Source organism: Euphorbia lathyris, chromosome 6 (assembly GCF_963576675.1).
Source record: "Euphorbia lathyris chromosome 6, ddEupLath1.1, whole genome shotgun sequence".
NCBI classification, from domain to species: domain Eukaryota; kingdom Viridiplantae; phylum Streptophyta; class Magnoliopsida; order Malpighiales; family Euphorbiaceae; genus Euphorbia; species Euphorbia lathyris.
In genome coordinates this window covers 86,487,096-86,559,184 of record NC_088915.1, presented here as the reverse complement: position 1 = coordinate 86,559,184, position 72,089 = coordinate 86,487,096, and the positions used below count along the sequence as shown (strand labels likewise).

General features: G+C 38.8%; 3 protein-coding genes across 3 annotated transcripts; all 3 read right to left on the bottom strand.

The window, feature by feature from the left end:
- Positions 1 to 18,082: 18,082 nt before the first annotated feature.
- On the bottom strand, positions 18,083 to 22,372 carry LOC136233798 (probable pectate lyase 16). The gene is made up of 4 exons (XM_066023486.1): positions 21,653 to 22,372; positions 21,140 to 21,243; positions 20,231 to 20,369; positions 18,083 to 18,313 (listed from the first exon to the last, which is right to left on the bottom strand). The coding sequence occupies exons 1-4, from the start codon at positions 22,370 to 22,372 to the stop codon at positions 18,083 to 18,085; spliced, it is 1,194 nt and encodes a 397-aa protein (XP_065879558.1).
- Positions 22,373 to 26,959: 4,587 nt separating this feature from the next.
- LOC136233797 (probable pectate lyase 16) lies at positions 26,960 to 31,945 on the bottom strand. Its single transcript, XM_066023484.1, has 5 exons — positions 31,483 to 31,945; positions 29,950 to 30,203; positions 28,790 to 28,893; positions 28,554 to 28,692; positions 26,960 to 27,181 (listed from the first exon to the last, which is right to left on the bottom strand). The coding sequence occupies exons 1-5, from the start codon at positions 31,943 to 31,945 to the stop codon at positions 26,960 to 26,962; spliced, it is 1,182 nt and encodes a 393-aa protein (XP_065879556.1).
- A 7,438-nt stretch (positions 31,946 to 39,383) lies between these two features.
- Positions 39,384 to 40,420, bottom strand: LOC136233530 (stigma-specific STIG1-like protein 1). The gene has a single exon (XM_066023213.1). It carries the CDS (start codon positions 40,388 to 40,390, stop codon positions 39,977 to 39,979), a length of 414 nt encoding a protein of 137 aa, XP_065879285.1. The 5' UTR covers positions 40,391 to 40,420; the 3' UTR covers positions 39,384 to 39,976.
- Between the last annotated feature and the right edge of the window lie 31,669 nt (positions 40,421 to 72,089).

Genomic DNA, 72,089 nt, shown 5'->3' with positions numbered 1-72,089 from the left:
TGGAAGAGGAAACTGCAGCAACACCCGTGGCTGTTGAACCTTGTAACACGTACAATCTTCCAACTTTTCTGGCTTTCATTACAACTAGAGCACCTTTCAAAACCTTCAAGACTCCATCTCCACCAGAAAATCTGCAATTATTGTCATCTAAAGCAGATAAAGAGATAAGGTTTTTCTTCATGTCAGGAACATACCGCACATCTGTCAAGGTTCTGACAACACCATCATGCATTTTGATTTTGACGGTACCAATACCAACAACTTTACAAGGAGAATCGTTGCCCATTAACACAACTCCTCTGTTTACTGATTCATAAGAGGAGAACCAATCTCTGTGAAGGCAAATGTGAAATGAACAAGCAGAGTCAAGGATCCACCCTTGTCCAGATCTAGCACCATCGTCGGACACGGCATAGACTTCGCAATCTACTTCATCTTCAGCAACACTGGCTTCGGCATGATTGTCTTCTTTATGAACCTTCTCTTTATTTTTCTTCTGTAGCTTGAAACATTCAGCTTTGATGTGCCCTTTCTTTTTACAATAATTGCATGTCACATTACTGTATCTGGATTTTGATTTTGATCTCGATCGATTGTTGTTGTTGCTGCTGGGATCCTTTGTAGAAGATCTCCCTCTAACAACCAGACTTTCTGCAGGGCCATTTCTATCACCAGAAAGCTCTTTGTCTATTAGATCTTTTGAAAATAGACACCCTTTAACCTCATCTACAGTTAGAGTGCTTTTACTGTAGATCATGGTCTCCCGGAAATTTTTGAAAGACGGCGGTAAAGATCGTAACAACATAAGAGCTTTATCTTCTTCTTCATATTTAATATCTAAATTTTCCAGATCCAGCAAAATTGAACTGAAATTATCAAGGTGTGACTTTAGGGATGTACCTTCCGCCATATTGAGCATGTGAAGACGATGTTTCACAACAAGCTTGCTGGTGAGGTTTTTGGACATGTAGAGAGACTCAAGTTTCTCCCATAAGCCTTTAGGAGTCTTCTCATGGATGACTTCACGCAGAACCTCGTTTGACAAGCATAACTGAATGGCAGCTAGAGCTTTCTCCTCCATTTCTTGTTTCTTCTCCTTTATTACCGTGAGAGGTAACTCGTCTACTAACACCTTGCTCAATCCGTTTTGTGTCAAAATAGCTTTCATCTTGACTTGCCATAAGGCAAAGCTGATAGTACGATCATACTTCTCGATATCAAATTTTGTTGTCGCCATAGTAGATCCCAAAATAAATATTAATTGGCTCTGATACCAATTTGTTAGGGAAAACCCCGCAGCGGAACGAAATATTTAATTTGGGTAAATAAATTGACAACAAAATAAAAGAAGAACAATAAAGTAAATGACACAAAGATTTACGTGGTTCGGCGGTGTGCCTAGTCCACGGGCGAAGGAGACCGAAAATTATTCCACTAGAGAGACAAAAGTGGTACAAAAGAATGGAGAAAATAACACTCAAAACCCTTAACCCCAATACACCCAAAACCTCACAATTCTCTCTTAGAGAATATCACTCAAAATTAGCAATCTAATATCAATTGTTAGGATGCCTAAAACCTATGCCAATGCATGGTATTTATAGGCAAATTTTGGAGTGTGAATACAAAGAAAAATAATGTGTGAACAAAGGGAAAGAAAAGGGATAAATGTGAACTTTGACAAATTTAATTGGTGTTCAAAGTTCAACATGGTTTGAATTGAAATTCAAAATATTCATACTAATTTCAAAGCATTCATACAGGATAAATTAAAAAAAAAAACACACTTATGGTTACATTTTCTTTCAATTGCATTCTTGTATTTTTTTTTTCTCAAATGGAGTTTGAGGGTTTTTTCTGCGATTAGAACATGACTGAGTTTTTCGGTTTGTTAAAAATAAGGATCTTAAAATTAAAATGAGCATTGACGAATTCAAAATTGAAAAATTCATAGAATTAATGATATTCTAAGCAACTATAATTCTTCAACTTTTTAGCTTTAAGGTTATTAAGACGTTGTTTGGGGAGGAGAGAGAAAATGAAGGTTTAGAGAGAGAGAGTACCGATGATTTTGGAAAATAAAACCTTTGGTTTCATAGTAAACGTGGTGCTAAACAATTTTAACTCTTGAAATTTTCTATTTTAAGATTGTTAATGGTCATTTTTATAATATCAAACTAAAAAGTCATTGTTTTTAGCAAAGGAAAAATTTCAGTCATTGGTTGGACAATAAAACTACATACATCCAATTGATAAAAAAAAACTGTAACCACCATGGTTTTCAAAACCGGACCGATCAAACAATCGGAAAAGACAAAGGGTCAAGGGTTTGAGGTTTAACCGGGATCCAATCGGGATTCAACCGGTATTCAAAAATCATGTGCAAATTATATTTTTATTCATATTTAATCTTATAACATAGTATAATATCAACTATATTCATAAAAGTTATACTAATATAATAACATTTATTTTTTTTGGTAGAAATATAATAACATTTATTTAATATCAAAATATGATATCAAATTAATAAATTTAACATGATAAATAAATATAAAAATAAAAAAAAATATACTTTTAAAATTAATAGTGATTATTTTTTTATTAATAACTAATATGTAAATATGCTAAATTCAACTTAAATTTAAATTTATTAGATTTTTAAAATTTATTTGTATATAATTAAAATTTAAATGCTAATTAAACGGTATTAATATTGAGAAAATATAATAATTTTTTAATGATATTTATCTAAATAGAAAAAAATAATACTAAATTATATTTTAATTATTTAAATTATAACATTATTATTTTTCTTAAATAGTTAATAATAGACATAAGTGAAATGATAGTTTAGTGGTGAGTATTAAAGTCTATAGACCAAACGTCCAAGGTTCAAATCCTACCTTTGTCAAAATTTATATATATATTTTTAAAGTTAAACATGTCTAAAAGCAAATTGGACCAAACCGCTTAACCGACATCGGATCAACTGGTTCATGGTTGAATCGGCCGATTTAAGCAGGTCTGAACGGTTTTCATGGATTTAACAACCGTACCACCTCTGGTTCGGAATTATAACCGGTTCTAGTCGAACCGGGTTAGACCGGCCGGACCGGTCCGAGTTTGATAACCTTAACCACACATTTATTTTAAATTTACCCTTACGCTAAATAAATTACTTATCTAAAAAAATCAATTCACTATCTGAATTTATGAAGTATTTTCCCTACATTCATAAAGTTTGTTTAAAATGACTTATTGACCATCTAATTTATTTAAAATAAATTACACCAATGGCCACTAAATTTTACTTATTTTCACGGTATGACTACTAAATTTTAAAACGTAATATAAAAACCACTCAATATACATTTTCTAACATTATAGTCACTAAATTCAACTAACATCTCAAAATAAAAAATTCCAAGAATTGATAATATTTTAAACAACTTTAATTCTTCAAAAATTTTGTTTTGGGGTCATTTAGGTGTTGTTTGGTTAAGAGAGAAAATGAGTTTTTAGAGAGAGATAGCTACGAAATGATGATTTCAGAAAATAAAAAATGTGGTTTCATAAAAATATCGTTCTAAACCACTTTAATTCTTGAATATTTTCATTTTGAGATCGTTAACGGTGATTTTAAGGTGTTAGTTAAAGTTTAGTAGCCATAATATATTAGAAAATGTAAAATTGAATAACTTTTAGGATAAATTACATTCATGGCCACTGAACTTTATCCATTTTAATATTGTGGTTACTGAACTTCAATTCTTAACGGTATGGTCACTGAACTTCAAACCTTTTTGTTGGTCCCGTGTAACGTGACAATATTAGTTCCAAGGGGGGGGGGTTAGGAACTATTTAAAAATTTTGTCAATTAAGGCTGACTTCTTTTTTTTAAAACAACTTTAACTTAGTCTTTAAGCATAGCGGTGCTGAATAGTTTCAGACACAAGCTTAGTCAACTAGTGACTAAGTCTGTTTCTATCCATGAGTCAGGAGATAGCACTTAAGTCTATTCCTGAACTCAGCTTCTTAGTTCACTCAACTCAGCGTGTGTTCGTTTTAGTGTTTTACTAGGCAGTATTTAAGCAAGCAAGATATAAAGGAGTTAAAGGTTAGAAAGATATTACTCAGCAGATGTATCCTGGTTCGGCCTCTCCGCCTACGTCCAATCCCCGGAATTCCTTCCGAGCTTTTCAGAATCCTCTACTGAGCTCTTTAAAGGTAGAGCATAAACCTTTTACAATAGCAACTCAGTATACAAGAGTACCTTCCTCTATTCCTCTACTCAATCCTATTTCTACCGCTGAGTACTATGACCGAGTACTCAGCTTCTCCTTTCTATACTTCTAGAAATGATAAGTGTTTGTTTGTCCTAAACAACAATTGCTAAGACACTTTAGATGAATAAGATCACTCTAGACTTTTACACAAGATTGGAATTGGTGTAAGATTTGCTTTGCTTTTCTCACAGAACTTCGAATATCAATTTGGTCAGCATTTCGACTTGATTGAAGATCTGCATCGAATGAAGCGTTTGAGTGGCCTATTTATAGTGACACTTGATGCACCGGTAATTTCGAATTTTGAAATAACCGTTGGAGGGAAACGGCTTCCTGTCGCTTTCACTCAGTACGTGCTCAGCGTCCTCGGCCAATCAAATTCTTGTATCTTCTGTCTTCGGCAATGCTCAGCAGCTTTTCGCCAGGCTGGACAGAATGTTTCCACATTTATGGCAAATTCTTCCAGACAGCTTCCTGCGTCTTCTGAACTTTACCCAAAGTAGAAATACTTTGTCTTTAAGTTTGTTCAGGTCAGCCGCTGACCTGACTTTCTTGTCGCACAACTCAGCAGCTTCGTGTTGAAGCTTTTGGACGAAGGATTCTCGATCCTTCTTCTTGCTGGGCTTGCGTTTCATTCAGCTTGAGCTGCGTTTTGATCTGCTTGGGCCGTGTGGCTTTCATCCGTTGACTTGTGCTTGACTTTCTCGTGTGGGCCTTTGGGACTTATAACTTAATATCTTTTTAAATTGAATAACTCAACATTGAACAAACACATTAGTATAAATAAATCAAAACATTTAAATTTAATGTGTTAGAATATTTTTATCATGGAGATTTAATCTTTGTTAAATATCCTTGTCCAATCAAAATCACGTGGAAAGATGTTTCAACAAACTCCCCTATTTTGATGTTGGCAAAAATATTCAATAAGGAACTCAGTGTTGAGCTCCCCCATGATAGTTGACCTTTTCTTAACTTCTTAAGATTCTCTCCCGTAAGGGTTGAACCACTGACTTAGTTTTACTTTAAACATTTTAAGGTTTAATCAAGTAAGTCTAAGGTCAGCTTTAGTGCAAGGTCAGTACTTGGAACATTTTGACTTTACTCAGTTTTGGTACTTAGTTAAGCGGAAGATTAAGTACAATTATCAGAGTGGAAGTGAGGTGAGTAAATCAGTTGGGGCTGAGTAGTTTTACTCAGTGGCCTAGTACTTGTTTAATATTTATGTTCACAAGTTTCAGATTACATTGTTCAATGAGTTTTAAGTAAAAAGACATGTGAGAGACGTCATGCATTAGATTAACACAGCAGATAAGCATAAAGCGATAAATAAATAACACAGTTGTTTGAAAGAAGATACGATTTAATATATAAACTCAGCACAACAAGAATCATAGTAGAAAACATCAAGATTTACACAAGTTAAGAAAAAAAATCTATTTTCTAATATTGACTTGAACTTGGTTCGATTTGGGTTTGGTTTGCTGACTAGGCTTTGTTGTGTCTTGACGCCGAGTCTGTGTGCTGGGAGGGACAACAGAAGTTGATCCGGAGTGTTTCTTCTTTTGAGTTCCTTCTGCCGGTTGTTTATCTTTCTCCCCCGTTTTGCCAGCATCATAGGGCTGAGGGGCAGAAGCATAGAACCGCCCATTTTGAACAGCACGAGTCAGTATAATTGAGTAGTGTTGCATGTGACTCGTACTTTCTTTAAGACCTTTAAAGAATTGTTGACCACTTGTCATGCTGGATGCAGGAATTTGCATATGAGCACTGATGACACTGAGTATGAACTCAAGTGACTTCCACATCCAGGTTATATAATAGGTCATCATAGAGGCATCATAGATATGGCACTAAGCGTTTTGATGCCGAACGTGCTCAAGGGTTGATCTGGCACAGTGCAGGATGTCATTGGTCTTGACCTGGTCAGTTTCTATTTCCTCTCTGGTCAAGCTGAGTAGGCACACAGCCTCAGCGACTTGTTCAATCGTGCATTGAGAAGAGGAGGAAACAAGGTCTCGAGCTTCAGTAAGCTCAGTGGTCAGCTGCTTGAAGTGATGAGTGACTTCAGCAGAAGTGGCGCTTGATGAGTTCACGGCAGAGAGTGCATTAATTTTGCCCTCAATTGAGTCCATATGGTGAACCATCATAAGCTGAAGATCCTCCAGTTTGACCAGGAATGCTTGCTTGGGCTGCTGAGAGATCATGGAGGTCATAATGTTCATCAGCTCCTTAAGACCTTTGAGTTCGGTCAGAAGTTGCGTGATGGATGAGAATTGAGTTGGCTTAGCAGGAGCGGATCCAGAAGCAGCGGCTTGAGACTGATTGATCTCTTGGATAAGCGCATGAGCTGAGTAGATGATTTGACGACCTGACTCAGAGGCATCCAAGAAGTTGTAGGGGTCATTTTCAGCATTGTTCTGTGAAGTCTCAGGAGCCGTGTTCTGGTTAGCAGCAGGTGTTTGTAGATTTGGTTGCTGTCCAGAAGTTGAGGTGCCAGCTTGATTGAGTATTGAAGGTTGAGCGATGTGAGTGGCATCCTCAGTGTTGATTCTAGTAGCAGGAGCTGACTGGTTGACTAACTGCTCAGTAGGAGGATTGGTTTGCGTAGCAGTAATATTTACCTGCTCAGTGTCATTCTGGAGCTGAGTATTGACTTACGGAGGAGTCAGCTCTAGATTGTCCTGAGCAGGAGTTTCTTTAATCACTTGCTCAGTGGAGTCTTGAGCAGCAGTGTTGGCAGAGATGGGGCCCTTAGTGGCTTTGGCTTCGGTATGTTCCTATTGGCCAGAAACAGAGGCTTGTTTTTCTTTAGCGGGTGCAGTTGGAACAATTGGTTGTGAGAAGAAGTTGAACTCCAAACTGGTTAGGTCAGTGATTGGGTCACGTAGCGGAGAGTCATCCAGAACATCAAACACTAGGGGTTTGCGTGATGTCCTCTTGAACCGCTTTTCCCTGCCTTCCTTTGATAGTATTGGAGAAGGAGTTTGGTCAGCAGTGATGGTGTTTGTTGACTTAGGAGATGCATCTAGATGGATGTCCTCATCAGGCTCGTGCTCTTTCTCAGGAGACTCAGCTCCGTGTTCATCAGTCTGCACTTCGGCAGCTGAGTTGTTTGGTTCATTCACATTTGTCTTCTCAGCAGAGACAGACTTCTCTTGCTGACCACTGGGAGTTTCCTCAATATTGACCCCCTGAGCTCGCAGGAAGAAGGAGTCCTTTGAGATGGAAAATCCAAGGGAGGCACATCCAAAGGTTTAACTCCAGAGAATTTCTTCCTCTTTAAGGGTTGCTCAGTTTCGTCAGGTTCTTCCTCAACCTCTTTTACAGGAGCTGGTCGTTTCTGGGAAGCCTTAGTGGGTTCAGCTTTCTTCTTCGCTGACTCAGCAGGAGAAGGTTTTGTCAGTACCACTTTGATTCTTTTGGTATTCTGAATGGTCAGTTTAGCTCTTTGCTCGGCGGATGAGTCTGCTTTTCTCTTTTTCCCTTTACTGGGTAGCTCAGCTTACTCTTCCTCTTCTATCACTATTTCCTTTCCTCTCTTTGATTTGGATTTGAAAGGAAGGCTGTGTGCTAATCCAGTAAGGATTTCAACAGTGATTTCCGTGCCCACTGTACTTTCTTCACCTTTGAAGCTGATCTTATGATCCTTGAGGATCTTGGTGATGAGGGAGCCCATTCTAAGTATTCCAGTGCTTCGTTGAAATGCCCCGATGAGGAAAACGGGCATGTTCAGGGGCTTGTAATTCAGCATGTGCCAGATGAAGCACTACTCGAAATTGGATGCTGAGGAGGTGGAGTTGACCTTGGGAAAGAGATAGTTGGTCAATATGTAATGGGCTTGTCTCTGAGGCTGACTAAGACATATGGTTGAGACTTCTCCCACGTGATCTTTTGGTTTGCAAAACTCAACCATATATTTGACTCGTTTATAGTCATTTGTTTCCCTCAGTTCTGTGCCTTCCTCTTTCAGGTCCAGTAATATGGCTAGATAGGAGGGGTTGATGACTATTTTAGTTTTGTTGACATGGGTTACCATATAGTCAGCATCGTCATTAGCGACAACTAAGTTCATGTAGAACTCAGTTACCAGCCTCGGATAGCTCAGTCCATTTAGTGAGAAGAGAGTAGTCCACCCATTCTTAGATATCCAGTCGCAGTAAGGTTTCTCAGCTTCAACGAAGCTCTTGGAGAACCATCGTGAGGCAAAGACGTCAAGGTTTTCAACGTCAGAAAAGACAGCAGTGAACTTTCTTTTTTTAGGCTTCTTGTCATTGTGGTTCTTCTTCTTCTTTGAAGGAGTTGAGTGTTCAGTGTTAGGGTCCACACTAAGGATGCTGACTTCATCCATGGGTTGGTCATGCTGACCATGACTATGTTGAGCTTCTTCTCTTGAGGTTTCATCGTACTCCTGCTCAGGTGGAGAAGCAGGATTGATATCTGATCGGTTGTCCTCGTATTGATCATCGGAAAGATTCTGGGAATCAGACATGGTGTTCTTGAAGATTTCTTAAGAAATGCAGAGAGATTGGGGATTTGAGAGAGAAGGTTCGAGTGCGAAAATCAAGCGTAAAAAGTGAATAGTGAGAAATCTTTCACTATTTATAGCCGGTAAGTGTTGATTTGATAGGCCAGGGAAACGGTGGGAATTTGAACCATCGATAGTCAGTTATTTACTGACATTAATTGCGAGAAACGACGCATGGTTTTACTAATGATAACGCTTACGTCATCCTAGAGGCTACTTAAATACGCGTGCAAACCCTAATTATGCAAGTTGCTCTACTCAGCAACGAAAGTACTCAGCAGTTCAAGTGCTGAGTATATAAGTTAGATTTATAAATTTGCATAGTAAAAGCACTCAGCATGCATAGCAACTCAGCATGTAATAATCACTCAGCATGAATAGTACTTGGAATTTTATTGAAGAGGATTGAACATACCAATAGCTTCTCTTAGTGTGCAAAACTGCTCACGAGCCAACGGCTTTGTGAAGATATCAGCAAGCTGCTCATCCGCTGGGACATAGGTCAGCTTTATCTCACCTTTGAGTACATGATCTTGATGAAGTGATGTCTAATGCTGACATGCTTCATCCTACTGTGCTAGATTGGGTTCTTTGATAGGCCAATGACACTTTTGTTGTCACATTTGACTTCAATCACTTTAGTTTGAACACCATAATCCTCCAGCTGCTGTTTGATCCAAAGGACTTGGGCAACACAGCTTCCAGCAACTATGTACTCAGCTTTAGTGGTTGATAAGGCTACTGACGACCGCTTCTTACTGAACCAAGACACAAGACAGCTTCCAAGGAAATGACATCCTCCTGAAGTGCTTTTCTGCTCAAGCTTGTCTCGTCCGTAGTCAATGTCAGTGTATCCGAGAAGTGTGAAATCATGAGTGTTGGGATACCATAAACCTGCATTCAATGAGCCTTGCAAATATCTAAGGATTCTTTTTACAGCTATGTAATGAGATTCCTTAGGGCTAGATTGATATCTAGCACAGTAGCATACAGAGAACTGAATATCTGGCCTGCTGGCTGTTAGATAAAGTAGAGAGCCAATCATACCTCGATATAATTTGCTATCTACTGACTTACCATTTTCGTCAGCACAGAGGACAGTGTCAGTGCCCATTGGAGTTGATATTGACTTACAATTGTCCATTTCATATTTCTTTAATATCTTCTTTGCATATTTAGTCTGACTGATGAAGATGCCATTTTTATCTTATTTGATTTGAAGTCCAAGGAAGAAGTTGAGTTCCCCCATCATTGACATTTCAAATTCAGTCTGCATCTGCTTACTAAATTCTTTGCACATAGACTCATTAGTAGCACCAAAAATAATGTCATCAACATATATTTGTGCCAGCAGGGTGTCCTTACCCTTTCTCTTAATGAATAAGGTTGTATCGGCTTTTCCTCTGACATAATTTCTAGTCAGTAGGAAACTGGTCAGCCTCTCATACCAAGCATGTGGTGCTTGTTTGAGACCATACAGAGCCTTTTTGAGTTTATAAACATGGTTTGGGAACTTAGGATCCTCAAACCCTGGAGGCTGATTAACATAGACCTCCTCGTTTATAACTCCATTAAGAAATGCACTCTTGACATCCATTTGAAACAATTTAAAATTCATAAAACTGGCATATGCACATAATATTCTAATTGCTTCAAGCCTTGCCACTGGGGCGAAGGTCTCACCGTAGTCAATACCTTCCTATTGACTATAGCCCTGAGCTACAAGTCTTGCTTTATTTCTGACTACATTCCCTTGTTCATCTAGCTTGTTGCGGAAGACCCATCTTGTTCCTGTGGTCTTCTGGCTTCTTGGATTTGGCACTAAGTCCCATACTTCATTCCTTTTGAACTGATCAAGCTCCTCTTGTATTGCTGAGGTATCTCCTGAGTTGATTTCTTGTCATCAGGGTATTCTCAACAGCATCGAGAATGGCGCTTTCAGAGTGTCCTCTTGGGATTCTGATTTCTTTTGGTAGTGTAATGTCTTGAGCTAGTTGTGTTTCAACAATCTCTGCAGGTATAGATTGGTCAGTGAAAACAATTTGAGTTTCGCTTTTACCTTTAGTCAGCCCTTGAGGTAGTGACTCAGCGGTTGTACTTTGGTCAGCGGATGCTGAGTTTGGATCATCCTCCGTTGGGTGATTGATATTTCCTGCAGGGTTAGTTTCATCGAACTGAATGTGTACAGATTCTTCTAGGACCTGAGTTCGTTTATTGAAAACCCTATATGCTTTACTGTTTGTTGAGTAGCCTAAAAAGATAGCTTCATCAACTTTTGAATCAAACTTAGCAAGGTTGTCTTTAGTATTTAGAATAAAGCATTTGCAACCGAAGGCACGAAAATATCCTATGTTAGGTTTTCGTCCTTTCCAAAGTTCATAAGGGGTTTTCTTCAATATAGGTCTAACTAGAGCCCTATTGAGTATGTAGCACGCTGTGTTAACAACTTCTCCCCAGAAGTACTTTGGAAGCCTATTCTCACTCAGCATTGTCCTGACTATTTCAACCAAGGTTCTGTTCTTCCTCTCAACTACCCCATTCTGTTGAGGAGTTCTAGGAGCAGAAAAATTATGGTCAATGCCGCTGGCTTCACAGAACTCAACAAACTGTTGGTTTTTGAATTCTCCACCATTATCACTTCGGATGTGAGCTAATTTTAGGTCTTTATCATTTTCAAGTTTTCTAACTAATGTTGAAAACATCTCAAAACTTTCATCCTTACTACTCAGTAGGATGACCCAAGTGTACCTTGAAAAGTCATCTACAATGACCAAGGAAAATCTCCTACCACCCAATCTCAGTGGCTGGACTGGTCCGAAGAGATCCAAGTGTAGCAACTCTAGTGGACGCTTGGTTGAGACCATATTTTTACTTTGAAAAGATTTCTTGGTTTGTTTTCCTTGCTGACAAGCAGTGCATAATTGATCCTTTTCGAACTTAAGTTCGGGCAGTCCCTCAACTAATTGCTTTCTTGCTAATTTGGTTAGGAGGTCCATGCTTACATGACCAAGTCTCCTGTGCCATAGCCAGGAATTTTCTTCCTTTGAAACTAAGCATATATTTTTTGAAAACTTCTTTTCAAGATTTAGCATGAAGACATTGTCAACACGAGGGGCAGTTAAAATCAACTCATTTGTTTTCCCCTTGAGTATTTTACATCCAGTGGCATCGAATATAACCTTTCTACCGCTGTCACATAGCTGAGCTACGCTCAGTAGGTTATATTCTAGTCCCTTGACTAGGGAGACTGACTCAATAGTAGGATTACCACCAACGGTTCCTGAACCTACTATCTTACCCTTTTTGTTGTCTCCAAAACTTACGCTTCCTCCTCGTTTAAGCTCAAGTGTGATGAACTGAGTTTCATCACTCGTCATATGCCTCGAGCATGCACTGTCAATGTACCACAACTTTGACTTCTCAGCACACCTCAGGCCTACCTGCAATATAACTAGTTATCTTTAGGTACCCAAGTCTTTTTGGGTCCTCGTTTGTTAGGCACAGCAGGTGATACATCATATTTAATCTTATGACGGCACACATTGGTAGTGTGGCCAGTCTTCCTACAGAAGTCACAATGGACCTTCCTCTGGGGACTCCTTATTGGCGGGTCAGCACCATTGTGCTGAGCATGCCAACACACCTTGGTAGTGTGGCCTTTCTTCTCACAAAAGTCACATTGGACGTTTCGTTGGGGAGTCCATTTCCGCTGACTAGTACCTGAGTACTCAGCGTACTGATGGAAACTTTTCTTATTCGGAACCTTTAGCTGGTTCTGAATAGATGTGATGTCCGTCCTCAGTTTCTTAGAATCTGATTGGACCTCAGTGACATACTTATGCATGATTTGTAAATTTTCATCTTGCCTGGTATTGTCCTGGAGAAGATGATGAAGGTCACTGAGTTTGACCTCCTCAATCTCATCACATCGCCTGCTGAGTGCTCGTACTTTCTTGTTACATTTTTTAACAAGTGTGTAGAGATCACTTAGGGCATTAATCATTTCATTTCTGAGCAGGGGTAGAGTCATTACCTCAGTTGATTGTTCCTCATTATCAGATGCACATGAGGGGTCAGCTTACTCAGACAGGCAGGGATCAGCGAACTCATTAGCCATGAAGCAAATGTTCGCTGACATAGTGGCTTCAGCTCCTGATGAAGATGATTCATCGCTATCGCTCCAGGTGGCCACCATTGCCTTTCTACTGCTCTTTTTGTCCTTCTTCAGGGTAGGACAACTTGACTTGATATGGCTAGTTTGATGACATTCAAAGCATGTGATGGGCTTTGAGCTTTCCTTCTTGTATTTGCTGTCGCTTGACTCAGCTTTGTATTTTTCATTTCTCTTGAATGGCTTCCTACTGTATTTGTCATTCTTGCGAAACAACTTCTTCATCTTTCTAGTAAACATGGCCATTTCTTCATCGTCTGATGAGTCACCATCAGTTGAGTCAGCTTTCATGACAAGAGACTTTTGCTTCTTATCCTCAGCCTTCTCCTTCACCTCAAAGTTCTTCATTGAGGATCTCATGGGTCAGCAGAGATCCAATAAGCTCATCGTACTTGTAGGTGGTCAGGTCTTGGGCTTCTTCAACGACTGTCTTATTTGCTTGTTAGCTTTGGGGAAGACTCCTCAGTATTTTCTTCACTTGCTCTTCCTCAGTGAAGTTCTTGCCGAGCCTCTTGACTTCGTTGGTAATGTTGGTGAACCTTGAGTTCATGTCAGAGATTCCTTCACCGTCATTCATCTCGAATAGCTCGTACAGCCTCATGTGCTGGTTCACCTTGGATTCCTTGACCTTGTTGGTTCCTTCATAGGTGACCTCCAGTTTCTTCCAAATCTCCTGTGCTGACTCACAACCTGAGATTTTATTGTATTCTGCAGCATCTAGCGCACAGTGAAGCATGTTTATAGCCGAGGCATGGTTCTGTAGTTTGTTGAGGTCATCCTCTGACCACTTAGCCTCTTCCTTGACGAGCTTTTGCCCGTCAACGATTTCATAGGGAACAAATGGGCCTTGGACTATAGAAAGCCATGCACTCATATTTGTTGCCTGAATGAAATTTTTCATCCTATTCTTCCAGAAGGAGTAGTTAGACCCAAAGAACAAGGGAGGCCTAGAGATAGATAATCCCTCAGGGAGTATCTGAGTTGTTTGATTTCCAGGGAGGAAACGAGTGCTGTTCTCAGCCATTACAGGGATCAGCTCAAGATAGTTTTATCTTGTTCAATTAGCTGTTAGGCTCTGATACCACTTGTTGGTCCCGTGTAACGTGACAGTATTAGTTCCAAGGGGGGGGGGGTTAGGAACTATTTAAAAAATTTGTCAATTAAGGCTGACTTCTTTTTCTTAAAAGACTTTAACTTAGTCTTTAAGTACAGCGGTGCTGAGTAGTTTCAGACACAAGCTTAGTCAACAAGTGACTAAGTCTGTTTCTATCCTTGAGTCAGGAGATAGCACTTAAGTCTATTCCTGAACTCAGCTTCTCAGTTCACTCGACTCAGTGTGTGTTCGTTTTAGTGTTTTACTAGGCAGTATTTAAGCAAGCGAGATATAAAGGAGTTAAAGGTTAGAAAGATATTACTCAGCAGACGTATCTTGGTTCGGCCTCTCCGCCTACGTCCAGTCCTCGGAATTCCTTCCGAGCTTTTCAGAATCCTCTACTGAGCTCTTTAAAGGTAGAGCACAAACCTTTTACAATAGCAACTGAGTATACAAGAGTACCTTCCTCTATTCCTCTACACAATCCTATTTCTACCGCTGAGTACTATGACCGAGTACTCAGCTTCTCCTTTCTATACTTCTAGAAATGATAAGTGTTTGTTTGTCATAAACAACAATTGCTAAGACACTTTAGATGAATAAGATCACTCTAGACTTTTACACAAGATTGGAATTGGTGTAAGATTTGCTTTGCTTTTCTCACAGAACTTCGAATATCAATTTGGTCAGCGTTTCGACTTGACTGAAGATCTGTATCGAATGAAGCGTTTGAGTGGCCTATTTATAGTGACACTTGATGCACCGATAATTTCGAATTTCGAAATAACCATTGGAGGGAAACGACTTATTGTGGCTTTCACTCAGTACGTGCTCAGCGTCCTCGGCCAATCAAATTCTTATATCTTCTGTCTTCGATAGTGCTCAGTAGCTTTTCGTCAGGCTGGACAGAATGTTTCCACATTTATGGCAAAGTCTTCCAGACAGCTTCCTGCGTCCTCTGAACTTTACCCAAAGTAGAAATACATTGTCTTCAAGTTTGTTCAGGTAAGCTGCTGACCTGACTTCTTTGTCGCACAACTCAGCAGCTTCGTCTTGAAGCTTTTGGACGAAGGCTTCTCAATCCTTCTTCTTGCTGGGCTTGCGTTTCATTCAGCTTGAGCTGCGTTTTGATCTGCTTGGGCCGTGTGACTTTCATCCGTTGACTTGGGCTTGACTTTCTCGTGTGGGCCTTTGGGCCTTATAACTTAATGTCTTTTAAATTGAATAACTCAACATTGAACAAACACATTAGTATAAATAAATCAAAGCATTTAAATTTAATGTGTTAGAATATTTTTATCATGGAGATTTAATCTTTGTTAAATAATCTTGTCAAATCAAAATCACGTGGAAAAGTGTTTCAACACTTTTAACACCGGTGGCCACTCAACTTTAACTAACTCCTCAAAATGACCATTAATGACCTCAAAATGAAAATATTCAATAATTAAAGTTGTTCAGAACAATATTTGCCATGGAACCACACTTTTTATTTTTCAAAATAACATTTTTTGGAGCTTTTTCTCTAAAAATTCATCATTTCTCCTAACCAAACAATACCTAACTGACCTCAAAACGAAAATTTTCAAGAATTAAAGTTTATTAGAATATCATTAACACTTTAAATTTTTTATTTTGAGGCTGTCAACGGTCGTTTTGCGGCGTTGAGTGGCCACCAATATTAAAAAGTGTAAAGTTCAGTGGCCACAATGTTAAAATAGATAAAGTTCAGTGGCCATGGGTATAATTTACCCATAACTTAAGGGTATTACTATTTACCGCCTACAAATTACTTATCACCGTCTCCAAAATTTGGTCTAAATGGATGCCGCATCCGCCTTAGCCATGGCCGAAAAGGATGCGACATCTGTTTAGGCCAAATTTTGGCCGGTGTAAAATCGTAACATTTTTAGTGACGAAAAGTACTTAATCGTTCAATTTTTTGTGACGAAAAATGCAAAATTCTCTAATTTTTTATGACGAAAAATGCACAATCGTCATAAAAATATATATTTTTTTCATGAGTTCTTTGATAAAGAAAACGTAAATTTTAATGTTTCCGACTTGTAATCATCCATTTCCGAGGTTCGGGTTGTCATACGTCAATTATTTTTATAATTTCAATTATTGTTGTTTGAGTTTATGATTTTGGAAAGAGAATTTTCAGTTTTTGATCAAAATTATGAGAAGAGCAAAAAAGTCCAAATAGGAACGGTGATAAGTAATTTGGAGACGGTATTTAATAACCCTAAGGGCTCGTTTGGTTCGCGGAATAGAGGGGAATAGAATAGTCTATTCCTAAAGAATAGCTATTCCCACCTTTGGTTGATTTTTTGTATGGAATAGCTATTCCATGGAATCCCTATTCCTTGATTTCATGGAATAGCCATTCTTCAATTTAGGTTAGGAATAGCCTATTCCTAATATTATATTTTTGTAATTTACAAAATTATCCTCCATTAAATCCTCAATCTTCTCTATAATCACTTTCCCAAATCTTATAAATTTTGGTCAATCCATAATTTATATCATATAAAACGTGAAAAATGGAAAAATGATGAAAACGTTAAAAAATGTAAAAATACGAAAAATGTGAAACACGAAATATGTGAAAATGTTACAAACACGAGAATATGCAAAAAATAAAATATGCGAAAAACATGAAAACGTGAACAAATGCGAAAAACACGAAGACGCAAAAAAAAAGCAAACACGCGAAAAACACAAAATAGGAATAGCGCGAAAAAGTGACAAAACACGAAATATTAAAAAACGTGAAAAATAAAAACACGAAAATGCGAAAAAATACGAAAAATGCTAAAACACAAAAACGTGACAATATGTGAAAAACATGAAAATGCGAAAAAGGCAAACAAAACACGAAAACGTTGAAAACAAAAAAAAATATGAAAAAATACGAAAAACATGAAAAAACGTGAATAACACGAAAAAGTAACAAAATACAAAAAATACAAAAACGCGAAAAAAAAGGGGAAAACCAAAAAACTAAAACGTGAAAAATCGAAAAAATGCAAAATAAAAAACAATAACATGACAAAACGTGAAAAATACGAAAACGTGAACAAACGGAAAAAACAAGAAAACTTGGGAAACACGGAAAAACATAAAAAAACGTTACAAACGCATTTTTCGTGTTTTTAACACTTTTTCATGTTTTCGTGTTTTTCGATTTTTTCACGTTTTTCCTTTTTTTTCACATTTTCGTGTTTTCCACTTTTTTCATGTTTTTGTGTTTTTTACGGTTTGCACATTTTTTTTTGTGTTTTTTCATATTTTGCGTGTGTGTGTTTTTTTTGTGTTAACACGTTTATATGTTTTCGCATTTTCACCCTTTTCCACTTTTATCTCATTTTTTTCTTTTGTTTTTGTGTTTTTAATGTTTTTTTTTGCGCTTTTACATTTTGTTTTTTTACCTCTCTTTTTTCGTGTTTTTACAATTTTTCCGTTTTCATGTTCTTATTGTTTTTTCGTTTTTAATGTATTTTTCGTGTTTTTTTTTGTGTTAACACGTTTAAATTAAATATTTGAACAATTTATAGTAAAAAATTAAAATTTTAAAAGAAATAAGAAATTACATTTGAGGATAATATTGTCTTTTTAATAAAAAAATTATCTATTCCATTCTACCTTATTCCACCAACCAAACATAGGAATAGTAATTCCTAAGAATTTCTATTCCATTCTTTGTTATTCTATTCCTTTGGAATAACCATTCTATTCCATTCCATTCTATTCCGCGAACCAAACGACACCTAATGGTTATGTAGTGTCAATGAGTAAAGTTCAGTGGGCATAAGTGTAATTTACTCAATTTATTTAAAGTGATCTCAATTTGTCGAAATCCTCTCTTGTCCATACGCACTTAGAGCGTTACCGATATCCGAAAATAAAAAATCTCAACCATGATTGAAATTTAAATTTAACGATTAAATCATAAACTGACCATAAAGAAATATACAAATCCATTCAAAATTATATGTTTAATAGTAATTTAGGCATGGTTTGGAAATGAGACAATTGAGAGGACCAGCATCAGAAGTTAAAGCAGGAGCCATAGAACCAGGAGCTACTGGAAATGATTGACCAGAAGAATAAGGTGGTGCTATGCTTCCATATCCTGATTGTATAAAATATGCACCATTCATGAATACATCTTGTGATGATCTCCATTTCCAATTCTTCCATCCATTTTTTACCTCCCTTTTTGTTACCTGTCAATATTAGGGACAACGAATTTAGAATCCGTACTGTAAATGAGTCGAGCCGCTCACGTTCGAATCTATTTATAAATGAGTCGAGTTTGAGTAATATTTTGAGGCTCGATTCATAAACGAATCGAGCTTGAACTCGGTGAAACTCGGTTTGAAATCTCACGAGCAGACTCGGTTATAAGTTCATGAACAAGTTCTATTATAATGTTGATGATCAAGCTCGTGAGCAAGTTCGACTTGATTTTTTTTAATAATAGTATTTTTCTAAAGGGGGAAATATAAAAATATGTAGTTTCGTGTGAAACTTTAGTTTTGTAGATTTCAAAACTATATGACTTATGAACATAAATGATCAGCAAAGTTCATGAACATAATTAACGAGTAACTCATGATCAGATAATTTTCTTAACAAATTGAGTTCGAGTTCGAGCTCGTTCAGTTTCTACCGACCTGGGTATCAGCAGACCAAAGCTCGAGTTGACTTGGCCTGTTTGGTTCAGCTGTTAGCTCTAACAATTGTTGTTGTTAGCTGTTCGTTATTAGCTGTTTAATTATTAGTGATTGGTAAAATTATATTGAGTTGTTGTTGTTCCGATTAAAATGTCCAATATGGACATGTTTTAAATTAATCAACAAATAAATTATAAAAGGGATAAGGTGAAAAAATTCTCATAACGTCTACAACTAGGAGCAATGATGATAAAATGATGCACATGTGAAGTGTAGAGAAGTCAATTTGATAATCAAGCTCGTGAGCAAGTTCGACGCAATTTTCTATAAATGGAGAAATGTAAAAATATGTAGTTTTGTAGATTTCAAACTACTTAGCTTATGAACATAACTAATGATTAGTTCGTAAGCAAAGTTCACGAACATAATTAACCAGTAACTAATAATTAGATAATTTTCTTAACAAATTAAGCTCCAGTTCGAGCTCGTTTATTTTCTACTGACCCGTATATGAGCAGACCAAAGCTCGACTTGGCTCTATTACAATCCTATATAAAATCGTGCAACGTTGTAATGAGTTTCGTATATTGAAATTTATAAAAATACGACCATTCGATCTACTCTATTAATTTAATATTGAATTTGTATATTCAATATTCAATTTTTTTAAGTATAAATTGTAAGTTTTACTATTATAAATTGTAATTTTCAGTCATGTTTAAGATTTGATTTTTAAAACCGAGCTACGTATCAATTCATATCAGACTTAATTGGGTTTGTGCTGAGTATTTTAGATAGCGGCCCACTAGACATGGCACGAGCTCGAGCATGGCACGAGCTCGAGCCTCAACTTGACCTGATCTAACCCATGAAGATGTTAATTATTAAGACTGTAATCGAGCTGAGCTGAGCCGAACTTTGACCTACTCATACTCGACTCGATAGAAAATGGACGAGCTCAGCTCAACATTCGGCTCGAGCCCGGTTCACGAAGAAATTTATCTAATAGTGATGTGCTTGCGAACAAATCGTTTATTTGTTCGTGAGTTTTGCTCGCGACCAGTTCATTAGTTCTGTTTATAAACTTTGCTCGCGAACAACTCACTAATTATGAATGTAGAACTGAAGTCGAAAATAAAGTTTCAATCTCATTTGAAATTTCTTTAAAACAAATGTACGTAGTTTTTTAAACCTACAAAACTAAAGTTTCACATAATATATTACCGAAAAAATAAACAAACCGAGGTTGCTCACGAATCTGTTTATAAACATTATAATCGAACTTGTTCACGAACTTATAATCGACCGTGCTTACGAGCCGTGAGTTTCACCGTACTCAAACTCGGCTCATTTTTAAGTTGAACCGTGATTGAGTTTTTATGGACCCGAAAACCGACCCGACTCATTTACAATCCTACTAATTACTAACTACACTTTACAGTTATAAAATTGATAAAAAAAGCATACCTCCTTTCCAGAAGAACCATCAGGGGCAATAAAGTAATTCCCTTGACTAAAAATAGTTGGATTAGAACTTCCACCAATTGCATACATTTTCCACTCATCATATCTGTTGTTTGCCACGTGTGCATACCCAAATCTCACCCTAAAACATGATTAAATTACAATATTAATGCACTAATTATCAGATTAAAATTAAACTATGTTAAAAAAAATATTGGCAAATAGTCTAATTATACTTATATAATGCTTAATTTTGCCCTTGTGATGAAAATCTAGTTCAATTTTATTCTTTTCTAAGTAAATACTGATGAAAATCAGTATGAAATTCCGTGAAAGTCAGTGAAATTGGATAAAAGTGAGTGAAATTGGGTGAAATTAAACTAACATTTGTACGATGGAGGCAAAATGAACCGTCTTTAACAAAAAAAAAATGCCCCTTAAGAATATGGACAAAAGTCGTCTCCTTTGCATAGGGACGGCAATTGTCCCTTTTTTCGGAGATAAAAAAACGTCCCTTAAGAATAGGGACATAAGTCGTCTCCTTTGCATAGGGACAACAATCGTCCTTCAAAATAGGGATGACAATCGTCCTTCAAAACGGGGAAGACATTTGTCCATCTTATTTGGGACAACAATCGTCCCACAAAATATGGTTGACATCAACCTTTTTCGTGCCCTATAACATCGGATACGTTCGTATAGGGGACATAACAAAGAGACGAAACAAATTGTCCCCAAAAGTATACGAGACAATTGTTTTTATTTTTGGGGACAATTTTAATTGTCTCAATAGTCCTTTTGTTTTTTTTTTTGTAGTGAATGAGAGCAAAATTGAACTTCTCCAGAAACGATAAGTGTAAAATGTAATTTTTATTCTTAAATATATATTATTATGTATAATATATATTTTACCTTGGCATCCTCTCAATAAGTCCGGTACCAAAATGGTTGAAGGCTATTGTTACTTTCATAACTTTATCTGCAGTAAACCCGTCATTATGTCCCAGCAACATCACCTGTTAACGAATTATATATGTCAGATATTAGTCGTGTTAGATTTTGACATGTGAACCTGATGTCTGAAGATTCAATCATCAGGTTCGTTGCTTTCAAAACTAGTATTTTGAACATTAATATTATACGCACGACAAATTAAACAATAGCATTAGGTCCGATTTCATTTTTAAATCGGCCTAACTTAAGAAATTTTCTTAAAATAAACATTAATTAGAAGGGTAATACAGTAAAATCTTCATAAATTAATACTTAATAAATTAATAACCTCTTTAAAATAATAATTTTTTCTGGTCCCGACTTGGGCCAGTTCAATAAATTAATACTTGATAAATTAATAAAATTTCATGGTCCCAACATTATTAATTTATAGAGGTTTTACTGTATATGTAACTTTTTGAGAGACGATACCTTATCGTGTTGAGCAAAATAGTTGTTAGAGATGGTAACACTAGTTGAAGCATGAATAACATCAATAAGCCCGTCCGTGCAACGCGCAACATAACAATGGTCAATCCAAATATGCGAAGAAGCAAACACGACAATACCATCACCATCTGATCCGCCTCGCCGTCCAGCATGTGTCAGACTATCCCTCACCACACCTGAACCCCCCGGTTTGCAATCATGAACACTAATCCCATGTATAATAACATGACTAACATCTTGAATCGTTAAACACGGACCATACGCAATCTCTACTTTAACCCCTCTTCCATCAATAGTCTTGAAACTATTCACCATAAGCTCATTTTTCAACCGAATAACCATGTTTTTCGCGAAAATTATCCATAGTGGCTTCGTCTGGATCGCACCATATCTAAGCATGCCCGGTTTAGGGTTGACCGGATCATCATATGGAGTGGTAACAACATATATACTCCCGTATCTTCCTCCCACCGTGCCTTTGCCGAAACCGACTGAGCAATCGGCCAATGCACGACGATTTGTAGCCCATTTCGGGTCGGATCGCCAGCATTTATCGACAACGTTCAACGTTTTCTTGCTATAGCTAGGAAGATAACTTGATAAGGGATTATAATTAGCTCCATTAGCTTCAAAGATTAATGTGGCTAAGCATATAATTAGTATAATATATGAAATTAAATTGAAAGAAGCTATTGAGGGCATTTTAGAGGACAATAATAATTTAAAAAAAAAAATCAAATTAGGATAACACAATTTGCTTAATGATTTTGTGATTTAATTGATATTTATAGTTCTAAAAATATAGTTTTATATATAATTAAGAAGGTGGAACACACGATTTTTAAAGGAAAAATTATATAATAATGTTTTTTTTTGGGTAGAAAATTAAGTAACGTGGTTGCACGAGTTTATGTGGAAATATTATATGTCTTTATTGAGAAAACTTTGGTTAAGTCAATAAATTAAATATATACAAATTTATTGGATATTCAGTACAGTTGACTAATATGAATCATATAATAATTAATTTAGAATAATTAAGTTTGATAAATTTTTTTTTTATAATAATTAATACTTGGAACATTGGATTTTGGATAATTATATATAGAAGTATGTTTCTTCAAAAAAATAAATATATATAGAAGTATGTCAGTACAGAGACTGACTCCACAATTATTATTATAAATATATAATTTGTCGAAAAAAATTGCATTATTTATTTGGAATTCATTTAGTACACTTGATTTGTTTGGTATGGCATTATAGATCTCTTCGTAGAGGTTCGGATCGGGCTCGGTCTCGGGGACTTACAAGTTACACCTAAAAATATTTAGCTTAAGATCCGTTCAACCACGGGAGTTGGGATAGGAGTATAAGAAGGGTGTACAAGAAGCTCTTTTGAACAAGGTTCCAAATTTAAAAAGTCCAATTTTTTTATTATACAAATTTAAATAAATTGTTGTTATTAATTATTATGTGAAAAATTAAGTGAATTTTACCTTATCCTTCAAATTAACGCTTTAAGAATTTTAAGGGGTCCAAATTTTTATTGTTATTATAAAATATTTAATTGCGTTATTTTTATTATGTTAAAAATCAAGTTAAAAGTATTTTGATGTTTCATTTTTTTAGAAACATTATAGGAAAGTATTACTTTTTTTAATGTATATGGCTAATTTTTCATTTAGCACAGAACTCTAAAAATGTTTAAAACGGCTATGCATTCAACCTGTTATTAATTTAATGAGGTTTGGATTGGCAGGATTCGGGTTTTAAGATTAAATTCCAAACTCTAAAAAAACAACATATTTCTATATATATTTTTCTTTATTTAAATATATATACACACCCGTGGATCTGACTTCCTTTTAAAATTGATCATATATCTTTAATTAAAGACAACTTCCTTTTAAAATTGACCATATATCCTTTAAGTAGTCTTTTTTTCTTAATAAAAAGACAACGTATAACAGAACTCGAATTGGAAATTTCTAAATTTGAGATGTTTAACATTCAAATCAACTTTAATTTACTTTTTTTTTAATAAAATGTGAAACAAAAAGTTTTCTATAATAAAATGTGGAAGTAGCATATATATTTTTTTATTTACAAAAAAAAAAAACACATATTTTTTCTTCGGAGGATTCATTATACTCAAAACAAAGAATTACAAAAAGAATCCTCTATCAACTAGGAACAGAAAAAGAGACAAAAATATTAGCATTGGAAAGTGCTTGATATGCCACAATATTAGTGTTTCCGGTCACTAATCTAGGAACAAAATACACATGAATGTCATTTGTATCATGGATTAAATTTCCGTAGTTTTTAATAATATCCAAAACTCAAAATGTCCTACTTCTGAGAACGAAAACTATCCACCACAGACTTTGAATTTCAACTAAAATGTGCAACAATTGCTTGGAAATTATCCGAGCAAGAGCATGTCGTAATGAAAGAGCTTCAACAATCCTAACATTTGAGGTCTTTGCATTTGAGGACCTTTTTCATTTCACGTCTCATATACTCATATAAGCTTTTGTATTTGAGGACATTCTTTATTTTAAAGTGATTTTTGTAGATGTCAAACATTGCCTCAATTTGTCATATATAATAGTCAATAAAATTTGCATATGATAAAATTATTGAAATGAAGTGTTTCTCATTCTACCAATAGAATTATTTATAGAATGTGTTCTAAATATTATGATGCAGATATCTTTTCTAGGAATTCGAGCCAACACGAAGAAATGCCTCACAGAGAATGAAGGAAGAAGTGTGAAGCTATTTCCCCACATGGCGTGTCAGGGGCACACGCCGTGTGGCAAAGGGGAAAAGCTCTTGGTTGGGGAAGCTTCGTTTACACGGCGTGTCAATGTCTCAACACGCCATGTGACTCAAGTTAGAGATGCTCTTAGCGCGGGCATGGGCATGAAGATCTTCAAGGCCACACGGCGTGCACACGCCATGTGGTGGGTAACTTTCTCACTAAGGAGATTAGGGACACGATGCTAGTTTTCTACCATCCTTTTAAAAACTGTTTTGTCATTAATTATTTATTGTTTTCCATGTAGTCCTATTCTCCTATTTGCGATTTAGCTACTTGTTCCCTTCTTACCCCTATCATTTTCTTTATTATTGGTAACCCTAGTTAGGGTAATAGGGTCTTTGTATTCAAGTTAGGAGAGGTATATAAGTCTCCTTCTTTGTAATAAAGAACAACTTTTGATGAATTAAAATTATTAGCCTCGATTGGAACAAAGATATATCTACCTTCTTTGGGATTAACTGCTTCAAGCTAGGCTTGGGAAGAAATCATTTGCTGGTTTAAAATGAAAACTATCCATTTCAATATTAATCGATATCATATTATTGATTTTCATTTATTATCTTCTTCTTTTTTCGGCATAAATGTTTATTTGGCCATGTGGTACCCAAAATTTTGTCATTTGCCCCATGTGGTATCATTTGATAACATTTATCCTTTGAGGTATTCCCATGTGCGACATTTAATCCATTTTGGATGAAAAATTAACTGATTTATTAATTCTTACCACATGACATAATTTTTGACACGTGACATGTGGATTAATTGACAAATCAAATAATTTTTCATTTAAAATTGATTAAATCTCACCTATGAGAATACATTTGGGGAAAATGTTACAAAATAACACCACAAATGGCAGGTGACAAAATTTTGAATAAAAAAATGGGTCAAATAGAGGTTTAATCCTTTTATTTTTCATCATTCATATAAACTATATGAAATTGAAAATGTATGGAGATTAAATTTGATTCTGTAGCAATTTATTTTCATCACTATTGTATTTTAAACTTATTCTGTGTTATTTTTAATTACTTATCATTTATAATGTGAATTACTATACTTAGTATAGGATTTCCACACTTAGCCTATAATAAAGACAGATATACCTTTTCATCAAATTCTCAAATCCTCTCAAATTCCCAAATCCTTTCAAAAAACCAAAACACTCTAAAATCTAATCCGGACTAATTTGGTAAAGAAAAACATGGATCGGGGGAAAAGCGGCCATGGAAAAGGACTCATGGTACATAATTTCGTTTGAAAATTGTTTTATTTACTGTTGTTTATAGTTAAATCGTCTGCTTTTAAAAAAATCGATTTTTCGATGTCGGGACGTATGAGCATCACGCCTCCACCACAGAGGGGGCGTATGAACATCACGCCCCTACACAGGTAGAGGTGTATTGTTCATACACCCCACTTGTGGTGGAGGTGTGATGCTCATACGCCCCCACCATAAGAACGACGTATGAACAATACGCCTCTACCTGTGTAGGGACGTGATGTTTATATGCCCACTATTTTATACAGTGGGTTAGCCGTTTGGCAAATTTCGCTCAGCAGACGATCGCACTCGTGTCCGCTGAGCAGGCACCACCAGTTAGGACTCAGCTGGATCAGATTATGAAGGAATTTTACCTGGCGAATTGACTTATTGTACTTTTTTAATATTTAGAATTCTTTAACATTTTATGTATGTTTTAATATATTTTAGTACTTTATGTATATTTTTTAATTATAATGTTAATAATTATAATTAAAATTATTAAAAAAAAACACATTTTCACACGTAGGCGTGTGCAAAATACGCCTCACCACAAGGTGAGGCATATGACTAATATCCCTCACCACATGGTGAGGCGTGTTGCTTGTATGCCTCACAATATGGTGAGGCGTATCAGCCATTCTATAATATATATGTCGGAAAAGTACGACTAAAATTAGTCGGAATTTCGACGCAAAAACACCGAGTGAAAATTCTGTCCGTGATCTTTTGGGTCGGTAAAAAGTTATCGCAATAGCTTACTTAGAAGGCTATCGTCGACACCGATGAATCTATCGGAATTCCGTCGGCGACGTCAATCTCGGACGGAATTCTAGTCATCACCGACAGAATATTTTGTCGGTGATAGTGATTTTCTTGTAGTGCATGATTCATGGACACAATAATTTTCTTGTATTTATATTATATATAATTATATAAAACATACCGATAACATAATACAATTATGACATGATAGCTCAAATTACCATCCCTAATTACGAGTACAGTCGGATTTAGGAGGTCACAAAGTGTTCACTGACGGAAATGTCTATAACTAAATGTATAATTTCCGCCTATTCAAAATTTACAGCGAATTTTTCGCATCAGTGACGGAATCTAGAACGGAACACAGCCGTTAGTCTCAAACTGCATTTTCCAATTTCCGTGCAGTATTTTATTCTGATTCCGCCACTGATTACGAGCAAGGTTTTCCTGTAGTGCACGTAAGGGGACCAGCATCAGATGTTAAAATAGGTGCCAAAACACCAGGTGCAACAGTGAAAGATTGATCCGGAGAATAGAGTGGTGCGCAAGTTCCATAGCCAGATTGCACAAAATAAGCACCATTTTCAAAAACATCCTTTGATGATCTCCATTTCCAGTTCTTCCATCCTCCTTCAACCTCTCTCTTTGTAACCTGCTCAATCAACCACATTATGTTACTTAGTAATGGAAACAAAAATGGAAATTAGGAAAGGTTTAAAGTAGTATTTGGGCCTTGAGTCGAGCCGAGTTGAGATTTGGTCTGCTCATGCTCGGCTCGGTAGAAAATGGATGAGCTTGGCCTCGTTTCGAGCTCAGCATTTTGTTTGATGTAAAGTTCATTAAAAAAATTAGGTATAAGGTGCAAAAATACCTCTAACGTTTACAGCCATGAGCAATTTTACTCCTAACATCTAAAATGGTGCAAATTTACCGTAACGTTTGGCAGAGCAATTTTATCCCTAATATTGACAAGTTGGGTCAATTTCAAATATGATTATGAAACACATATATTTTGTTCTTTATTCTGTACCAATTGCATAACCATTGTTTCTAAAAAATTCATTTTTTTGTGATTTAATAATAGAATTGGAGATTAATATTTAGAGAGAGAAAACTCCAAAAATGATGATTTTAAAAAATTAAAAAAATAGTTCCATAGTAAATATGATACTAAACAACTTTAATTCTGGAAAATTTTCATTTTGAGCTCGTTATCGGCTAAATTTGACAAAATCAACAAAATAAAAAAATAATTTTTTTTGCAAATTATAGGGTTCGATTTGTAATAAAAAAAATAACAGATACCGATCTGCAAAAATATAAAACATTATGGATTTTATTTGAAATTAACCCTATAAATTATTACACATTTTGGTTTTATTTGGCACCCAACTATTTTATAAATTATTATATATTTGAATTTTATTTGAAATTAACCCTATAAATTATTACGGTTTTATTTGGCACCCAACTATTTTATAAATTATTATATATTTGGATTTTATTTGAAATTAACCCTATAAATTATTACACATTTTGGTTTTATTTGACAGCCAACTATTTTATAAATTCTTATATATTTGGATTTTATTTGCTATCTTTTTTGTAGTTTCTGGTTCTATTGTGAGGAATACAGGTCAAATTTACTATAAAAATATGTAGAAAATAGGATTTTATCCTTAAATGAGTCTTTGTGGAAAAAATTAAGCATTATTCTTACTGTGGGATTCTGCTAACCAGATTGAAACCGGTAGCCGGTAGACTAGCTACTGGTTTCATAATACAAAACATATATGTGATTAGAATTTGAGAGACCGCTAAATACACATTACATTTTAAGAACAAGTTTCCAAGTTTTGAAAAATTAGTCAATTATGAAAACGTACTGCAATATTTCGTAAAAGTTTCGAGAGTTTTGATTTTTGGAAATATAAAACACTTTAAAATCAAAATTAATAAAGCAACATATAGATATATTTAATAAGATAAAAATCTTTCAATTAATCAAAAGTGTGCTTAATTACCTGTTTAACATTGTAATTATTGGGGGCAAAGAAGTAATTTCCTTCACTAAGAATAGTAGGATTAGCACTTCCACCAATTGCATACATTTCCCATTCTTCATACCTATTATTTGCAACATGAGCATACCCATATCTTACCCTGTAATTAAAACACCAAATTCATTTTGCGCGGGTTTATTTATTGAAAAATATTATATTCTGAAAAATATTGGGTAACAGAAAATAATATGTTATACCTTGGCATTCGTTGAACAAGTCCGGTCCCGAAATGATTGAAGATAACAGTTACTTTCATATTTTTATCTGCGGAAAAATCATCATTGTGCCCCAACAACATCACCTGTTAGTGTTTATAATATTAGTTCACTAACAAAATTGGAGGAGAATCGCCTACGAAAGTTTAGTGCGTCATTCTGTTGAGAATTAACTACGGAATTTTAGTAACGATTCTGTGAACTACCTACGGAATTTTAGTGTGTGATTTTATATGAATGTCTCCTACGAAATTTTAGTATGTGATTCTGTTCGAATTTCTCCTACAGATTTTTACAAAAGAGATCGGCTCTACAATATGTTAGGCTACAGATTTTAGTTAGGAGGAGATTCGTAGCTGACCGTCATTTTCTTATAGTGAGGAGAGATATTTCCAATTAGAATTCGAGAAAATTTAAAAGTCGTAAAGAAATTCACAACAGTATGCACATAAGCAGACTTGGTCAAACCTAGAGTCTAGAGTTTTCTACTAGCTAAACACACCCTTATTGGTCAATAAATAAACATAAGCGGATCCGGCCGAACCTAATGTTATTTATTAGGGCTGTAATCAAGCTAGCCAACCCGAGCTTTGATATGCTCGTGTTCGGCTGGAAAGAAAATGAACGAGCTCGAGCTCAACATCTTCGAGCTCAGATCATTAAGGAAATAATCTAATCGTAAGTTGCTCATGAGCAACTTGTTTATTTGTTCACGAACTTTGCTCGCCAGCAGCTCGTTAATATGAACTTGCTCACGGACAGCTTATTAATTAAGTTCATAAGCTAAAACCTAAACGAAAGTTGCACACAAAACTATATAGTTTTACATTTTCCTCTTTATAGAAATATTATTACTAAAAAATAATCGAACCGAACTTGCTCAGAAATCTGTTCATAAACATCATAATCGAGCTTATTCATGAGCTCACAATCATATAACCGAGCATACTCATAAGCTTTCTAGCCTGAGTTTCCCTGTGCTCAAGCTCGACTCATTTACGAATCAAGTCTTAAAACCTTACTCAAGCTGGCTCGTTTATATCTCAAGTCCAATACAATCGAACTTTTATCAAATCGAACGCCGAATCGCTCATGAGCGGCTCGGTTTTTTCATTTTACATAAACCTGAATAAATTACTAACCTTATCATGGTTTGTGAAGTAGTTGTTAGAAATGGTGACAGCCGTAGAAGCATGAGTGACATCAATGAGTCCATCAGCACAAGCAGCAAGATAGCAATGGTCAATCCAAATATTAGAAGATGCATAAACCGCAATGCCATCTCCATCGCACCCTAACCGTTCCCCGACGTGGCTAGGACTACTCCGAACCATCCCGCTCTTTCCGGGTTTGCAATCATGAATGCTAATCCCGTGCACAATCACATGGCTAACACCTTCAATTCAGAATACACATGTTCGGTTAATCAATTCATAAACACGACAGTTATCTGTCTATTAAAATCGTTTAAGTTATGACACTTCGTCGATAAGTTCGCTCTACCGGATAACCGGTCTCAAATGTTTAAGTTTGAATACCGAAAACTGGTCGTAAATAGTTTAGCTACCAGATAACATTGGTTGCTAAATATCAAAATCCGGTCCCTAAATGCAGTTTGCGACTGAAAATTTGGTTCTAAATCATTTTTTTCTTGTACTGCTATATTTTGATTGGTTAATTATTAGTGAATTTTAATAGAAATTTATTTTAACATATTATATTCACTTTAAAATTAATATACAATTTTTTACATATTAAATTCTAATTTAACATTTTTATTTAAATAAATAAATATGAAATTCTTAAGAATAAGTTTAAGAGATTAATAAATTATTGTAATCACTTTAAAGGGTTAATATATCATTTTAAGCAAGTTTAACAAGTCAATATGTGATTTTAAATAAGTTTCAGGATCTAACGAAATATATTTAAATTCAGAAGGTTAATCGGTTTGTTTGGCCAAGTTGAGGGAACACATGATATATTCAACTTATTTTTAATTTAGAAATTAAATATGAATATGAATTTTATGTATGAATTATTAAAATATCACAAATGTTTATACTAGTTATGAGTTAATTGCATTAATGGTCACTGAAATTTGGAGTTAGCTTAAAAAAAGTTGTCGAACTTTTTTTTGTTTCAATAAACCCACTCAACAATTCATTTTGGTTTCAATAAAATAATTTTGATCATTTCACGCAGGAAAAATCACTATAACAGTGACATAACATAAACATTAAAAATGTCTGATTTTTATGTATGACATGATCAGACAGCAAAAAAGAAAAATTATATTTACATTTATTTAATTCAATAAAAATATATATATATCTATTTGTTTTTTTAGCTGTCACGTGGCTGTCATATAATACATCATAGAGTTTTTTCAACGTAGTTGTTGTGTCATTGTTTCAGTGAATTTTTTCTGTCTAAATATATTGCAATGTTTCTATTGAAATAAAACGCAAAGTTCAACGACATTAAAACAAATTAAAATTCAGTGATTGTTTTAAAACTGACCCCAAACTTCTGAAACCATCGTTACAATTTACCCCATAAATAGATATATAGATAATCGGTTCATTTTTCGATTTTGATAAAATCATTCAATAAATAACCTATTTTCCGGTTTCATAAATCGGTTTTCCAGTTAATTAATTCCGTAAACTTACCGTCAATAGTTAGACACGGTCCGTCGGTAATCTCCACCTTAACCCCACGCCCATCAATACTCTTATAACTATTAACAATAAGCTCATTTTCAAGCCTAATAACCATATCTTTCTCAAAAATTATCCAAAGCGGCTCATCCTGTATCACCCCATACCGCAGTGTACCCGGTTTAGGGTCAACCGGATCATCATCCGGCGTCGTAACAACATAAACGACGCCGTATTTGCCTCCGATTGCAGTTTGGCCGAATCCCACCGCACAATCAGCCAATGTTTGGCGATTTGACGCCCAATCTGAATCTGAACGCCAGCAAGAGTCAATTGTGTTGAAGACATTTTGGGGTTTGGTAGGAAGAGGAAGATCGTAGGTTGAAATTGTATTGGAATTTGAATTTGATTGCTTTGCTTGAGATTGTTGTGAGATGAAAAGGATTAGGAGTAGGAATTGGAGTGACGACGCCATGGAAATGGATTGAGTTGCAGAGATTGAAGGAGTTCATTGATATATAGGATTAGAGATGTTGAAGAAGGTGGTTTACACGATTTGGGGATTTGATTTAGGGATTTGTTTGTGTTTTTGGTGTTTTAGATTTGATTGTATAAGAGAAACGTGGTTGCACGAGCTAGCTTGATACAATTTGTTGAGTTTTGACTAGGTTGAGCAAAATTGACCCGTAATCGAACCGGAATTGTATTTTGGTTCGGTTTATTTATTTTGTTTGATTCGCTTCGGTTTTGAAATGAAATAGTTTGATTATCGGTTATTTTAAAAAAATTTGATGTAACTGAAAACGAACTGAATTATAATATAATTCTTTTATATGTATATATATAATAGGGTTAATTTTAATTATATATACATGTTATGTGGTTTCGCCGAGTTGCAGATTAATATTTGTGAAATTTTCTTTTTGTAAACGCAACTTTGTGGTTTGCAAAATTTTGTATTTGTATTCATTTTATCAGAATTTGGCCGATAACAACCTCAAAATGAAAATTTTCAAGAAATGAAAATTTTCAAAAGTTAAATGATATTTTAAGTAATTTTAATTCTGCAAATTTTTAAGAATTAAATTATATTTTAAACAGTTTTAATTCTTCAAATTTATAGATTTGGAGTCATTTAGGTGTTTTTCACGAGAGAAAAAGTTAATTTTTAGAAAGAGAAAACTTAAAAAAATGATGATTTTGAAAAATTAAAAATATGGTTCAATAGTAAATATGATACTAAACTAATTACTTCATATATTTGTATTTTATTATTTCATAGTTTTTCTTTATAAATATATTAAAATCTCATATTTTTATTTTCAGTTTTGTCAAATTCAGTTACTGATTTAAAGAAAAAACTAACTAAATTCTGACATAATTGAAATTTGTTTTTTAATATTGGAAACTTGTAAATGTTGAATTTATTTATGATAATTATGTCTAAAATATTTATTATATTACTAACACAATTACAAAAAAGATTTGTCGAAATTACAATATTGAATTCTTCCAAATACAAGTTAACGACAAAAAACTGCATAAAATATTTACTATGTTATTAAAACATGTATAAACAATCTGTCAAAATATACATAATTGTTTTATTTGTTGACAAACTTGTTTGGAAGATCCAATGTAATAGTCGAATAACTATCAAATCAGTCAATTCAAACTTTATATTGTGTAATGGTAAAATTAAAATTGATTGGTAACGTTAAGGATAAAATTAACCTATTTTATATGTTCAAACTTAAAAAAAAAAACTTAGAGGCAAATTTGGACTCTTTCCTTAAAAAAAAATTAAAAGCTATTGAAATTTCAACATATTAAAATTAATGTTTCTTTACTAACTTTGCCCTTTATATTTAGGTTCTATCCTGACTTTGTTTAACCATAACATTACATATTTTTAAGTTACCAAAATAAGTCAATGATTATTAGAAAGTATCAATTTAGATTCTATGTATAAAATAGTATTAATATGGACTTAATATTTTAAAAATGGTACCAATTTAAGACTTGATAACGGAACGTGACGCATCATTTATATTAATCCGTTAAGTTCCAATTTCTCTCTCCACGTACAATTTACAGAACTTAACAGAGTAATATGAATGACGTGTCACGTTCCGTTATCAATACCTAAATTGATACTATTTTTTAAACAATAAACCTATATTGATATTATTTTATACATAGTCTAAATTGATACTTTTCCAATTTTAACCTATTTTGATACCATAGCCTAAATATTAATAATAATATGTACCAAAAGATATACACCATTGTATATAAGTAATACAAATTCCAATTCATATATTCATCATAAATTTAGTGATGCATCAATACAAGTTACAATAAATTAACATTTTTAAAGAATAATCAACCATAATACTAAAACCTATCGTATATCACTGGCGGATCAAAGACCGAACAATCTCCTCTAAGATGAGTGATTCCAGATGATTCTCTATCTGAAAATAGAATATCGAGATACTATAATTGCATCTCTACCTTCTTTCCTGGCTTCACCACTGATATTCACGGTTTCACTTATTCAATTAAACAAATCAATTTTTTTTCTTATACTTCGTTTTTATAGGAATAAAACTTACAAGATAATATACAAATTTAACTTTATTATCATATACAAAACAGTGCAATTTTAAATATAACGTTTACCAGACTGTGCAATTTTAAACCTATACGATTTATAATTGCACGATCCGATAAAACGTTAGACTTAAATTGGACTGTTTAAGCGTGAAAGCGAAATTTTGTACCTTATCCCGAAAGGTTATTAAGTACTATGCATAACTACACATCCCATAAACACATTTACTTCCTTTCTTGCACTTATTACTGCAACCTCCACAATTTTTCTTATCAAACATAGTATTCACACACTTTCCTCGGCAGCAAATCTCAGAATACTTACACTTATTCCCACATTTACCGCAGTTAAACCTGTTTGTAAGAGAATTGACACATTTCTTCTTACAACAGTCCGGTCCGGGACTATTTTTTACTCGACAAACCCTTGGATATATATTGCACGTCATAGCGGCTCTGCTGCTCTTTTCTGCTAGGAAACGGTTTATTCCTCGCAGAGAAGACACTGATTTTTCATCTTCGGGTGAGAAAGCAACAATGGCTTCAAAAATTAGAATTATAGCTAGTAAGAAGAAGATTATCTTTTGATTTAGAGAGTAAGTACCCATTTTGATGAGAATTATTGGATTGGATGGAGATTAATGGAGATGTTTGATGGGTTTATATAGAGATGATTAATTATTGATTAGTGGAGGTTTGGTAATTAAATGATTAATCAATTAATCATAGTTAGGGTGGTAATCAAGTAATATGAGATTAATTAGTTAATATCTTGTGGACTATATAAATAGTGGAGTGGTCTAATTCAACGTTCTCATATTCAATATCAACTTGAGCCAAAAAAAGTTAGGCTTTCAGAATGTGTAATACATTCAAAATTAGGCCTCAATTTTTGATAGAAATTGAAATATTACTGTATTATTAGGCCATTTTCCAATATGGAAGGGCCAGATATACGTATTGCAACTTTTTTTTTTTTTTTTTTTTTTTTACAAATAAAAGAAGCTTAAGGCTGTCAATTAGTTCGGCCCGTTGGGGACGGGGAATCCCCATTTGTGATCTCTATGGGAAGGGAATGGTTTTTATTTTGTCCCCGATATTCGGGGACGGGACGGGTATGGTTATAAGTATTCCATCCCCGTCCCCGAATGTCCCCATACTTGAATATCAAAAAAAAAAAAAAAGAAAAAACTAAACTAAAAGAATATATATGTAATTTAGATAAATTAAAAAAAATAAACTAAAAAGATTGAGTTGTAACTGGTTGCTTTAAAATGGAATATATTCTAAAAATAAATTAGAATAGATTAAGTAAGAGCTTTAACTAAGTTGGTTTAAAATTAAAACAGAACTTATGCAATTAGGAGCAGAAATTATAAAATAAAAAAATTGAAAGCTAATAAGTAATGCATGCACCGGGGATGGGAATTCCCCGCGAGGATGGGAATCTTAGATAATCAAAACCTTGGAAACCTTAAAAAAAAGTAAAGAAATTAAAAAGTTTAAATGGAGATAGGGGTTCCCCGTGGGGATGGTATAGCCAAAAAAATTTCCATATGTTATTCGGGACAGGGACGGGAAATCCCCGATAGACCAGTGGTCGGGGATGGTTAATGCCCGACCCGCGCCGTTTACAGTCCTAGAAGCTTTATTGAACTTTACTCTCCGCGTTCAGAGTAGAAAAAGAAGCTAAAGAAACTAACATAACTTTTAAAAATATTACTGCCATATCAGCGAGATTGACAACGATTGGAATCTGAAGCTGTATTTGACATGTTTTAATAATTTCCCTTACAAAATGATAACAAACGTCGATATGCGTCGTCCTTGCATGATAGATTTGGTTATTTGCTAAATAAAAAGCAATATGACTGTCACAATTCACTTTGACATGCTTATGAACATAACTCAGTTCAAGCAAGATAAAAAAAAAATTTAATGGCCGAAGCAAAAGTAGGACAGCCCAAAGGCCCTCATTTCGGAGCTGCATATTCATGTCGTCCACATCGTACAGGTACGTCACTAACCCGATGGTACTTCGATTCCACCCTCTATGATTGAGAGAGCCTTTTTTCTAGTAATTAATTTCCTTTATCCTTCTCAAACCCATTTCAAGTGGTTCACTATGAGTATCAATTTCTCATTTATCATTTATCCATTTTGAGCTTGTAATATATTGTTCGAAAGATCTCATGGTATAAAATACCTTGACGCATTTCAAATTATTCTAATTATTTAATACAAAATTTCCAACAAAAATTAATAGCATTGATTTTTAGTTTGTTTGATAACATAATATGTAACTTACAATTTTTTTTAAAGGATAGAGGATGGGTTTGAACCAACAACTTCTCACCGGTGTATCAATTGTGTTGTGCTCTTTTGATTTTAAGTTACAATTTTAAGTTAAACAATATTAACTAACATTTTTAAATTCAATGTTTATTCTTAGTATTTATCAAACAGTTGCGTCATTTAATACTTTTAACATCTATAATATTTAGTATTTATTTGTTCAGCACTTAATTTATTTTATAGTTAAACACCACCAGTGTGAGAAGCTTAATTAGGTGTATAATTCTGCATTAACCCTATAATTTTTAGAATTGTCAAAATAGGTAAATGAGTTGACCAAACTCATTTAATAAATGGATTCACACAATCCAACCCATTCAATAAAAGGTTGAGACGATCCATTTATAAATAAGTTGACATGAGCCAACTCATTTATTAAATGAAATGACTTGTTTAACTTGATTAACTAAATATAATTAAATATTAAAAAAATATAAAAGCGTAAAAACAAAAAAAAACATTAAAAAGAAAAGAGAAAACATGAAAATGTGAATAAAGGTATGACTGTGAGAAAATGGTTTGATTAGAAGAAAATGACTTTGGTTGGTGTGGGTATATTTGTAATTAGTACATTTGCTCTTAGGAGCTATTTTCCTATTCCACATGACAAACTTATCAAAGTTTTCAAGGGTATATAAAGGTTTGGCCCTTATAAGCCTTTAAATTGTGTTTAGTGGGTTTTGACAAATATACCACACGCGCGTGCTCGCTCGTTGGCTCGACTGGACTGTGTCCGAATTTTATTTTTAATTTTCTTCACAATATTCGTTTTACTCCTTTGAAGTTTTTGAAACATGTTAAGGGGTCGGTTGAAGATTGGGTATGGTTTTTAGGATTTTGAAAATAAAATAATAAAAAGACAAAATGTACCTCTGATTTTTTTGACTTTGACTGCCATGTCATCTTTTTTAACACCATTAAATTTTTTGGACCATGTTTGCTACAGAATGAACTTCAAGCCATCTGTTTGCAAATTTTGAAACCACATAGTTTATGATTGGAAACGGATGGAACCATAATGTTTATTTTTGTACTTTTTCCTATTTAATTTTAATAGGATTACTCGAATTCTGTGCAAAAAGACATGGACAGTTACGAGATTCAAAGAATTACCTATAACTGGTACGAAACGGATATCATATGAGATTATTTCCCAAGTCCTTAATCTATATCTTAAAAATCAATTATGTTCAAACTTTTAAATTCACCAATTAAATTCTCAATATATATCTTGATTCTAACCTTCTAAATTCACTAATTTATAAGTTCTCAATATAAACCACTAATAAGATACATTCCTTAATTGTAATAAATTTTTTTTGTTTTTTTTATACTTTTAGTTTTGGTTTAATTATCATTATTTTATGATATTTTGAATTTCGATTATCGATTAAGTTATTTTATATTTTTCTATTAGTATTTTATGATATTTTAAATGTTAGTTATGTCAGTTTTAATGGATAAGGGTATCTTCTTGAGAAGTCCAATGCAAGAGTGAGGGGAAGCTCACACGGCATTGTTACCTGAGTCACACATCGTGTGGCTAGCTTGTTGGAGTTTCTGGAGTTTTGGCTAGATTTATACGGGGTGTGCCTATTCTCACACGTCGTATGTCTATTTCGAGAGAGTTACCGAAAAAGTTCCCTAAAACTGTGTGAGTAGCCTGAGTTTATTAGCCATATGACGTGTCGTGTTGGCCGCACACCGTGTAGGATTACTTCATCACTAAAGAAACAAGTCTATCACCATCCTGATCAAATCTATTTGCTACTTTGTGATTAGTTACTGATTTGTCGCTAGTTTTCATTACCTCAATATTACCCCTATTTGTATTTAGATTAAAACCTTAGTGAGGATTTTTAAGTCATTTATTCTTTAATTGTGGGAGGTATTTAAATTCTTATTTTTCTAAGGAAGCTCAACTTTTATAAAATCAAATACAAATTCCTTTTGGAAGTAGAAGGTTTGTAACCTATATCTTGGGATTAACTCCTACTAATCAAGTTAGTGAAGAACTTCTTTTGTTGATTTACGATCAAAATCAACTCTAGCATCATGAGTTCGTATCAGTTGGTATCAGAACCAATCGTTTTCTTAACCCGGGACTTATTTTGGCGATGGTTCAACTGAGGCTACCATAGAATCCATGGAGATTGCAGACTAGAAGATGGAGGATTTTGAGGTCGAGATTAGGGAGCTAATAAGGGAACAAAATTGAGCCCTACTCGAAGAACAAAAGGAATCTATGGAAAGCTTCAAGCTAAAAGTGCGTAGTATGATGCAACAACCCATCGGAAGTCCTAACCGGAGGAATGAGGAGATTCTGATACCCCAAACCCAAAGACAACCCACACCACCATGTTCACTACCACCAAGGTGGAATCTAGCACAACAAACAACTACAACAAGTGGGTCCTAGAGCTCACGAGGTAAGAAGACCTCAAAATAAAAATATTCAAAAATTAAAATTGCTTAGAATGACATTCACTAGAAAACCATATTTTTTATTTTCCAAAATCACATTTGGATATCTCTCTCGAAAAAATGCACGTTCTCTCCTAACCGAACAACACCTAAATGATCTCAAAACGAAAATTTCAAAAATTACTGTTGCTTAGAATATCATCAGTTCTTGGATTTTTTTTCTTTTTGAGACTGTCAGTGATCATTTTGAAACATTGATTAAAGTTTAGTGGTCATGGGCATAACAAAGTGTAAAGTCTAATAACTTTTATGTTACATTTTAAAGTTAAGTAGTCATACCATGAAAATTGATAAAGTTGAAGATGAGCGTACTTTACCCCTTCATATTTATATTTGGGTTCTATCCTGACTTTATTTAACCATTAATTTACATATTTTCAATCACCTCTATTTAATAATAATAATAATAATAATAATAATAAAAGTACCCAAAGATATAGACTGTCCAATATAAATAATACAAATTCCATTCATATGTTAATCATAAATTAAGTGATACATCAATACAAGTTACAACAAATTATGATTTAGTAAATACAAAAGTATTAATTAATTAATAATCACATACATGAATTAACATTTTTAAAGAATAACAAAGCACTATATTACAAAACACTATCATATTTCAATAATGGATCGATCAGAGACGGTCTAAGACGCCTCCCTCTATCTGAAAAGACTATATCGGGATACTATAATTGTATCTCTACCTTCTTCTCAAGCTTTGCGACTGATAATATTCACAGTTTCATTTATTCAATCAAACAAATCGAATATTTTTATATTCTTTTTTTTTTCTCGTAGCAATAAAACTTATAGGATAAATACAAATTTAGCACTATGTCAACATACAAAGCAATGCAATTTTAAATCTAGTATTTACCAGACGGTGCAATTCTCGTGTTAACAGAAGATGGGTTTATCTTCTGTTGTATGCGACTTAAAATTGCACCGTCTCGTAAACATTAGATTTAAATTGCATTGTTTTGTACGTGAAAGCTAATCCGCTTTCATAGAGCTAAATTTGTACCTTGAAACATTATTAGGTATTCTATGCATAACTACACATTCCATACACACATTTACTTCCTTTCTTACACTTATTACTGCAACCTCCACAATTCTTCTTATCAAACATAGGATTCACACACTTCCCTCGGCAACAAATCTCAGAATACTTACACTTATTTCCACATTTACCGCAGTTAAACTTGTCAGTAAGAGAATTGACACATTTCTTCTTACAACAGTCCGGTCCGGGACTATTTTTGACTCGGCAAACCCTTGGATATATATTGCATGTCATAGCGGCTCTGCTGCTCTTTTCTGCTAGGAAACGGTTTATTCCTCGCAGAGAAGACACTGATTTTTCATCTTCGGGCGAGAAAGCAACAATGGGTTCAAAAATGAGAAGTATAGCTAGTAAGAAGAAGATTATCTTTTGATTTAGAGAGTAATTACCCATTTTGAAATTAAGAGGATGAGAATTATTGAATTGGAATTGGATAATTGGATGGAGATTAATGGAGAGGTTTGATGGGTTTATATAGAGATGATTAATTATTGATTAGTGGAGGATTGGTAATTATATGATTAATCAATTAATCATAGTTAAGGTGGTAAGTTGCTAATATGAGATTAATTAGTTAATATCTATAGTGGAGCGGTCTAATTCAACGTTCTCATATTCAACATCAACTTGAGCAAGTTAGGCTTTGAGAATTTTTAATACATTCAAAATTAGGCCTCAAATTTTTTTTTTTTTTTTTTTTTTGATAGAAATTGAAAAAAAAACATTGGAGTAATATTACTGTATTAGGCCATTTTCCAATACGAAAGGGTAGGGATGGCAACGGGTACTGTACATGCGGATACCCAGCACTACTCAATCCTAGTGGGATTATCTGTATCTTGTATAAAAGGGTATGGAACCAGTATGAGATCAAAACCATTCTCTGTTAGAGTAATGAGACGGGTATGGGAATACCTCTGCAGGGTGCCCGGTACCCGTCATAACTCTTTTATTTTATATATTAAAAAGTACTATTATTTTTTAGATGTAAGATGTGATATTTGAACTTCAACCTTTTGTTTTTCAACCATTGAGTGATACCAATAAACTACTTTATTCTTATTGATTAAGTTTCAATTTTAATATAAATGATTTATTAAATTTGTACTTTGTTAAATTTGTAATATTTTTTGTATAATTTATTGATTCTTAATGGGTAAGAGTACTCGCGAATTAAATGGGACGAGTATGGGATGCAAAAAGTATACTCATTAGAGTAGTGGGACGGGTACGGGTAATTAAAAAATGAACGAGTAAAGATTTGGAATTGACACCATCCACGAGTACCCTACTCGTTGTCATCCCTACAAAAGGGAGAGATGGACGTATTGCAAACTTTTTTTTCTTAATACCAACATTTAGTTTAGGGAGCTGAAATGTAGGTCATGGCTAAGTGATAAAAATGAAAGAGCATTACAAAGAAATGCGGGAGGGACATGACAGTTGCAGTAGAGTGACAGTTCGAATTCTGTATATATAGAATTCGAACGGATAACAGATACAACTGTTCACAAATGAACACAATTATTTATAAATAGAGATGACTGTTAGAATTAATCTATGTATAAAAACATTAATTCAGCTTAGCTTATGAATAGAATTCGGCTCAAGTATTTACAAATAAAAAATTAATGGCCGAAGTAAAAATAGGCCGATTCAAAGTCCCCCATTTCGGAGCTGCATTCGCATCGCTCACGTTATGCGGATGCGCTCCTAATACAGTGGTGCTTCGATTGTATCTCCATGAGTAAGAGGATATTTTCTCTACGAATTAGTTACATCATTTAATACTTTTAACATTTATAATATTTACTATCTATTTGTTTTTTTTATAGTATGTATTTATCCAGCACTTAATTTTATAGTCAAACACCACCAGCGTAAGAAGCTTAATTAGGTGTAGAATTATGTATTAACCCTATAATTTCTAGAACTGCAAAATAGGTAAATGTGTTAATCCAACTGTTGGCCCAAAATAAATAAATTTTATTTTATATATATATAATGCTTGTTTGTCAATTTTAGGATATAGTTTTCATTGTATCTAGAAAATAATAATGATAAAATAAAAATAATAAATACATTCGTAAATTCATCCCAAATACGCGAGGCGTACATCTTCATACGTGGGGCGTACTCCACACATCCAAAGGCGTTTCAAGATCAGGAGCACGTTTACGCGGGGCGTGCATTTCCATACGCATGGCGTATACCGCGCATCCGAAGACGTTCCACTTCAGAGACTCGTTTACGCGGGACGTACCCTTCCATACGCCACGCGTAAACGTCATCGACAGAACGCGCAAGCTTTAGAAGCCCTGATACGTAGGGCGTAACCGACATTACGCGGGGCGTATCCTCTCTTCCGGCAGCAGTTGGAAGCAGTCAACATCAGTTAGTGGGAGTTGAAGAAGTTAAGTTAGTTGGTGATGTGGCAAGTTAGTGGGAGAGAATTTCAAGGGGTAGTTGGTGAATAATTACCAAAATGCCACTGAATAATTACCAAAATACCACTCCAAAATACTATAAATAGACCCCCTCCCCTTCATAAAAAATCACTCAATCCAACACAACAAAACCCCTTCCTAAGGTCCCTTCCAAAGCTCTCTAGTTCTTAGTTCTAGTTCTTAGTTCTTAAGTCCCTTTGTTCTTAGTTCTTCGTTCTTTCTTTCATTCTTCGTTTTTTCTTAGCTTCGATTCCTCTTTTAGCTCTTCTTTAGCTCCAATTAAAGTTCCAATAGCCTCTTTCCAAGTTTTTCTAATTCAATTTTGATGACCCGCGAGGCTAAACCGGGTCATACTCATTTCGCAGGCCCAGCCCATACTTAGACCTATGGTCTAAGATCGGATGAGACCCGAATAAAGGAAGCGGGCGCAGCGAGTAACCGCCCCGAATGGGACCCGAATAAGCGGAAACGGATGAAGCGAGTAACCGCCCCGAATTCCTAAACGGAGCATCAAGACTCCCACTCAGAACCACGTTCGTTGCCATGAAAGCCACGAAAGGGACATTGCCTAAAAAGGGGGAACCGCCCTCAGAACGTGGCCCACTAAGGAGTAACCGCCCTCGGCGGTTACCTAAAAAACACCTATAAAAGGCCTTAAGAACGAGGGAAAAAGGTACGCTCACATTTTTCCCCGCAATACTATTGTCAAATTACCAACCTTCTTACAAAAATTGACTTGATCGTCGGAGAGTTTTCCCGGAGATCCTGTCTCCGGTTCTGTTTTGCAGGTAACTCTGGCAGAGAATATCAAATCGGATCCGGCAAGTTATCATTGGTGCGGTGAAGGTGGACCTTTTTTACCAACATTTGGTTAAAGGTACACGAAGAACATGTCAAAACCATCACGAACGACCGGCGTTACCACTAGATCAACCAGTATGAACTCCAGGGGACCACGGATTGCGAATTCGCAACCTGCAAGTACACAGCCTGTGGTGCCTAGCTCATCGGGTCCTTCGGGACAATTGAGTCCCTTATTGGAAGTCCAAGTGCAAACTGAGATGGAAATGTCCAATAGTGATTTCGTGCAGATGGCAGGACAAGTCTTGGCTTCGAACATGAGCCAGGCGGCTGGAGATCGAATGATTAATTTACTAACTGCCCTCGCCGAACACAATACCACCGTGGCGGCTTCTCCTCAAGAACCTGTGGTTATCTCAACACAATCACCGACTATCCCTGTCATATCGGCCCTCCCGCAGCCATCTCAGGCGCCAAATCAAGTGGGCCAGAGTAGTCGCACAAACCCACACAGCCACCCGAGCAACTACTCGCACCCAGATCTCATTACAACGATACATCCGACCTGGCAGCCATCCCAACCGTTGCCAGGAGTGCAAGGCACTCTTCCGCTACAGCAAGTGGAACCTTTTCCTCACAGACATTCGGAGTTGATGACTCCTGGGCGAGAGCACACATGGAACTTTGATCCTATAAGGGGACAGCGGTTAGTCCCCCAACAGGCACACGTCTCAACACCGATGGGCGGATGGATGCCACCCAGAATTCACCAGCAGCGGATGGAAGAAGTCCGGTGAATACCCGATATTGACTTAGAAGATCAATTACGAAGCATGATGGAGCGAATGGGGTACTCGCCTAGGCCGAGAGCAGAGGTCCAGAGCGATTCACCTTTTGCCCCTTCGTTGCGGGAATTCATTCCAGATCACAGAATCAAAGCGCCCGCGATACCTAAATACTATGGGGATCCAAATTCTGATCCTGAGGCTCATGTCAGGAACTACAGAGAACTAATGGATGTTGCAGGAGCGAGTGAAAGCATCATTTGCAGGTTATTCTCGACAACTTTGGGCGGAGCCGCATCTGAATTGTTTCGATCTTTACCCGCAGAATCTATTCATAATTGGCATCAATATAGTCAGGATTTCTGTGCGAAATTTGTGGGCTGTAAGGCAGCGGATGTGACGGATAGGCAGCTGAAGGAGATCAAACAGAGGAACTATAATTCCCTAAGGGAATTTGTTGTCGCATTCAACGATATTCTGGTGCGATTGCAAAACCCGGATATCGTGAGCATCCGCAACATCATGGCAGATGGAACCAAAGATTGGAGTATGCGGGAGGAAATCATCCGCAACAAGCCGCGCACAGTGGCCGAACTCATGAAAATAGCAAAGGAATTCATGGAAGTGGATGATGTCAACAGGGAACATAGGGCTCAAACCCGGCGATAAAGAGATGCCGCTAGATCCACTTCGGACAATCGGCGCCAGACCCAGTCCAAAAGTAATTTTGTTCGAAGAGGCGATCGCCCCTTTCAAAGTGGCGGATATCAGACACCATTAAACACGACTCGCCAGGAGGTGTTACTTTGGATCGAAAAGAGCCCCCTGAAGAAGGATGTGCGGTTCCCCGAGGTAAAAGGTCGAACCAGTTTGGGGCGACATCCTAACAAATATTGCAGGTTCCACAGATTGAACGGCCACGACACGAACGATTGCTATGAATTGAAGAAGGAGATTGAAAGGCTGATCGAAAGGGGCAAGCTGAATCAATTTGTACGAAAGGAGACTAGTGACGAGAAAGCAACGTTACCACATGAAGAAGAGGCAAGGCCCGAAAAGAAGCAGAAAAAAGGAGTGATAAACGTGATAGCCGGCGGGATCTATGAGCCTCCAACAAAAAGAGCTCGTCGTGAACAGCGAAAAAGCAACACTCATAGGGGGGATGCCCTCAATTACTCATTCACGCGAATCACGGGTCCTTATTGATACTGGCAGTTCTTGTAATGTTATTACTCGGACTGCATTCAACAAGTTGGGAATTAATGACGAGCGAGTGGAGCATACATTCATGGATGTAACAGGTTTTGGGGGTCAATCCTCTCAAACAAGTGGACAGGTGGTGTTGGAGGCAGAAATGGGCGATAAAAAGCTAAAATGGTGAGGTGATTTAGAATTCGCAATTGTTGATCTCCCATTGGCCTACAACATAATTCTGGGACGCCCATTCCTGTCAGAAACGGAGTCGCTCATCTCAATGAAGCATTTAACATTACATTTACCAACACACCAAGGGCGAGTCATAGTTGAAGGTGATCAACTTGTATCTCAACAGGCCTATACATTGTCACTTGAACCAAAGCCAAACGAGGAAGATATGGTAGAGGAGAAGTTGCCAGCGGAAGCATTGGGAGAAACGGAACTATTCGCCATCTCAAGCGACAAAAATATGCGAATAGCGACGGGCCTCCCCGAAGAAACGAAGAAAGCCATTGCCGAGGTGCTGGTCCAATGTGAGTTGGCATTTGCCACCCCAAATGAAATACTGAAAGGAATAAGTCCAGACGTAGCAACCCATCGTTTGAATGTAGACAAAGGTGCAACCCCAGTGCGACAGAAAAAGAGAGGACATGCTCCTGAGCGGCAAAAGGCGATTGAAAAAGCAGTGGCGGATTTGCTAAAGTCAGATGCAATTCGAGAAGTCACCTATCCGGAGTGGTTAGCCAATGTGGTGCTAGTCAAAAAGCCAAATGGAACGTACAGAATGTGCGTCGACTTCAAAGATCTGAACAAGGCATGTCCGAAGGATATGTATCCGCTTCCTAACATTGATATATTGGTAGATGGAACTGCAGGATATGAAGCTTTATCATTCACCGACGTGAAATCCAGTTACCATCAGATACCCATGGAGAAGGCGGATGAAATCAAAACATCGTTCATAACTCACCAGGCGACTTATTGCTTCAAGGTGATGCCCTTTGGATTGAAAAACGCGGGAGCAACATACCAGAGGATGATGAACAAGATATTTTCAGACAAATCCGGCGAGAACTTCTCGATCTACGTTGATGACATGATCATCAAAAGCAAGAAAATGCAAGACCACCCGCAGGATATCAAAGAAATCCTGGAAGTGCTAATCAAATATGGCCTCAAATTGAACCCAGAGAAATGCACATTCGGAGCAAGAGCGGGAAAGTTCCTGGGTTTCATTGTTAGCGGCAAGGGAGTTGAGGCGAATCCCGAGAAGGTTAAAGCAGTAATGGAGATGAAAACGTCGAGGAGCATAAGAGAAGTACAGAGACTAAATGGGCGGTTGGTGGCATTAGGGCGATTCATATCATGCTCAGCTAGGAGATGTCTACCTTTCTACAATGCCATCAAAAAATCCAAGTCCTTTGAATGGACGCCGAATTGTCAAGAAGCATTCGAGGGGATAAAGCGATTACTGTGTTATCCGCCCTTAATGAGTAGGCCGGAGGATGGAGAAGATTTATTTCTCTACGTATCCGTCACCAATATGGCGATATGTACTGTGATGGTGCGAGAAGAAGAAGGGCAACAATATCCAGTGTACTACGTGAGCAAAGTCCTGAAGGATGCAGAACTCCGGTATTCGAAGTTGGACAAAATGGCCCTCGCAGTGATAACCATGGCGGCTAGATTGAAACCAACTTTCAGGCGCATACTATCATTGTGAGAACTGGCATCCCAATGCGAAAGGTATTACAGAAACCTGACACATCCGGCCGGTTGATGGAATGGTCAATTCGCCTGGGAGAATTCGATATTCGCTATGAAGGGAGACCAGCGCTAAAGAGCCAAGTACTCACCGATTTCGTGAACGAATTCACCTGGGATGACGATGAATGTCCGAAGGCACAAAAAGAAGAGTGGAGCATGTACACAGATGGGGCATTATCTACAGATGGAGCTGGGCTGGGAGTCGTCATCAAGGGCCCGGAGGTTATTCGCATGTGCTATGCAGCAAAATTAACTTTCAAAACTACCAATAATGCCGCAGAGTATGAAGCAATGATATGCGGATTGAAGTTGCTCAATGAACTCACCCCAGAAAGAGTGGTAATCTACAGCGATTCCAAACTCATGATAAACCAGATCACAAAAAATTATCTGGTGAAACAGGAGGAGCTAGTAAAATACCATCAGGTAGTCGGCAGATTGACACAAGAGTTAACGCACAAGGGAGTCGTTTGGGAGATGGTACATGTTCCGCGAGGCCAAAATGCAAAGGCTGACGAATTGGCAAAAGCAGCGGCAAGTAGAGAACCATGGAGTCAAAAGGCATGCAATTTGGAAATAAAATCAGCACCAGCATTCGAGGTCGATCAGATTATGGTCATCGAAGAACTGGAAGACGATGAAGATTGGCGGATGCCCATTCGCCAATATCTGGAGCAGGGAGATTTACCGGTTGATAAGAGCTTAGCCAGAAAGCTAATTGGGCAGTCAGCTCGATACTCAATTCGAGAGGGAACTTTGTATCGGAAATCGTACACATGTCCATGGTTGAAATGCATTAGTCGCAACGAAGGAGACTACGTGCTGCGAGAATTATATGAAGGAATTTGTGGCGCACACGAAGCTTCGGCGGCGTTGGCAAGAAAGGTCAAACTGATGGGATACTACTGGCCCAAGGTGGTGGAAGATTCCCAGAAGATGGTTGCGGAATGTCACAATTGTCAAATACATGCGAATGAAAAGCATGTTCCCGGAGCCGAACAAATCGCTATAATGATGGCGTGGCCATTCGCAACATGGGGAATCGATATAGTGGGTCCATTCCGAGAAACGACAAAGAAAAGGAAGTACTTGATAGTCGCAGTTGACCACTTCAGCAAATGGGTAGAAGCGGAGGCAGTAACCGCACAAACACCTGAGCGAATGATCGAGTTCTTACGAGAGAACATTATCATGCGATTTGGAATCCCGCAAAAGCTTATAACCGACAATGGCACCCAGTTCAACTGTGCCAAGTTCAAAACATACTGCGAAAGCATGGGGATCAAAAATCATTTTTCTTCCGTAAACCATCCCCAATCGAATGGTATGACGGAGGTTACCAACAGGGCCATGATTCAAGGCATCAAGAAGCGGCTAGGAGACAAAAAAACAGGTTGGGCGGATGAGGTACCCCATATGTTGTGGGCATACAGAACCTCTGTAAAGGCAGCAACAGGCGAAACACCTTTCTCGCTAGTTTATGGAGCCGAAGCAGTCCTACCTGTTGAAATCAAGTCGCCCACAGATCGGATAATTTATTATTGCGACACACAAAATCCTATCAACATTAGAGATGCTTTGGATTCTGTGGAGGAACGAAGAGAAAAAGCTTACATGCGAATGGCAGTATACCGCAATAGAATCAAGAAATATCATGACAGAAGAATGCGAAAAGTAATAATCAACGAGAACGACTTGGTCTTGAAAAAAGCGGATAAAATACAATCCAGAGATGGCAAAGGAAAGCTGGGCGTCAACTGGATCGGACCATACAAAGTATCCAAGAAGCTGGGACCAGCCACTTTTGAAATAGAAGAAATGAGCGGAAAGAAGCTCCCGCGCACCTGGAATCTAGAGAATCTACGCCTATATAAAAAGGCCGAGTAGTTCGAGGAAATGACGAGTACTCTTTTTCCTTTTATGAGTTTTTCCCATTGGGTTTTCTGATAAAAGGTTTTAATGAGGCTTTGATCCCACACAGTTGGTGTACCTATGTAATAAACCTTTTCTCTTTATCAATAAAGGTATCCAATTATTACATTTATTCAATATGTTACGCCCGAATGCGGATTGTTCTTAAAAACACATAAATGTGTTGCCTATTAAAGAAAGGCGGATGCATGATTACGCATCACTCGCAAAACCCTTAGGGTTAAACTCAAAAAACACATAAATGTGTTGCCTATTAAAGAAAAGCGGATGCATGATTACGCATCACTCGCAAAACCCTTAGGGTTAAACTCAAAAAACACATAAATGTGTTGCCTATTAAAGAAAGGCGGATGCATGATTACGCATCACTCGCAAAACCCTTAGGGTTAAACTCAAAAAACACATAAATGTGTAGCCTATTAAAGAAAGGCGGATGCATGATTACGCATCACTCGCAAAACCTTATGATTAACCTTATGATTATATTATTTTCGAAAGAAAAATAATAGAGTAAGGCATAAAATTAAGCGAATAAACGAGTACTCAAAAATTGCAAAAAGGGTTTGGCCACCCTAGCGAAAGCAAAAATTACTATGAAGAATTACAAGTATGAAGTCGGCAAAAGGCAAGGATCATACATGAAAATAAAGTAACAATAATTGCACGTATAGGCAAGGCAAAGCGGCAAGTGAAAGAAAATTAATATATACGGGCAGTTTGTTACATACAAAAAGTCCAAATATAAATTAAACTATGCTACGGCTTCCTCTCCTTCACCCCTACTGCTTTCCTCGCCTCCAGCGACTCCCTCATCTCCTCCAGTGGGCGGATCTACTTCAAGCGAATCCTCAACCCTCGAATCAATAACTGCTTCAGAGGGCGGGTGTAGACACCGAGTCGGAGGACCTGTGACGAAAACCTGAAACAAGACGGTCGAAGCGATTGATTCCGGAAGTTTTGAAAAATATATAAAGAATAATAAGCTGAGGGAAATTAACGGCACGACGCGGGCACACAACGGCATCCCGCACGCGGACGACGATGGTCGAACACCCGCTTGACGGCTCGAGACGTGCGCGCGGCGTCCGTCGGACGCACCGTGAGTGGCACGCTCTCGACGCCCGAACAATGCCTGGGACCGCTGGCGGTGCGCGCCCTCGTGGGCCGTTGAGCACACGTGCCTGGCAGCGCGGGGCGCGCGTTCGGCGGCCGCGACGTGCGAGCGTCTAGCTGCGCGGAACGCGCGCTCGGCGGCCACGGAGTGCACGCGTCCGACGGTGCGGGGCACGCCCCGAGGGTCGCCGGGCGGGCACCCAACCACGTCGGGCGAACACTCAACGCGTCGGGCGGACGCCCGACGAGGGTTGGGCGGCCGCCCAACCACAATGGGCGACGCCCAATTTTTTTTGATAGTCGTCCATTGTTCCGGGATCCGTTTCCCTATATAAGGGCATGGATCCCAAGGTGAAGGAGGGGCCGTTTTGGGGGAAAAAACTTTCTCACTCTAAACATTTTTAGAGAGAGAGAGTAGATTTTTTTGAGAAAAATATTTTTTTTTTCTCAAAAATTCCAAATTTCCTAAGTTCAATTTTTACTAAATTTTTATTAAAATCGAGAGCTCGCGGTTCGTGGAATCAATCGGCTTCGACTGTCAGATACCGAATCAAAGGTATTATCCGAGGACTAGACTCTTTATTTTATTTAATTTATTTCTCTCCTTCTATTTATTTTTTTATGCTATAGTTTTTATTCCTTTAGTCATTTATTTTGTCACATTTTATTTAGTTAGCGTATATATTTAATTTTCGTTTCGTGTTAAATAAAATTCGGTTTTGTTTTAAAATAAAAACCTCGTTTTGGATATCCCAATACGAACCGTGATCCGATAAAAAGGTAGTTCGGGTATCGAAAATGTTGTAATTATAAGTTTTTTATTTAAAAGAGGTTTCCAAATAACGTTTTAAAATAAAAACATCGTTTTAGGAACTTCCGTTTTCGACTATGATCCATCTTTGGTAGTTCGGAAGTCCAAAGCGATTGAATTAGATTTAATTTAAGGCTTTTGAACAAATCTGGAAAATATGGGAGTGCTGTTGTAATTCGCTAATTCTGTCACTAAAGGCTGTTTACCGACGGATTTTCCGTCGGTAAATCTGCCAAAATGTAAAAAATGCCATTTCGGTCCCTTTTTCTTAACTTTTAGACTTTTAATCCTTAGTATATATATATATAATTATGTAATATATTCTTTTCAAATTGTTTTAAAACTTTAACATATATAATTATTTTAGGAGATTGATATTCCTTTTTTTTTTTGTATATGTACATATTACTTTCTTTTTTATTATTATTCATTTAAATTACATTAAATTCTATTTTAAATGTTATTTACTTGGGCATTTTGGGAGATAATTAGTAGATATTGGGGGATGAACATATAGTCTTTTTGACATTAGGATTATATTAGTTATGTATATATATAGTTTTGGGGTATATTTGGGTTATCTTAATTATTGTTAAATAAAATTATTTTGAGTGATAAATGCTATTTTCTTATTTATGAATTTCATTCACTATTTTCTTATGTTTAAAGTATAAATATATTATTTTCATTATTCTTTCTTATATATGTATTAGATAGTATATTTTCTTTTACTCTTATTTTATGTCTTTTGGGCTAAAATGTGTAAATATATATATCTATATTATTTTCTTTATTTCTTTTGGTCATTTATAAGTCCATGTTTCAAATGGGCTTCACTTGGAAAAATTAATTTTTGGGCCTAAATGTGTTTCAAATCGTCTTCAAAACACCACGTTTTAAAACCTTAGTCCGTTCCAACGATGGATTAAGCGAACATTGTAATCAAAATCGTTTTCTTTGTTAATAATGGAGATTTTGAATCGCTTTCTTAATGAATTTGTACAAAATAAAATTGACTTGTATGTTTAACCACGTTTTCTTATTAAAAGGCTTTTACTTTAACGTTTTCAATTACTCGAGTCATTCCAACGGCGATTCGGGTAAGCTTCATCAAACGGGGTTTTAAAACGCACCTAAATCGTTCCAACGGCGATTAAGGTGCGAACCATGTAATAAACATCGTTTTGGGGAAATAAGTTAATGTAGAATAGACACACAATATAACATTTAAATACGGTTGTAAATAAATCACTTCTTTCTTCCCCCTCTCTGTGTATGTATAAACATAAATGGGTGATTCTTTACTGATGTGGCTTTTCAATATCATATGCTCAAAATGGTTTCCAAAAAGAGAAAGAAAAGGGTTTCAAATGAATTTTAAACTTAAAGAAGTATACGATTAGTCCGTTATCGCCTAACATGCTGAGTAGGAGGCCGGTGGTTCATAACCGAGCGATGTCGGGGTGCCTAGTAGCCTTTCTCCGGAAAGGAGCTAGCCTTCTCGGCTCATACCTAAGTTTTCCGAACCCACACCGGTCTCCCGTAAGGGATCGGTGTTCATTTTCCCATTCGTGGGTGGCGACTCTTCCATATCTCCGAGCTCCGGCCCTGCCGAGCAGCTTGATTCCGCGATTGGTTGCTTTCGGCGCCAATCACCGCTTACGTCGCCATGAGGTTGTCCACCCCCCGGTCCGCCCGGGAGATTAGGCCGCCGCACCTCGTCTAACAAGTGGCGACTCTGCTGGGGAAGCAAGAAATTTGATTCCGGAAGGCATGCACTAAGCCCTTAACGGGGACGGATCATTTTACTTCTTTTCGTATGCATTCACGAGCATTATTGCAAACCCTTTGGGTAATTTCCGCGAAACCTCTAGCGAGAGTCCATTGGTCGCTCGAAAGAGGCTAGCGTAAGTTCCCCCTTACAGTAAGGCGCCAGAGGGTCCCCATCCATTCGTTAGGGGCGAATCTGTGCGGTCCTGTGAGGTCCCGCGGTCAGCCGTGTCAGCATATAGTAGCCTTAGAAGTTTCCATAGGATCACCCGTTACTATTTTTGATGTGATAAATGAATCAGTTCGTGTTTTCAAACCGCCATGATACGTGTCTAATCCTAAATTATGTAAAGAAAATGAGACGATGCGTTAATATATACTCATGAATCGACATACTAATTACCCTAAAACATCGAAACGATTTGAACTAAAGACGACTTAGTCATCTCATATGAATGAACACGTGCGACCCGCCTTGTCCCTTTCGGTGTCCCGACGAAGGCACGTGTTCAGGAAATACGTTATGACGTAAGCACGTATTAGTATTAATCGGTTCGGTGTTAAGGATAGTTACATTTCGATACAAGAGACTATATTAACGGTAGCCGTTATTCACATTCTTTAAATAAATTGGGATAGAACGAGATCACGACGAAACGAAAACGAAGAACATTTCTGTTTCGAACGACCTTGTTGTAACGTGAAAAGTTTCGCACAAGTAGCCCGTCCCTTCCGAATAAAAGACGAGCTTTTACGTTATGCCTTGTGTCATTCTTAAGAGAAATGGATGTGTCCGCAAAAGGTGACTAAGAAAAGAAAAGCGAAAAATGAACTAAACGACCAAAATCATTCCGAATCTACGATATATGTCAATCCCGAGAGTAGTTAAAGAAAATAAACCAATACCGTTGAATACGTGCCTCAAACGAGTGTATACCCCGTTTAAAATCTCGAAGCCGAATTAAGCCAAACCATATGATTGCGCCATATGGACGAGACTGCGGGTTTTGACTAACGACTCGATCATTTCGACCGTTACCAAAACTGCAAGAAATATGGCCCGATATACGTGTTTGCTTAAATCGTGCCTAAAGGAAGGAAAACGGTGATATCCTCGCTTCGAATAAACACGCGATTCAACGAAACGTTAATTTTCTATAACCACACTGAGATGATATATCCCGTGGATTGGGAGGAACAAAGAGTTGTAATTAGCAGAAAGATTATCGTGCGCTCAAAATAAGACTCGTCGTCTTTTCACGTAGCAAAATGAGCAAACGGATCCTCGACGCTAAGAACAAACGCGTTACGCGATGAGTCCGTTCCCTAAAATAAAATCCAAAAGTGATTCCATCACTAAATAAACACGTGGTTACGTCTCTCGATAGATCCAAAAGGTCCCGTTGTAATCCAAAAATCGAGACACGAACCCACGCGAACAAAAGGGAACGAGTCATTGACAATAACGAACGATTGGACTAGAAGAATAACTCGAACCACGTCTAAAGACTGAGATGCGCTCAAAGGGAGTCAAAACCCGAATTAATGCGTCTCACGAAAGGAGGAAAGACGAGTTATTCCGAAAGGACAATCCAACTTGGTCGATTTCTTAGTCACTGAACGTTGATACGTCAAAACGAACTGTATTGTCTGATGAATGATTTATTTTTCCGCAATAATCGACGACATCACGCGTCCCCGGGACCGCAATGTGAGCCAAAAAAACCAAAATCCTAGGAAAGAGACCTGGACCAACGAGTGTGTGGAGGAATAAGGGTGGAAGAGAGATGTTGTGATACATGTAAATAGAACTAACGTTTGTTCTTCTTATCTTATAATCGTAAATAAATAAACGCACACACCACGAATCATGCATATGAAATCATGCATACATACTAATGGATACCGTTCGCGCAGACGTCATCATTAAGCGGTTGTGGTTTCGCGAGAGTAATCGGCTTCTCAGGCAGTTTGATCAGTCGCGAGTAGACAGTCCCGAATCAGTAGTTGTGGCTTCTGAATCATCTTCATCCGAGTATACTCAGTCTTCCGTCAGTATGTCTGCAACCGACGAGAAGGTGGCTGAATTGGAGAATTCTGTGAACAATATCAACGACCAGCTGGCCGCAATCTTGGCCCAGCTAGCTGAGTTAGCACTGAAGGACAACAAGAGTGGTAGTAAGCGTGCTGAGAATGAGGTGAACGATGGCCCTCGCTTTGGGAATGAGGAGGATTATCAGGATTATGTCCGAAAACAGTTAGAGAAGGAGAAAGCTAAGGAAGAGGAGTGGAGGCAACACATCACACAGGAAGTGCAGGACTTACGCGGAGGAAGCTCCGGAAGTTAGGATTTCTATAACTTGAAGAATTGCTTGACAGCAACAGCTTTGCCTCTGAAATTCCGGCTCCTTGACATGAAAAAGTTCGATGGGACTGGAGATCCCACCGCTCACATGAATCAGTACGTTGCGGTAATGAAGCACACGATCCTAACCGAGGATCAAGTCTTGGGGCTGTTTAACACTTACCTGGAGGGGGCTGCCCTCACATGGTTCCATGCGCTGCCAATGGTGACAAAGAAGGATTGGAAGGAGTTAGCGAAGTCATTCGTCGCTCAGTATAGTTTTAACACCATGTTGGAAGTCACTTTGAAAGAGTTAGAGAGCACTAAGCAGCAGACTGGGGAATCCCTTTCAGACTTCGTGAAGAGATGGAGGGCTAAGGCCGCGGTCATGAAACAGAAGCCGCTTGAGCAAGATCAGATCCGAATGGTGATTGGCAATACGTTGCCGTACATTAAGAATAAGTTGAGATATATGTCGTTCACAGATTTCAATCAGATGTATAGTTGTGCCTTGACTGTCGAAGGCGATGGGGAGCTGAAGAAAGCTTATACCAAGTGGACGAAGTCTGGATATAGTGCCGGAGGGCCTAGCGCGAGTACGGAATCTGCGACAGTGAAAGTGGTTGATCTTAATGCTATCGAAAAGAGGCGGTTCGCCAAGTTCGATCAGACCTATGCGAAAGTTTTTGAACGTTTGCAGAAGAAGGGGTTGTTGAAAGCCCTTACCCCGTATAACAAAGCTCAACCTACTCCGTAGATTCAGGCTAGAGGATATTGTGAATTCCACAGCAGTTATGGACATACGATTGAGAATTGCGAGAGGCTGAAACACGAAATCCAAGATTTGATTGAGGAGAAGAAGATAGCTGATCCTTCATCAGCAAACCCTTCCGTTAGGCGCAATTCATTGCCTAATCATAGGGTGAGCGTGATCGGAGTTGGTTTGATGAAAACTGTAGTGATGGAATCTTTTGAGGAAGATGTAGAGGAGTTGTTGGACTCCGTCGAAAGAAGCAATGTAGGAAATGGTCTGTATGTGTCCTTCTTGGGTGAGGAACAAGAGGATGAACCAATGGAGGAAGGATCAGATGGTGGAGCACCATACGACGAGGATAGTGCCGAAGAGACCGGAGAAGGGTCGTCTTGGACTATCATGCCAAATTTGGGTTTGTTCAGTGGAGGAAGGGATCCCGAAGTGCACTTGCGTGAGTATATGCACGACATGTTTATTGAATCCTTCGGGGTAGATGAAATTGCTTAGTGGTTCCACCATTCGCTGGTAGGCGAGCCTTTGCAATGGTTCCATTCATTGCCCGACTCTTGCAAGCACGATTGGGATCGGTTGTCGGATTTGTTTCTTGAAAAGTATCAGAGAGCTGAGGATAGAACCGCGGAGCACTTTGCAATGCAGATTGGACCCATCAAGCGTCCATTGCCAAGGGTGAGCAAGTATAACGGCAATAAGGACCCTATGGAGCACCTTCACTTCTATTTGTCGGCTATGACAGCCTTGAGTTTCAAAGAGGAAGAGATCACTAGCTTGTTTTGTAATTCACTGATGGGTGAACCGCTGATGTGGTACATGTCGCTGCCGATGTATGTTAAGACCGATTGGGCAGCTATGACAAAGAGATTTATCAAGGAATATACGGTATGGATGCTAGCAGAGCAAACTCCTGATTCCCCGTCTTACCAAACACCTGATGCGGTGTTAGCAATGCCTAGGTATGGTGGATACCGGGATCCTGTAGAGCATGCGAGGATATTCCGCGATCATATGTATAACGCTGGATTCCCACAGTGTGAGTTGCATGAACATTTTCTGGAAACCTTGATGGGAGAAGCCTTATTATGGCATCAGGGTCTGTCAGAGGAAGAGATGTGCCATTGGATACCGCTCCGAAATGCCTTTGTAGCGAGATATGAAATGTACATTCCATGGACGGGATCCCTGGATGATCTGGACAGGATTAGGCAATTCCCCGAGGAACATTTTGTGGATTATGCTAGAAGGTGGAGGCACCGTTATGAGCAGTGTAATGAGACAATGAGTGATAAGGTGCAGCTTATGTGCATACAACGAGGCGCTATTCCGTTGGCCGCAAGGAGGATGAGCCGGGTGTCCCTCCGTGACTATGATGAGTTGATAGGTTGGGCTTTGTATGGATCAGCGGATCCCTTCTTCCTGAATCCGAGTGTTCCTCACGTTATGGATTTGATGGTCGTGGACATTTGGGCAAGTTCCTCGGACGAGGAGGATGCTAATCGAAGGGTTCCTATTAACATCTGGGACGAATCAGATGATGAGCCGGAAATTGCGGTAATGACGAGGTCATGTCGTGTGGCCGAAGGAAAGGCACCAATGGTAGAGACTGAGATTGGAGAAGGGTCGGCTCCTAAGCCCGATGACCAAGTTCTTGAACAGTTGAAGAAGACGCAAGCTAAGTCTACGGTCTGGGAAGTTTTATGCCATTCTAAGTACCATCGTGAGAACCTGATGAAGGAGTTACAGAATTTGGTGATCTCCACCGACACTGAGCCGGCAGCGCTAGTAGGGGCAATAATGGCCCAGAAAAAGACTGAGATCACGTTTACCGACGAGGATCTCCCAGAAGAGGGGAAGGCTCACAACAAGCCATTGTATATCCGAGCGGAAATTAACGGGAAGAAGACTAGCTGTGTTATGGTCGATGATGGATCGGCCATTAATGTTTGTCCTTTGAAGCTCTTGTCCAAGTTGGGAGTGGAGAGAGGAGATTTGATAGCTTCTGAAACAGTGATCAGAGCATACGATGACAGCCGTAGGCATATTGAAGGAGTCTTCAAGGCCAAATTGAAAGTAGGGCCGCACGAGGAAGAGACTGAATTCACAGTGTTGGACATCCCGGTAACTTTTGCTGTGTTGTTGGGACGCCCTTGGTTCCACAAGCTGGGAGGTGTGCCCTCCACGCTCCACCAAATGATCAAGTTCCCTTTCGGGGAGGAGATAGTAACAATTAGAGCTGAGAAATTGAGCTCGGTGGCAGCATTGGGAATTGAGCCTCAACCCTTCTCCGGATTCCAAATCTCTGGGATTTACGAGTCGAGCATAACCACCGATGTGGTGAAGATGATGAAAGGAGGTTTCATCCCGGGAATGGGATTAGGAGCACACCATCAAGGGTTGTCGGAGTTTCCGGATTTTAAAAGTCAGAAAACCCGGAGGGGTTTGGGATATGAGCAGGGGAGTCCATCCAACATGAGTGCAGAAGGAAAAATAGGCTTGAGGAAGCATTTTGTAAGTGAGGGGCATGGAAAGCCATATTCGGGAACCTCCGAGTCATGGACTAGCACGGAAGGAAAGATTCTACCAGGGTTTGAAATCTTCAATGATGTCGCCGACTGGGGCAAAGGAAAGGCAAGCTGCTTTGTCGAGGAGATCATGATGCTGGATTCAAATGCCGAGGAGCAGGTCATTACCATTGAAGCGGCTACAGGAGCTGAAATTGAGCCTAGTACCTCGAGAGTATATGAGAAGTCCGAAGATATTGAGGATGAAAATTGTATTACTGCTTTGTTTGAGTCCGATGATGTAATCACCCACGCTATCAATGAAATGAATTTTGATTTTGCTTACTTGCTTGATGTCGATCATGATCATTCCATGCATTCTCATTCATATAACATGCCTACATTTGAAATCAATACAATAGAAATGTCAACTTTCAATCTTGGTACGGATGAAAATCCTAAACTTATACAAATTGCTCAAGAATTAACTATTGAAGAGAGAAAAGAATTTGAGAGAATAATTAAAAAATACGAAATTGTATTCGCGTGGACATACGAAGACATGCCTGGAATCGATCAATCAATCGTAACTCACCGTATTCCAACATATCCCGAGGCGAGGCCCGTAAAGCAGAAGCTCTGACGTATGAGACCCGAATGGGCAGATAAGATCAGAGAGGAGGTGAAGAAGCAGTTAGAAGCAGGATTCATCGAAGTGATCGACTATCCCCATTGGGTCGCAAATGTAGTGCCCATCGCGAAAAAGGATGGCAAAGTGAGGATGTGCGTGGATTACAGAGATCTTAACAAGGCATGCCCCAAGGATGAGTTCGCCTTGCCTCATATCGATGTATTGATCGACAGTGCAGCATCAAGCGTCTTACACACAAATGTGGATGGTTTCATGGGCTACATGCAAGTTCAGATGGCCAAAAGGCACAAAGCGAAAACCTCGTTCACAACAGAGTGGGGAACATACTGTTATAGAGTGATGCCATTTGGTTTGAAAAATGCCGGGGCAACCTACCAGCGAATGGCCACAGCCCTGTTCCATGACATGATACACAAGGAGGTAGAAGTCTACGTGGATGACATGATGGTCAAATCAGAGACGAGAGAAGGGCATTTTGCCGCACTCGAGAAGTTTTTGGCCCGAATTGCAGAATTCAAGCTAAGGTTAAACCCGAAGAAGTGCTTTTTCGGCGTTTTGTCGGGGAAAATCTTAGGCTATGTAATCGGAAATAAGGGAATTGAGGTGGATCCCGATAAAGTGAAGGCTATAAAGGAAATGCCAGCGCCGAGAAATGAGAAGGAAGTGAGGGGGTTTCTGGGGCAAGTTCAGCATATCAGTCGGTTCATAGCAAGACTCACCACAATCTGCGAGCCAATCTTTAAGTTGTTAAGGAAAGACCAACCCGTCGTTTGGAATGATAAGTGTCAACAGGCGTTGGAGAGTGTCCGAAGTTACTTGTCTAATCCGCCAGTGTTGAGACCGCCTAAACTGGGAAAGCCACTTCTCCTCTATGTAGCAAGTGAGGAGCGATCTATCGGAGCAATGTTAGCTCAAGAGGGAGACACCGGTGTGGAACACGCGGTGTATTATTTGAGTAAGAAGTTCCTAGAGTATGAGCTCAAATACAACATGATCGAAAAGACATGTGTGGCAGTGGTGTGGTTGACGAAGAAACTGCGGCACTATTTCCAATCGTATAAAGTAATCATTATTTCTCGGATGGACCCCGTGAAGTATCTATACCGAACTCCATCCTTGACGGGGAAGTTAGCCAGATGGTTGTTGCTTTTGTCCGAGTTTGACATTGAATATGTGACGAAGAAGGTTATCAAAGGAAGAGCCGTGGCAAAATTTTTGGCTAATCAACCCCTGAATACAGAAGAAGAAGAGATAAGCTATGATTTTCCCGATGAACATTTGAATGCAATCGAAGTTATATCGTGGAAAATGTTCTTCGACGGAGCAGTTAATTCGAATGGAGCCGGAGTAGGAGTACTACTTATCTCCCCGGAAGGAGAAAGAATCCTGATGGCGAAGAAGTTATCCTTCCCCCTTACCAACAATATGGCCGAATACGAAGCATGCATTTATGGTTTGGAGTCATTAGCGGCACTGGGAGCGTCATATGTCGAAATTTGGGGCGACTCCAAGTTGATCATCGAACAGGCACAAGGAAACTGGGAAGTGAGAGAAGAAAGGCTACGTCCGTATCTAGATCAGCTAGAAGGGTTGGCATTAAGATTCAAAGAATGTCGCTTCTATCACATTCCTCGAGCTCAGAATCAGGCCGCGGATGCCTTGGCCACTTTGGTGTCAGTTTGGGACAACCCCCGGAACCGTGCTTCGAAACCATTGGTATTGAGAAGATCTCACAAACCGTGCTACGAAGACGTAATGCTGTTAGGGGCAGATGAAAAACCGTGGTATTTCGATATCGTGAACTTCATGAAAAATGGAACATATCCGGCAGAGTCAGAACCTAGGGATCAAGCTGTGATTAGAAGGCTAGCTCGTCAGTTCGTCATCCACAACGACTTGCTTTACAAAAGGCACATTGACGGATTACAACTAAGATGCTTGGATGCAGGAGAAGCCCGCGAGGCGATGGAATCGGTACATTCGGGAATTTGTGGAGCCCATACGGGAGGAGCAGTACTAGCTAAGAAAATTATCAGACAAGGCTTCTATTGGCTCACCATGGAAAGGGATTGTAACGAGTATGCAAGGAAATGTCACGATTGTCAAATCCACGGCGATTGCAGTCATCTTCCGGCCATGGAATTACATGTGTTAGCACCTATTTGGCCATTCGCTGCCTGGGGCATTGACATCATCGGCGAAGTAAGGCCTAACGCTTCAAATGGACATAAGTTTATTGCAGTCGCCATCGATTATTTCACCAAATGGGTAGAAGCAGAGTCGTTTAGCAAACTGGGATCCAAGCAGATGAGAAAGTTCATTGAAAAACACTTGATCACCAGGTTCGGAGTGCCTCATCACATGATCACGGATAACGGAGTCCAGTTTCAGGGGGAAGTAAGGAATCTTTTTCGAGAATATGGCATTGAACATCACAAGTCTTCTCCGTACCGTCCACAGGCTAATGGGGCAGTAGAAGCAGCTAACAAGAACCTTAAAAGAATCCTCGTAAAGACGGCGGAATCACATCGGAACTGGCATGAGCACCTCCCACTCGCGTTGTGGGCTTATCGCACGACAGTCAGAACCGCGACTGGGGCAACACCATTCTCTTTGGTGTATGGCACAGAAGCAGTTTTGCCGATTGAGATTGAAAAGCGATAGTTGAGAATCGCAGTGGAAGCAGAAATTCCCGAGGCGGAATGGGTAAAAAGGCGATGTGAGCAGTTGGCTTTAGTCGATGAAAAAAGGATGGAAGCCCTTTACCATGTACAGTTATATCAAAGAAGGATGGCTCGGGCTTTCAATAAAAAAGTCAAGACCAGCCCCATAAAAGAAGGAGATTTGGTGCTGAAACAGATCCGTGTGACGCACACCGACCCGAGGGGGAAGTTCAGGCCTAACTGGGAAGGACCATTCGTCGTAAAGAAGATACTAAGCAAAGGAGCGGTGAAGTTAACCACAATGGACGGCATGGAATTCTCCGAACCTACCAATCTGGATAGGCTTAAGAAATACTTTTCGTAAAAAAAAAAAAAAAAAAAGAAAAATAAAGAAAATTCCCGATAGGTTGAAAACCCGCAAAGGGCGACCTATGCAACAATAAGGGAAATCCCAATGGGTGAAAACCCGAAAGGACACTCATTTAAAAATTCCGGGATAGTAAAAGGAGAGGAGAAAAATCGCCGGGATCCGAAAACCGAAAGGCGGGTCCTGGTAACAATAGTTATAACTTGAGCAATTACAAAAACAATGTATAAGAGACTAAGTATTTCTGTTGTTTGTAAATAAATAAAGGCATGAATATATTTGACGAGAATGATTGGAATCATTATAATCTACCGAATGCATGGTAATATGAATCACGGGTTATACATTTCCTATCCTACTTTCCACAAAAAGCCTACCTACTATCCACCCCACTCCCTATACATCAGCTATACATCAGGGAAACTCTAATAAAAGCTACAAAGCAACAATGAAAGCTACAAAGCAATACATAACGAGCCTAATACGGAGGGAAGTCCCAATAGTTCTCAAAATCTCTCAGGTGAGATGCCCGCTCCGCAGATAGTGTCTCCTCGGCAGCACGCGCTCTCTCATCAGAAACTCGCGCTCTCTCATCAGAAACCCGTGCTCTCTCATCAGCAGCTCGTGCTCTCTCCTCTGCAGCAAGGCGTCTGATCGACTCATCACGCGCCCTCTCCTCGACGGCAAGGTGACCCTCAGTCTCCCGTCGCATCACCCCCGACCAGTGGTTGTTCCTCTCTTGATACACATGACCAACTCGGGCATCAGCTTCCCGCACTAGCTCACTCTATCTCCGCTCATGGGCATGAAGATCACTCTACAAAAAAAAAAAAGAAAAAAAACAGATAAGAGGCAGCATAGGCAAAAACATAAATCATACATACATGCATACATTTCACTACACTAAAGTATAGTAATGACACATACCAGGTGGTCGGTGCAACGCAAGCTGAGGCAATCTCGTAGGAAGCCGGATAGATCCACGTAGTCTGTACAGGTCTCCCTAGTGGTCAGTGAAGCATCCGAGGGATCAAACGGGACCCTCGAGGAGAAGATAGGAGGGGCCGCCTCAAATCCCGCATAAGGTGTCCCAGACTCGTCATAGCGGATCGTAGCATAATCCCTCCCGTAGCCTGGTATAGGCACGCCTATGGACGATCTCTCCGGTCGGGCTGCGCTGGAGGACTCGCCGACGAAGTAGGGCTGCTCGCGCGCTGGTGTCTGAGTCTGAGTGCCATCAAAAAAATCAGATAAGTGGGCACTCCTCCAAGATCCCTCCTGCAAAAAAAAACACACAATAAAACCTCCGAGCATATCATGAATAAAATGAAAAGAGGGCGGAATCACTTACCGGAACCTCCGCCTGACCAAAGACGGCCTCGACCGCCTCCTTCGAAAACACGTCCGCCACCGGATCTACCTCCATCGCTGCCGCCGGGGCATCCCTCGCGCTCAGTAAAGTGGAAAAATAAGGCTCGCGGCCCCCGGCGTGAATCCACACCGCTCTACCAACATACCTACGGGTCAGGTCCCGACGAATGACCGATAAAGGCAGGGTCCGTACCGCGAACATAGAGATGGGGATCTCACCCGGCGTCCAATGAGCGTCTCTAACCCCGGTAATGCCTCGATCCCCTAGATACCACGCCCGCACGCAGGGGCCGGTGAGCACACACTGCTGCTCCTGGATCACCGACACGTATGCATACTCAGGGCCGAAGTCGAGGTCATCCCACCTGAACTGAATCTAAAGCAAAATACATAAAGAGAAAGTCAGAAAGGCTCAAACCAAAATCTGGCACGATGGGGCAAAATCTACCTGACTCAGGGTCAGTGAGTCGATCCGATCCAGAAGGCGCGACACTGTCCGACTCCTCTCAGCGTTCAAGTCGAAGTCCCTCCATCGAGTCATAAATGGCGGCCTCGGCACTCTCGGTCGAGGTCGAGACCGGCTAGGAAGGATGTGTCTCTCGTATGCCCACACCTGCGGTAAAAACAAGGACTAGGAGTGTGAAAAATGCGAAAAAGATAAGACGGATAAGTCAAGAAGGCGTCACGTACCAGTAGAGAAAAGGTATAACCACCGAAGTCCTTGCGCTTCCGGCAAGTCAGATCCAAAAACTTGTAAAGAAAGGCTAAGCCTGCCCCCGCCCAATCGTAGGAAGCCGCTGCATCCAAATCGCTGAGCGCCTGAATGAGGCCCGCATGTACCTTCCCGCCCTTCGTGCGGAAAATCGTCTCACTCAGAGCGTATACTAAGAAACTACGAACCGCCAGGTCGGTAGCGTCAGTCTCGCAGAAATCACGTCTACTCAAGAGGCTCGCGGTAGAGACAAACTTCGCCGGAGTAGACTTGGCGCATAGACCAACTCCCGGTCCAATCAAGGCAGCAAGCCTAGCAGGGTCGACCCGCGGTCGCATCATACCAAAATGAAAAGGGACGGGAGTGTTGCTCCCTCGCAATCCGGTCAATAGCGAAAAATCTCGAGGCGAGATGGTCATCTCCCCAAAGGAAAGGTGGAAGGTGTGGGTCGAGTCAACCCACCGCTCACACAGGGCCCGTAGGCCAAAAGGATCACACACCCCGTTGGTGCGGGGCAGCGCTGCAATAAAGGATCCGAAGCCCAACTCCTACACACGGGCTCTCGCCGCGGCACCTAGCCTATCATACCATGAGAGAACCTCGGCGGTGGTCCCCGAAATCTCAATGAACTAAAAAGGAACAAGATAAGAAAATTTAAATACAGCTCCTAAAGCATGCAATTGAAAAGAACGCGTTAAGACTAGGTATTCTTTCATTTTCTAACCTAGAGACATCCGGTCAGTTAGGACCAATTTTCTGCAAAAATCTCTTATGTAGGGTCCTTCACGTGAGGTTGAGTCAATTCTTTGATCCACTCTCGTCTGCGGTGACGAGGAGCGTAGATTAGGTTTTACTATTCACGTACGTTAACGGGCATTAGGTAAGTTTTTACTATTCACGTCGTTTTCACTATTCACGTGCATTAGCTAAGTTTTTACTATTCACGTGCACTATTCACGTTTTTTTACTATTCACGTTCTAATATTCACGTGCATTAGCTAAGTTTTCACTATTCACGTGCACTATTTACGTTTTTACTATTCACATCGTTTTTACTGTTAACATGCATAAATTCGTAGTGTACTATTCACATGCATATAGCGCGCATTCTTACAAAAACAAACAGGTGTTACGTGTAAATAAAGGAATTCACGTTTTCTAGCTAAGGTCCTCTAAGGTAGTCTAAGAGTTAGCATGCAAATCATGTTCGTATAGGAGTGCTAAATCCTAGAGTTCAAATCAAATAAAAGTGAGAAACCACTTATCTCGTTGCAGCGTGTCCTGCTCAAGTGTGTTGTAGGGTCGTGGAAGGTATCCACTCTATCCAGGTTTACATAAACCTCGTCCATGCCTCTGGTGCCATCCCATTCGTCTAAATCCATCCCGAGAATAATCCAAATTGAAGTCTAGTGAGAGAAAGAGGAGAGAGAAGGTGTGGGGTTGAAATGAAACCCCACCACCTTATATAGGAAAAGGGAATGGCATTCCCGTAAATAGTGAAAAAAGTACGATTTGACATAAAGGTAAAAAGTAAATAATTAATTACCAGGTGCACAGACCTCCGATTTGCAGTCCGTTTCAGCCTGCATTTCTCCCAGACAGTGACTAACATTGTCAAAACATCAATTCTAGACAACAGCTAATTTTTACAGAACAGTGACACCAGTCAAAATACAGACAACAGTGTGGTAAGAAAATCCAGAAACAGAACCCGCTTTTAGCCATTTGACTCACGGTCGCAGACAGGAGTTGCTTTTGAGCCATTTGACTCTCGATCGCAGACCGGAGTTGCTTTTGAGCCATCTGACTCACGGTCGCAGACCGGAGTTGCTTTTGAGCCATCTGACTCACGGTCGCAGACCGGAGTTGCTTTTGAGCCATCTGACTCACGGTCGCAGACCGGAGTTGCTTTTGAGCCATCTGACTCACGGTCGCAGACCGGAGTTGCTTTTGAGCCATCTGACTCACGGTCGCAGACCGGAGTTGCTTTTGAGCCATCTGACTCACGGTCGCAGACCGGAGTTGCTTTTGAGCCATCTGACTCACGGTCGCAGACCGGAGTTGCTTTTGAGCCATCTGACTCACGGTCGCAGATCGGAGTTGCTTTTGAGCCATCTGACTCGTGGTCGCAGACCGGAGTTGCTTTTGAGCCATATTTACCTAAGATCGTAGACTAGGGTAGCTGTTTAGCCATTATCCCCGTGATCTTGAAATAGGGTAGCTGTTTAGCCATTATCCCCGTGATCTTGAAATAGGGTAGTTGTTTAGCCATTATCCCCGCAATCTTGAAATGGGGTAGCTGTTTAGCCATCATCCCCGCAGTCGTAAACCAGGGTAGCTGTTTAGCCATCATCCCCGCAATCTTAAAATGGGGTAGCTATTTAGCCATTATCCCCGCAATCTTGAAATAGGGTAGCTGTTTAGCCATTATCCCCGCGATCTTGAAATAGGGTAGCTGTTTAGCCATCATCCCCGCAGTCGTAAACCAGGGTAGCTGCTTAGCCATCATCCCCGCAATCTTAAAATGGGGTAGCTATTTAGCCATTATCCCCGCAATCTTGAAATAGGGTAGCTGTTTAGCCATTATCCCCGCGATCTTGAAATAGGGTAGCTGTTTAGCCATTATCCCCGCAATCTTGAAATAGGGTAGCTGTTTAGCCATTATCCCCGCAATCTTGAAATGGGGTAGCTGTTTAGCCATTATCCCCGCAGTCGTAAACCAGGGTAGCTGTTTAGCCATCATCCCCGCAGTCGTAAACCAGGGTAGCTGTTTAGCCATCATCCCCGTAATCTTAAAATGGGGTAGCTATTTAGCCATTATCCCCGCAGTCGTAAATCAGGATAGCTATTTAGCCATTACCCCCGCAATCTTGAAATAGGGTAGCCGTTTAGCCATTATCCCCGCGATCATAAACTAGGGTAGCTATTTAGCCATTATCCCCGCGGTCGTGAACTAGGGTGCAGCCCGAAGCAGAGTCTGATGCAGTCAGAGAGCAACGCCGGAGCGCGCAGCGCAAAGGTCAGGTATGTTTCCTCCTACTCGTTACGTGTCTTTTACTTTTATATGTTTTACATTGCATGTGTTACGTTAGCAAAAACGTTTTCGAACCACACACATCACTGTCAAAATAGGAAAGTAGGGGCAACTGTAGACACCGAGTCGGAGGACCTGTGACGAAAACCTGAAACAAGACGGTCGAAGCGATTGATTCCGGAAGTTTTGAAAAATATATAAAGAATAATAAGCTGAGGGAAATTAACGGCACGGCGCGGGCACACAACGGCATCCCGCACGCGGACGACGATGGTCGAACGCCAGCTAGACGGCTCGAGACGTGCGCGCGGCGTCCGTCGGACGCACCGCGAGTGGCACGCTCTCGACGCCCGAGCAATGCCTGGGACCGCTGGCGGTGCGCGCCCTCGTGGGCCGTTGAGCACACGTGCCTGGCAGCGCGGGGCGCGCGTTCGGCGGCCGCGACGTGCGAGCGTCTAGCTGCGCGGAACGCGCGCTCGGCGGCCACGGAGTGCACGCGTCCGACGGCGCGGGGCACGCCCCGAGGGTCGCCGGACGGGCACCCAACCACGTCGGGCGAACGCCCAACGCGTCGGGCGGACGCCCGACGAGGGTTGGGCGCGGGCGCCCAACGAAAGTTGGGCGATCGCCCAACTCATGTTGGGCGGCCGCCCAACAAGGTTGGGCGGTAGCCCAACACTAGGTTGGGCGGCCGCCCAACCACAATGGGCGACGCCCAATTTTTTTTGGGCGTCGCCCATTGTTCCGGGATCCGTTTCCCTATATAAGGGCACGGATCCCAAGGTGAAGGAGGGGCCGTTTTGGGGGAAAAAACTTTCTCACTCTAAACATTTTTTTGAGAAAAATATTTTTTTTCTCAAAAATTCCAAATTTCCTAAGTTCAATTTTTACTAAATTTTTATTAAAATCGGGAGCTCGCGGTTCGTGGAATCAATCGGCTTCGACTGTCAGATACCGAATCAAAGGTATTATCCGAGGACTAGACTCTTTATTTTATTTAATTTATTTCTCTCCTTCTATTTATTTTTTTATGCTATAGTTTTTATTCCTTTAGTCATTTATTTATTTTGTCACGTTTTATTTAGTTAGCGTATTTATTTAATTTTCGTTTCGTGTTAAATAAAATTCGGTTTTGTTTTAAAATAAAAACCTCGTTTTGGATATCCCAATACGAACCGTGATCCGATAAAAAGATAGTTCGGGTATCGAAAATGTTGTAATTATAAGTTTTTTATTTAAAAGAGGTTTCCAAATAACGTTTTAAAATAAAAACATCGTTTTAGGAACTTCCGTTTTCGACTGTGATCCATCTTTGGTAGTTCGGAAGTCCAAAACGATTGAATTAGATTTAATTTAAAGCTTTTGAACAAATCTGGAAAATATGGGAGTGCTGTTGTAATTCGCCAATTCTGTCACTAAAGGCTATTTACCGACGGATTTTCCGTCGGTAAATCTGCCAAAATGTAAAAAATGCCATTTCGGTCCCTTTTTCTTAACTTTTAGACTTTTAATCCTTAGTATATATATATATAATTATGTAATATATTCTTTTCAAATTGTTTTAAAACTTTAACATATATAATTATTTTAGGAGATTGATATTCCTTTTTTTTTTTTTGTATATGTACATATTACTTTCTTTTTTATTATTATTCATTTAAATTACATTAAATTCTATTTTAAATGTTATTTACTTGGCCATTTTGGAAGATAATTAGTAGATATTGGGGGATGAATATATAGTCTTTTTGACATTAGGATTATATTAGTTATGTATATATATAGTTTTGGGGTATATTTGGGTTATCTTAATTATTGTTAAATAAAATTATTTTGAGTGATAAATGCTATTTTCTTATTTATGAATTTCATTCACTATTTTCTTATGTTTAAAGTATAAATATATTATTTTCATTATTCTTTCTTATATATGTATTAGATAGTATATTTTCTTTTACTCTTATTTTATGTCTTTTGGGCTAAAATGTGTAAATATATATATCTATATTATTTTCTTTATTTCTTTTGGTCATTTATAAGTCCATGTTTCAAATGGGTTCACTTGGAAAAATTAATTTTTGGGCCTAAATGTGTTTATTGATGTAATTATAATAGTTAGAGAGTCCATTAAATAAGTGGGGAAAATAAGTCACAAAAAGAGAGTTTTCAATTAAATTATTTAAGCTAATGAGCTTCCTTAGACCTCTAATGTAGATAAATAGAGTCATTTTGGTTGATATTTCAAATCGTCTTCAAAACACCACGTTTTAAAACCTTAGTCCGTTCCAACGACGGATTAAGCGAACATTGTAATCAAAATCGTTTTCTTTGTTAATAATGGAGATTTTGAATCGCTTTCTTAATGAATTTGTACAAAATAAAATTGACTTGTATGTTTAACCACGTTTTCTTATTAAAAGGCTTTTACTTTAACGTTTTCAATTACTCGAGTCGTTCCAACGGCGATTCGGGTAAGCTTCATCAAACGGGGTTTTAAAACGCACCTAAATCGTTCCAACGGCGATTAAGGTGCGAACCATGTAATAAACATCGTTTTGGGGAAATAAGTTAATGTAGAATAGACACACAATATAATATTTAAATACAGTTGTAAATAAATCACTTCTTTCTTCCCCCTCTCTGTGTATGTATAAACATAAATGGGTGATTCTTTACTGATGTGGCTTTTCAATATCATATGCTCAAAATGGTTTCCAAAAAGAGAAAGAAAAGGGTTTCAAATGAATTTTAAACTTAAAGAAGTATACGATTAGTCCGTTATCGCCTAACATGCTGAGTAGGAGGCCGGTGGTTCATAACCGGGCGATGTCGGGGTGCCTAGTAGCCTTTCTCCGGAAAGGAGCTAGCCTTCTCGGCTCGTACCTAAGTTTCCCGAACCCACACCGGTCTCCCGTAAGGGATCGGTGTTCATTTTCCCATTCGTGGGTGGCGACTCTTCCATATCTCCGAGCTCCGGCCCTGCCGAGCAGCTTGCTTCCGCGATTGGTTGCTTTCGGTGCCAATCACCGCTTACGTCGCCATGAGGTTGTCCACCCCCCGGCCCGTCCGGGAGATTAGGCCGCGGCACCTCGTCTAACAGCGGGACCTCTTGCTCAGGCTGAGAGATGTCCTGCGGTGCCCCTTCTTCCGCATTCTGGGTAGGGATCTCGCCGATAATTGAAGATTCCTGAAAACTCTTCCAATCTAAGAGGAGTACCTCATCCATATCAGCATCCTCGGCTTCCAGCTTGTCCCACTTCTCAGTTAAATCCTTTTCAGGGATGGGAACCTTGGGGCGGTTAAGTACGAGACCCTGATGTCCATGCTCATAAGCGGCATGAATCCGCTCCCCATACCAGTAGATGCGGGCACCGTCTTCAGCCAGAATTTCCTCAGCCCTCTTCTTTTGTGTCTCCTGGGAATCAGCTAGATCATCGAGGGCCTTTCGCAGCTCATCGGACTTAGCCTGAAGAGATTTAAGAGCCTCCTCCTTCTCGCTCACAGCCTTCTGAAGGGCGCCTTCTAGGACCTTCACCTTCCCTTGGACATCATCATAAAGCGACTTCTGAGTCGCCAATTCAGTACCAAGATCTTCCAACTCCTTGGCTCGCTCGGCATCCCTTCGGAGAATGCCCTCAGCGAAATTGATAATCTGCATATAAGACGGCTCACGAATAAAAAAGGGCGAATAGAAATAGGTGGTTACAATGGACGCAAGATCCTTGAAAGAGAATGACAAGCAACAATATACCTCTACAGAACGCTTCTCGATCCCCTCCACAGCGGTAGGGAGCGGTACTTGTTCGCGCACACGGGAAGCAGAGGGAAGCCGCCCGAGGACATTGCATATGGAAGAGACAATATCCTTGCAAGAAAAACTCACGGCCATGCCAAAGGTCCTAGTCCACCATTCGCTGATGTCGGGAATTGGCTGCAAAGGCGTAAAGAAAAATATCAAGAGAACAGCAGATAGCTCATGAGGAAAAAAGTAGCAATATAGAAAGAGGGAATAGATCAGGATACCTCATGAATTGGGGTACTGCTCTTTCCTTTGGATGAGGCGGATACGGGTGTACCGCCAACAGTAAGGGACACGGAGGTGTTCTTCTTCTTGGGACGAGAAGACTCTGTATCCGCACTTATCTTCCGCTTCCTCGTCAAAGGAAGATCCTCGGAGGCAGAAGCGGGACCTTGTGAAACGGAGGCCCTTACAGGAGAAGCCGCCTCAATGGAAGGAATCGTTCCTCCAGAAGAATCCGCCCCTACAACGGAGGCGGTTCCCGCCATCCGCTTCTTCCTTCTCGCTAAGGCTTTAGCCTCCCGATCTGCAGCGATTTGAGATAAAGGATCACCCCTGCAAAGGGTTAAAAGAAATCATCAACTTGGAAATAAAAAGTACCTTGTACAAAAACGCGATAAGGGATATAGACCACGCGATCCCCCTCGCGGTAGGCAATCGCTACTCGGCACCTTAGCATATGGAAGGCCTGATCATATGTCCATACAAAAGGAGGGGTACTCTTCAGGAACTTGATGACGGCGGATTCTTCCTCGCTGGGATAACCGAAGTTCAAACTCTTCACATTGGGCCGGCCCCAATGGCGAAGGAAGTTCGGATTTCCCTCATTAAACTTGATAAAAAAGTAAGAGCGATCCCACTCGCGGATCTTGTTCAGTTTCTCGTCAAAACCATAGTATCCGCTCTGGCGGATGAAAGTGAAATACCCCGCTGAACTCTTGAAATGATGAAGCTTGGAGAAAATTTTAAGCGAGAAAGGAACCTCCAAACAATCCGCCAGAAATTTATCCAGGGTCAAGTCGGCCCATCCATTTGGATGTAACTGCCCAGGTGCGATTCTGTAACCGCCGAGGATGGAAGCAATCTCATCCGCCAGTGGATAAGTGAAGCCGCAGATAATCTGGGCGACGAAAATGGTGAAATACCCCTTTGGGTAATCGCCCGGTCCTCTATCCTCCCCGGGAATGATGGTCTCGAGACCTTGGAGCCAAGGATATTGCACCCGCAAATCCTCAATGGTCTCGCGACAAACTAGGC

Bases quoted from the DNA above. Each gene is read 5' to 3' on its own strand.
- LOC136233798 (XM_066023486.1), bottom strand. From the start codon at position 22,372: ATGCCCTCAATAGCTTCTTTCAATTTAATTTCATATATTATACTAATT. The intron at 21,244-21,652 runs GTATCGTCTCTC...ATTCGTTAACAG, and splicing joins ATTTTGCTCAACACGATAAG to GTGATGTTGCTGGGACATAA. The intron at 18,314-20,230 runs GTATGCTTTTTT...TAATATTGACAG, and splicing joins ATGGTTCTTCTGGAAAGGAG to GTAACAAAAAGGGAGGTAAA.
- LOC136233797 (XM_066023484.1), bottom strand. From the start codon at position 31,945: ATGGCGTCGTCACTCCAATTCCTACTCCTAATCCTTTTCATCTCACAA. The intron at 28,894-29,949 runs GTTAGTAATTTA...AAACACTAACAG, and splicing joins ACTTCACAAACCATGATAAG to GTGATGTTGTTGGGGCACAA. The intron at 28,693-28,789 runs GTATAACATATT...TTTTAATTACAG, and splicing joins CTTGTTCAACGAATGCCAAG to GGTAAGATATGGGTATGCTC.
- LOC136233530 (XM_066023213.1), bottom strand. From the start codon at position 40,390: ATGGGTAATTACTCTCTAAATCAAAAGATAATCTTCTTCTTACTAGCT.